Consider the following 72,089-nt stretch of genomic DNA (forward strand, 5'->3'; position numbering starts at 1 on the left):
AAGTGAAGACATCTGCTGAGCCTGTAACTGCAGAAGCTGTGGTGAATTCGGCACAGGAGGCGCTGAGGCAGCATGCTGCACATTTGACGCAGTGTGGTTAAAGAAGCGATACTGGTACAAACAAAGTAAGAAAAGCAAAATGCAGACGATTACCGGCTCCGTGATCTGCATCAAAAAACGTCCACAAACAAGTCCAGTCGCAGGGTTCTGCGATGCGAAAACAACATGTAAATTTTTCGGTGATTTCGCCGAAGCTGCAGCAGTTAACCTCGTCGCCAACTTACAATTCTATCTTGGGTGGTCACAACAGTAATTCGTAGATTAGGAAGCACGATACAGAGCAGGATTGCTTGGCACACTACAGAATGTCAATACACTGTGCTAGTATTGAAAAATCAGACACTTGTACTTCTCTTCTGAGAAGCGTAATACCGATTCGCAATCTCTGAATAAAGTTCTCTGTCAACTCAACAGTAAACTACCTTTCTAGATGCACTGGTTCTCACAGACCTGACTGACTATCGCGTCGGCGGTCGACGTCCCTTGGAACTGAGTTGTCGAAAAGAAGAGACAATCTGTGCTGACGAACTGGCCTCCGAGCACTGTTGTCGGCGTACTTTACGCCAGCGCCAGAGAGGGCAATGATGGCGTGTAGTCTTCCCGGAGAGAGGGGGTGCGCCTCCTGGTCTGTGAATACTGCCACGATGGCGCACCACCATTCGGGGTCCGCAGATAACGTTCGGGATGGAGGACTTCTGACGGCCAGCGCAAGACTGGTATCTTACAGAGATACCAATCGGCGTACTTTACGCCAGCGCCAGAGAGGGCAATGATGTCGTGTAGTCTTCCCGGAGAGGGGAGTTGCGGCTCCTGGTTTGCGTATACCGCCACGATGGCGCACAACCATTCGGGGTCCGCAGATACTTTGACGTTCGCGATGACGGCCTTTTGACGGCCAGTGCAAGACTGGTACCTTACAAAGATACCACAGAAAATATCTAGTGTGTGTGTATGTGTGTGCCTGGTTTAACATGTTCGGTGCCCCCGTCCCGCGAGACTTGAGAGCCGTTCCCGTAATACCACGCCCGCTAGGCCTCCAGGAATTTATCGTCCGAAAGAATAGATGCCATATCCATATCATTTAAGGCCAATCGGCTGATGACCTTCTTCAGTGTGGATGCACACGATTTGCCTGAACTCTTACGGGACTCGGTGGATTTTCTGCCGCGAGTAATGGGTATAATGCCAGGGGCACTACGAATGTAGCGTGTGGACTCTAAGTTGAGAATGTGGGTCCCAAGGGGGGCGTGCCGGCGATAAATCCCTGCAGTCGCGCTATTGTCTGTGCTCTCGGTGGCTCAGATAGATAAAGCGTCTGCAATCTAAGCAGGAGATCCCGCGTTTGAGTCCAAGTCGGGACATACATTTTCATCTGTCACCTTTGGTGTATATCAACCCTGTCAGCAGTAAATGGTATTGATTTAATTGTAATATCATACAGTAAGAAAGTCGGATATTTCACTGCACATTATTATATCTGCTATATGAAATTGGTAGCTGAAACAGAAGTTAGAACAGTCGCTAAATTAGCCTCTGCCGTATTGGGCTCTTTCCCATGTTTGTAGTGGCTGGAATTTAGTCTGGCGCTAGTCACCGAATGTGTAATGTTGCTGCTTTCGTAAGTCAAGTTTGATTAGAGATGACGATGCATCTACATCTGTATTCTCCAAATTACACTTATAAATACCTGGCAGAGGGTTCATCGAACCACTGTCACAATACTACTCTCTTATTCTACTCTCGAACTGCAAGAGGAAAATACGAACACCTTTATCTTTCCGTCCGAGCTCTGCCTGCCCTTTTTTCATTATAATGATCGTTTCTCGCTATGTGGCTTGGCGTTGTTTTAATGATGTCCATCCGAGATCCTGTATCGTGTCCGTGACACTCTCTCCCCGATTTCTCGATAATACAAAGCGCGCTGCTCTTCTCCGAACTTTCTCAACGTACTCCGTTAATACTATCAGGTAAGAATACCACACCCCGCAGCAGTACTCCAAAAGAGGCCGGATAAGTATAGTGTAGGCAGTCTTTTCAGTAGACTAGCTACAACTTCTAAGTGTTATGCAAATAAAACGCAGCCTTTGGTTCGCCTTCCTCACGACATTTACAGTGTGTTTTTTTGCAACCCTTGTTCACAGTACGAGCAGCCCTTAGCGGATAGCCATCTCACTTACAACTGTTCATGACGTCGCCTTTTCGGTTTGGGTTGGGTTATTTGGGGGAGGAGACCAGACAGTGAGGTCATCGGTCTCATCGGATTAGGAAAGGACGGGGAAGGAAGTCGGCCGTGCCCTTTCAAAGGAACCATCCCGGAATTTGCCTGGAGCGATTTAGGGAAATCACGGAACACCTAAATCAGGTTGGCCGGACGCGGTATTGAACCGTCGTCCTCCCGACTGCCAGTCCAGTGTGCTAGCCACTGCACCACCTCGCTCGGCCGCCTTTCCGGCTTTGATCTTTTTTAATATGTGACTTGTAAGTACTGCATCTTTTTCCAGTCAGTACAAACTTTAATGTTATTAATGTATTATAACCTAATATGTTTTAGAACAGTTAATCTAATTCTGAAGACGACGCTCATAGTAGCGTAGAAACCTCGTCAATTTTGACTTAATATTTGTGACCGAGGGCTTATTTGTTCTAATATGTTTTTTTCCAATTCAAATTGTTCGTAATTGTAATTACTAACTATTTAGTAAGTTATGAGGTGATATCACCCAAATGTAGCATTTGAAATTACACTGCCTGTCAAAAAATGTAAAGCACCCAGAAGGAATGCTTGGATGTTAACTTTGTACGTGTACATACCATCCAGAAGTATGTAAATATTAGAATTGTTACGGCCGTCCGAGTGCATTAGTATTGTTTGTATTTAGTGTTGTCACCTGATGTGAAATCGTATAAGAGCGTCATGTGTTGCGTGATCGCTGTGAAGGATATGGAGATGTTACATAGTCATTGAGACAGCGTTGTCAGCATCTGTTTGAAAGCGGTGTCGTTGTGGGTCTCCGTGCCGCCGGCTGTTCGAATCGCGTAGTATCCGAATTTTTACAGCATTCGGATGTGACAGTGGCCTGAATATGTGAGGGCCGGCACACACGCCAAGATTTCTCTCGGCCATATAGCGTACCAAGCCCATCCTAACACTTTTATAACAGCACCATCTGAGATCAAGTAATGGACTTCCAGCAACATTCTGTGTCACCCACATCACTGGTCGGAGACTAGTAGCATACTGATTTGCGACTTGCCGTCTTGTTTGTGGGACGCCACTTACATCATAAACAAACGACTTCGTTTGTTGTGGTCCCATGACTGGAAATCATGGACTGCCGTTGAAGGCCTCGATGACCATCTTCGACGAGTGTGGCGGCTGCCCGGAGAGATATCGCACTATGTCGCGGACATCCTGCTTCACACAGCTTTAGCTTGGTGCCATTTTTGAACAGGACGCTGCTCCTGTGAACATGGGACGTGTCTCTAGAAACTATCTTAGTGATGTTTAGATATTCTCGTGGTCATCAGGGTCCCCAGATCCGTCCTCAGCAGAACATGTATGGTACCATTCCGGATATCAAATCTGTCACAAAGCAGGTCTCTAGGATGCTAAGAACCAATTGCAACAGTTGTGCACCAGGCACCTCAAGAGAGTATACTATGGCTTTAAGACAACATTCTCAACTGAATCGGTGCATGCATCGATGTCATACTGAATGAAACATCCTAGTGATAAGTGGGTTTAAACTTCCAAGATATTATGGATTAGACTTAAATTAGTGGTCACTGAAGTAACATTACGTACGCTCTCAACCAGTGAGGTTTCGTTTCCTCTCCTTCTCCAATTCTAGGTGGTTCAACTGTTTTGTGAAACAGTGTGATCTAATAAATAAGAGGCTTAGGTGCAGCAGCTACAGCAGTGTCAGTAGATTACATTACAGTAAGGTATGATTGAGATAGAGCTTCATGGACGTGTGCGTTCGGGAAGAGAGACGAAAGCACATATCCCTTTCGGATGATGTGCTTGCCCTGGAAATAACATGATTTTCTGATATCGTGGCATATGCACAGTGGCTACACTTGGTGGCTCTCTTTAAGTGCCCAGTAGGTGTAGCGCTATGAGGATTCTCGAAGATGTGCTTTCGGCATAAGAGACGAGAGCACATTAATGGGCTGCATGTGTGAAGGCAGACGATGATGGCAGCGATAGCTGTAGAGCGGAACTGGTCAGGCAGCGGCTAGCTACAACTGACACATAGTTGTCATTCACACTTCCACGTAATCTATTGTGCGACTTTCTGCCAAATGTTGAAGTACCTTACATCACACGACGCTATGTAGTGCTTCTTTTGAAGCCTAGAATAGATTATCTCTAAAACATTCGAAACTCTGAAGATTTCTACATTAGCGTTCTGTTGTGAATGGGAGTTTACACACATCTGCCGAGTTCTCCATTTCAGCTATGTAACAATTAATCAGTGGCTTTCGTGACTGTCCCTTATCATTCTCTTTGGTACCCCAAGAAAGTTCATCCCTGACGGCATTTCTTCACTACTGCGATTTATGTTTACTCCAATAACTAAAATCTGAATGTCTACAGTATGGCCAGTGAACTCCTAATTCTTTAAAGGATCAAACTCCCGAGTATAAAATAGCTTCATGTTTCTGATTGCATTACAAGTGAGTCAATTATGGAAGAAAAAGGTTGCAAGAGATTTGAAATTGTTTATCGTTTGCTTGAAGTCGCAAAGTTCTCTCATTATCAAAAACTGAATGAGTATGGCCATTGTTACTTGCGCTCCGTTTGACGTTGAAGCGTATTTTTACGTCGCATCCCCTGAATTATGCGTCGTATGAAGATATAATTTTACTGGTACATTCAGTTGTATACGGGGACACTGTCTGCAAATGTTTGCGAAAGCAGTTGGTAGTAAAGAAATAATAAATTAAAACGTAATTCACGTTGTGGCACTTTTAGCTCGTGAACAGCGAAAATATAGAAAGTGGCAAACTTTCTTTTTTTTTTGTTTCGACGTTCAGTGGAGGTTGTGGGCGAGAAAAAGTTGTGAAAATCTTCAAAATCATGTGTAAAACTGGTTGCAAGTCGCTAAATGCCCTAACTCTCAAATACTGGATGCATTCAGACTGGGTACTTGCGTGCAGTGTGTTATGTCGACTCAATACATCTACACAGATTCTAACACTAATATCCTACTGTGTTTAAAATATTTAACATAACGTTATAAGAGCATTTCAGATTTGTAATTCGGTCACTAGTTACATGAAATTCTGAAAATCAAATTTTACTTGTCCCTGGAATTCGTTCTTCAGGAAAGCAGCAACTCTAACTGGGTGGTCGTTTAGCAATATGGATTTACCAGCTTTGTTTTTTTAAAAGCTTCTAGGGTAGGCGTTGCACGTCCTATGTGTCTCCTTTACTGCAAGTTAGTCACTCCCTGCAAGTCGATCTTGAAGACATGTTGCAAATACGATTGTGGTTCTCTGACGTTTCTAGTAAAGAATAACATTGCTAACACTGTACATCGGTGTAGACACATACTGCGAAATCTCCGTGGTGCAACACTGGTAGCAGACTGTGCCTATATTTACACCTTCTTGGATATACATAAATGGTATCAAGAAGTTGTTATTTGGACCAACAGAGGGACCGCCCAATATGTTTTACGATCACAGAAGTTCAACAGTTCAAATGATACATTATGTTCCATCGGTTGTAGGCTACATGCATGAGTGAGTGTTGTCCTAGAAGTTCGTTGCCTGAGAGAAAGAAAGGCAGAAAGTTTAAGAGATAAAGATTATTTCAGTATTTAATATTAACTAACTAGCAAATCAATATATCTTTCTAATGTTTCCTACCCTTAGTAAAATAATATCTCTACATCTACGCAAAATATACGTTTGGCGAAGCTCTGACGTTACCATCTGAACTTCATCTTAATCCTCCTAGACAATTCTTGCCGTTTGGTACCAAAATGAAATCTCTGTAAGCCTAACGAGCAAGAACAGTGGGTATGCTGCAGTAGTTAAGCTGTTCTTTCTTCTGTGAACCATATTAGTCCTTTGTTATGCTGCAAAAATAGTACACTAAAAGAGATACAAACTGTGGTAGAAATTAAATAATATATCATGAAGTAATTCACTCCTAATACTGTAAAGAGCAATTTCTCTAGCAATCAAAGGTTCTGATACAAACTACAGAAATTGTAGAGATGAATATACATGAAAAATTATTTTGTCAGTGATGTAACAACATGTTTGTATCACACGACCCCTTCATAGCAAAAACTTGCCTCAGGACGTGCTCTTTTTCCCATGTAATAGCAATAACCACTTCTTTATCTTCTCATAAACTCTTAGATCTTTAGTTTTGGTCTATAATAATTCCTTAGTCTTTACATTGCAAATCATATTCCTGAAAATAATTAAAATTATTTTGAAGCATTTCTCAGTTACTTGAGGCCACCGAGATACATATGTGGTGACATGTGGCTGACCACATTAGTTACATGGGAGTTCATCTGTTCTTTTGTATGGAATACTCACCTTACTGATGACGTGCTCTTACTAGTATTATGTATGATATTTTCCAGTTACCGCCGTTTGTATCTCATTCATATTAATTTTCTTGCTGTTAGGCTATTTTTATTGTTTCCACAGTAATTTAGAGCTGAAAATGTCTTACGTTATGGGCCAAAACGTGACATCCAAATAAAGAAATTACAAGTTACCCATACAGTGTCTTTTTTCACTGTAATTTTAATCTCTTTTTCTTTTAACATAGTGTCATTTACCTTAAAGGGATTCGGATTTAATAGTGCATAAAGAAAAAGCGATTTAATGTGTATCTTTACGTAACAAGCTGTAGTTTAGAGTAAATAACTAGGTTTGTTCACGTCGCAAGCGACCATAATCTTCAGCACATCACTGCATACATGGGTACACTTATTCAGCATGCCACTTCGTAACAGACTAGAGAAAATTGTAAATGAAGTGTCTTAATTGTTCTGAGTATTCGTCAAATACCTTAAAGAACGAAGTACATAATCATTTATTCATGTCAGTTTCTCAAGAGAATACGAATGCATTACTAACATTATCACCATAGACGTACTAATGGAATGTTTCCGAAACGCTGCCTGCAAAGGCGTAATTTACAAAGATGTATACTAACAGTGTTGATGCCATCCCCGAGTAGGGAGCCTGCCGACTGCAGCCGCTCTGCCTTTGGCGCCGCCGCTGTGCTGGCGCGAGGCGAGGCAGTGCGCTGCGAGGCGATGCGAGGCCGGCGCGCGCTGCCCGCACGTCCGCCTGCGCCGGGCCGCGCAGCGCCGCTATCGATTGGCGGCCGCGCCACACCACGCAGCGCCACAGCAGGCCAGGCGCGGCTGAGCTCGCACAGCGGGCTGCCGACTCTGCAGGAGGGCGTGGCGTGGGTTGCCGACAGCGCAGGGTCTCGATCACTTCCTGCGAACTCGTGTCTCTGCAAAGCACTTGTGAGGTCCAGCACCTGTTACACGCTCGATCCCTCTGACCCTTGGATGTTTTTATCGTGCAGTTGTTGCTGTTGTACTTTTCGCACCAATGACTGGTAATAAATATAAGATGATACAGCAATACAGCCTTCGAAATTTATTTCGCTTCACTGCAAAGTTTGTCCATAGACCGACAATCCTTAAATATTCCTTTACGTACTCTAAAAATCTTGCGCAAAAAACAATGTAAATTTAAGATGCAGCCAGCGATATTTTATGTTTTTTTTTTCCCAAAAACTTTAGAAAATATTCTGCACACCCCTGTAAAAATGTCTTAAACTACAAATACAGTAATACAAACAGTTTACGAAAAACTCCTCAAATATGACAAAATGTTGGTTAATGTTAAAAAACATTGTATTTTCTATGGTGACCTCTCATTGTTCACATCATTTAGGTTTCTTTTTGAGAAATGTACACATTTACTGTTTAAAATATCTAAAGTTTTTTACTAACATATATGACATACCTTTTAAGTAAGGTAACGTTTAGTTTATTTCCTGGAATGCGTTTAAATTTGCTACCATAAATTTTTCAAGGATTTCAAAAGTAATGGCTATGCGCTCTTTATTTACCTCAAGCTCAGACAAAAAGATATTTGTTGCAATTCAGTGCATTAAGCTCAGTACCAAATTTTTGTTATATTTCTTTCGCTTCTGTAAAAATTCTAAGCCTTCCACATCAAACAATATTTCACACATTTGATGACGTCTATTTCATTCATTAACATTAATACCATGACTAAAATTTCCACTATCACTGAACTGTGTTTTGTGATTACTGCACTAGCAGAATTTAATGCTCTCTGAACTAATTTATTAGGTAACAATCTGCTTTCCTTTAATTCGTACTATATGTGAGACCCAAAACTGGCTGTATCAGTAACTACTTCACATCAAGAATGTAACTCAAGTGTTCTCCAGTTTCGACCACAGTATTCCTATAGACTGTTAGTAGAACAACATCTTTCAGCCATTTTTGTAGCCAGTATAGCTACCAAGAAGAAAAGAAGAGCCTTACGTGGAAGGAAGCAGGTTTGTTCTAATGTCTTTCCAGAATTTCAATGGACTTACAGAATTCAGGCGAGGCAGAAATCCTGGCAACGTTGGCTTAGTTTATCATATCAGAGAACATTCTTAGGTCTTTCAATTGACTTTTCAGTTTTTTCAGGACTGCATCCATGTTACAGTAAAAGGGAGTGAACAGAAAAAACAAGGTGAACAGAACAGACTATTGCATCAGAGACGAAAAGGAAAAATAATTCCTGAACTGTTTCTGTAAGTTCGTAGCGAAACAATCTAACATGAAAATCATTAATCTCAAAGTGCGTGACAGTGTCACTTGATCTATTTCTCACACTTTGTCGAACATCCAGTGTGGTGCAGAATTTTTTTACCTCAAGCTATACCAGCAAGTAATTAAACAAGTCTCTCTAATTAAGCTAATGTTCAGTTTTGAAGTAAAGATTAATCCAACCTGAGTTTAGGCTAATTAGAACCTTAGGGTTATGTTTTCATAATTTGTGAATGTAAATGAAGAACTGCCTTGCACTTTTCTCAGCCCCATTACATTAAGCTGCGGTTAAAGTACGTGGGAAACGTAAGCAGTTGTTTAGATTTTATATGTGCAAAATTTTTAACCAAGCAGATATGCACAATGATTTTAACAGATGAGGAGTCATTTGATTAGTCAAGGAGATGTTGTTTAAAAGTCCTTCATTACTTCTGGAGCTATAACATGTATATTGAAAGGTATAATTTTCAAGCATAATGCAGGAGACTTAATGTATTAACAAACAAACCAATTTCAGCAATTTAATGTTGCAATGAATTAATAGCAAATACAAGTCTTTGGGATGACAGAATAAGAATTCACAACTCTTGCAATATTTTTATTCCTTGTATTGACTAAACATCTTTTACTGAAGAAACGTTTTTTTTATTCCCCTTTATGAAACAGATTTTTGTTTTCACTATTGACTCTAGAGACCAATAAATAGAAAAGTATTAATATTAACATTGTTGTTTCTATTCCCTCCCTTTCTACAGGATAAATACAATACTTTTAATTTTTGTGATATAAAATGATGAGCTCCATCAAAGTGCAATTAGAAGTGTTAAGTTAGGTGTAAGACCTGTAATACCATACAGTGACAATTTTTTTAATTCCTTTTAAAATCATAAATTCTTTCTTTTAAAGTTGAAAAGCGTTTCTATCAATCCCATTTTATCTTACTGACTTTCTGTCTTACGAAATTAAGCACATTTTATTGGGTTTGTAGAAGGAAATCGTAGTTTTCCTCACTGTTGACAAATTCTTCTAAACTTTCTCTTTATTTCTATTCACTAACAATTTTAAAATCTTGAAGATACAGCTTACTTTTTGCTTTTCAGAACAAACATTACTTTCAGACATATCGTATCTTACTAACTGATGACATTTTCTGCATTGCATTTAGTCCTAGTTTTGACAATGTTGATTTACATGAATAAACATTTTTAAAAGCTAATTTTACACATCAGTTTCCTTATTTTGTTCCAACTGGGACTCTGATTTAACTTTAATAAATTAACTTACTGTAAAATTGATCATTATATTGATATAAATATGACATTGTGTCAGTTGTTTGTGGTAAGTTGAAGGTTACATTATCCTTGAAGAGATAAGTTTGAGAGACTGTTTTTGTCTAAGAATAACAAAATTTATGCTCAATAAAAGTTAAAAAATGAAACTATTTATTTCATTGGTGAATAGGTGCACTGTTCAAGGCGATAATTTTCAATGGTGTGAATCTTAGTATTTCAATACAATCAAAGCAGTGTACTGAAGAAATTTCTCTAATATGTTGTAAGTTAAGAATTATTATAAAATTATGAAAGGGATGATTTAATATGAAGTATCTCAAAATGCTCAGGTAATGCGATATGTAGAAGAAAGTGCAGTTTCGATTATCTACCTTTTAGTGTATCAATATAGAAGACTAATGTAAAAAAGATGAATGTTTGCAGAATATATTTCATGTTTCACAAAATTGTTTGAAGATTTTTTAATACATGATACAAACACAAATTTTCGTGAATAACCTATTCAAAGTAGTTAACAAGATTCATAAAATATTGTGAATTAATATTAACTGCTAATATCAATGAAACATAACAAATTCACTGAATTTCAGATGGGAAGCTTGGGATGGCCTACAGATATAGTTAACAGCTTACAATTATGAACTGACAGTTATAATCCATTAATGGAATCATCATATACTGAATTACCATATAGAATAAAAGCAAATGAAGCATGTGTGAATGTTACACAGTAGGTTAGTTACTTACATGTCTCACATTTTTGAATGAGTTTTTTGTTAAAATATACACTGAGGTGACAAAGGTCATGGAGTTCCTCATAAATTCGTGTCAAACTTCCTTTTACCTGGCGTAGTGCAGCAGCTCTATGTGTTGTTGGAAGTTCCCTGCACAAATACTGAATCAGGTGCCTCTATAGATGTCTGTAAGCCACGTTTCCTGTCCACGATTTTGTGAACGAACTGACATCTCGATTACGTCATACAAGTGTTCAGAGGAATTCATATCGGTTGATCTGTGTGGCCACACCATTCTGTAAAATTCCCCAGCGGGTTCTTTAATCCAGTCGCGAACAACTGTGGCCCAGTGACATCGTACATTGTCGTCCTTAAAGATTCCATCCTTGTTTGCGAATATAAGGTGCATGAATGGCAACAAATGGCCTCCAACACCATTATGGAGCCACCATCAACTTGCAGAGTGCCTTGTTGACAACTTGGATACTTGGCTTATCATCTGAAATCAGGACTCATCTCACCAAGCTACAGTTTTTCAATTGTCTAAGGTCAAACTGATTTGGTCACGCACCCAGGAGAGGTGCTGTAGGCGACGTTGCGCTGTTAGCAAAGGCGCTGTCGTTGGTCATCTGGTCATCTGCTGCCATAGCCCATTACAGTCCAATTTCTCCACACTGTCCAAACGGATACGTTCGTCATATGTACCACATTGTTTTTTGCTGTTACGTCATGCAATCTTAAATTGTCTGTCAACAGTGACAACTCTACATAAACGCTGCTACTCGCCATCGTTAAGAGAAGGCCATTAGTCAGTGCATTCTTCATTGTGAGAAGTAATTCCTGAAATGTGGTACTATCGGCACACTCTTGACACTGTCGATCATGGAATTGCGAATCCTCATATCGATTTTCGAAAGTGAATGCCCCAAGTTAATTCCTGTGTTGGCACCATAACGACGTCAGTAACCTTACCATATGAATCAGGTGAGTACAAATGACAGCTCCAGCGATGCAATCCCCTTCTACATATATCTGCATAACGCTATATACTTTGTGACCTCAGGTGTATTATCTTTGGTTAGTAAAATTAGCATTCATTATTCCACAAATAATGAAGGGTAGTCAAAATTTAGTGAGAAAATGTAAAAAATTTCGACTAGGTATTTATTAAAAGCTGAATAAATTTCAATACACAGTAAAAATTAGTGAAATTTGAACAAGTGAATTAAAAGCTGTGATGTTAACTGAAGTATAATTTTCTAAGAGACAAAAGCACATCTGTCTTTTGTAACTTTCATATATTGCAAAAGATACGCAAATCAATCTGTTATTCTTCAAAAAACCGTGTCAGTTCACTTCACTGTTGGATAAAAAGTTAATCCAGATTAATTTCAGAACAAGTTATAAGACATAGAGAAGGCAATCTAACCTTTTTAGTATGAATTTATGTTTCCAAACTGATTCAAAATAAAAGAACGACAAATATACATTGGTTGACACTAAGTTTACAGAATGAAAGATGAGACAGATGAAACATCTGGATACTGCTACTATGTGTATAATGCTCATGGATATAATAAGCATCCTTTGTGTGGACAGGTAAGAATATTACACCTAAACTTATAAAAATTATAAAAATTGTAGAAATATATTCAGAAAAATGTCAATGATACCATTAATGAAAAAAAATTGCATCTAATGGAAGTATACGTCCCTTTCATGAAGGAGGTTCATATAAAATGACTCATTCTATTGAAAAATATCAAAATATTTTGGTCCATACAACTGAAATAACTGCAATTCACATTTCATAACGAATTAATTAAAAAGGCTGTAGATTTTGAAGAAATTCTAGAGGGAAATAAAGAACAATTGACAAAACTTACAGAAAGATATAAATGTGTATGCAGCATGTAAGACAGATTACCTAATTAGAAAGGCTAGACTGTAATTATGCTTAACAATTAGCAAACTTTGCAACCAGGTAATTGTGCATTTCTCTATGATAAGAAACAAGAATATAATATGGCAGACAGTGAATCAATATCCCATATAGGAAAAAAGTGTAGAAACTTTGCATAGAAAATATGTAAATTAATAATGAGGCTTCTATATACTTACATATTTACAGCCTTATTTTTAGAAATATTAGCACTGACGTTATCGGAAGACTATATGAAAGATATCAGTAGTTCTGTACACATGATGAAGGACATCTAGTTATAAGCATAGATGTTTACCTTTATGTGCGGATAAAGTAAATCTAATTATAAGCATAGGTGGATAACTGTAAACATTAGAAGAATCACTAATATCACTATCTGAATGATCAGTTATAAGTGATGAACATAACGATTATTCAAAACTGCTATGGGGACAGTTTAATTTGAGGACTTATGGAGGCTATTGATAATTGTATCAAAAACCTGATTTATTACATAATTTTAAATGAATTCTGATGTCAGAAAACCGAATTAGCGGTAGAAATTCTCAGTTGTCAGACATATGTTGAAGCATGTAATGTTTTGATATAGGACTATGATCCACGTAAAGAGCAAAAGTATATAACGGTACTAGAAATATTTGAATAGTTAAGTGTGGTGTCACCGCCAGACACCACACTTGCTAGGTGGTAGCCTTTAAATCGGCCGCGGTCCGGTAGTATACGTCGGACCCGCGTGCCGCCACTATCAGTGATTGCAGACCGAGCGCCGCCACACGGCAGGTCTAGAGAGACGTCCTAGCACTCGCCCCAGTTGTACAGCCGACTTTGCTAGCGATGGTTCACTGACAAATTACGCTCTCATTTGCCGAGACGATAGTTAGCATAGCCTTCAGCTACGTCATTTGCTACGACATAGCAAGGCGCCATTATCAATTGCTATTTATCTTGTGATGCATGTACCGTCAGACCGATGTTCACCAGTTATGGATTAAAGTTAAGTATTCCAGAAGCTACGTACTATTTTTGCTACTATAAAGACCTTGTCCTGTTCCAGACCTCACGCCATCCTGCGTGAGCTTAAACGCGTGCCCTTCGGCCTCCCGTCCTAGTGGATTGGCTGTCTTTCCAGTCCACAAAATTAAGTTATTTAAATTTCTTTTTAAGCTAGTGCAATAGTGGTATAATGAATATAGTATGTTGATCTCGAAGTAGAATATTTGAAGAATTGCAAGATTCGTACATAGATCTTCCACTGCCGTTAAAAAGTAAATCACGTCAGGAAAAATGAACCTTAACTACTAACAGCAATGTGCAATAATACAAAATATGTTACTTGTTTCAGAGTTTTGAAATAATGATTAAATCTCATGTAACAGTAAACAGACAAATTGAATTTCAATGATTAATAAGTAAGATTTATTTTTAAAAAATTGACAGTTTCGAGCAAACAAATCAGATGAAAAGCCACAAGTGGTTTTAAAAAGTCCTTTAGAAGCTGACAATAAATTCAGTATTTGAGAAAGTTTGGGTAACATAGAAGAAGAGTAGATATCTAATTAGCAAATGTTGCTGCTAGATGAAACACATAACAGCTAAACCACATTTGAAAAGTAGTTCCCCATTTTACAAAAATCCAGTAACAACACAATAGTATATCTACGCCACTCCTGGGGCACTCTGTACTTACGAGGGGTGTTCAGTAAATAATTTAACGCATTTTTTCCTGAGACACTTACTGTTGAAGAGATATGGAATTTGTTGTGAGATTTCGTGGCAAATTCCCCCCGACAGCTTCATGAATATCCCATACCAGGTGGCGCTATATTTAGCCTTAAAACAGTGTTTGTAACTAAGATGCGTGACAAGCCGAGAGTTGTCACTGAGTTTCTTTTGACGGAAAACCAGAACATTGCAGATATCTATAGGTGCTTGCATAATGTCTTCGGAGGCTTGGTAGTGAACAGACGCACGATAGATCGTTCGACTACGCGTGCGACATCCGCACTAACCTGGCCGAACTCCAGGGCGGTAGCCGGCAGCACACAGTTCTTACTCCCACACTGTTGGAATATAAAGACACCCTGATACGAGGTGATCGACAGATCACAAGCAAATGTCTCGATGAACGGCTGGACTTCTCTGTTAGTAGTGCTGATCCATTCCTTCACCAGTTGGGCTACTCAAAGGTACGTGCCCACTGGGTCCCTTGGCGCCTACCAGAACACCATAAAGAGCAGCGAGGAACCATCTGTGGGGAACTGCTCGCGCCATAGGAGGCTGACCGCGACAATTTTTTGTCGAGAATCATCACAGGCGATGAAACGCTGGTTAATCACTTCGAACTGGAAACAAAACAGCAATCAGTACATGGAATGGCGCCATACCACCTCTCCTTCGAAGAAAAATTTCAGAGCCGCAGTCTCAGCCGCTAGAGGTATGGCGACGTTCTGCTGGAACTCTGAAGGGGGTATTCTGTTTGATATCCTCCTTCATGATGCAACAATTATCTCGGAAGTGTATTGTGTTACCTTCAGGTAACTGAAGAAATGAGCACAGCGTGTTCGTCGTCACAAAAACGCAAACTGAAATCTCATTCTCCATGACAATGCACGGCCTCAAATAGGTCTGTGCATCTGAGAGGGGCTCACAAAACGTCGCTGGAGTGCTCCTCCTCATCCAACCTACATCCCGGATCTCGTACCTTCCTATCTTCATGTGTTTGGACCAATGAAGGGTGCATTCTGCGAAAAGCAATATGTTTATGATATGGGACGTTACTCATGCATCTAGGTATTGTCTCCCACGTCGACCAGTAACGTGATACCATGCATGCATACAGTTCCTCCCAGTAAAGTGGCGTAAGGCCGTCGCAATGAACGGAAATTTCAGTGAAAACAAGGGTTTTATAGCCAGAAGAGTGGGGAATAATATAGTGTATTGGAATCCTGAATAAAACCAATTTTCCTTCGGAAAAAATTATTGTGGCATTACTTTGTGAACGCCCCTCATAAATGCTGCATTAAAACTTGTGGTACCACTGACTTGAAGTAAGCTCAAATACTAGGGCAGGTGCAGGTTGCCTGCATGCTGGGATAATGACATGATGATCCAGGAAAGAGGTATGAGAAACCCTCCTTTTCAATACTATCAGCAATATCATGTGACAAGTAACATTAACCTTCCTTTCTCCCCTTTCCTTCAGAACCTTCCCCATTCCCCCATGAGTACATCCTCAAACAAATAACAGGTAATATATTCTTAAAACAAAACAACTACTGACATATATTTTAGTAGGTATTAAAATCAAAGTCAGTCGCCATTTAGCTTAAGTCAGTGAAATTGGGTGTGCTGCAAAGTATCTCAACAATTTGAATTTTCGCGCCATATACAAGAGTATTTATGCAAAAAAATCATTCCGAAGGTGTAACTTTTAGTACTTGTGCATCTAAAATACAACACCTCTTCTCCACCATCCACACGCACACACACACACACACACACACACACACACACACACAATGTTTATAGAGTCAACTCACTGTTTAAGCAGTACTAATGAATATGGAGATCGCAATATGTTTACCACAAATGTTGGAATCTTCCATGAACCATAGTCCCAGCCGTTGGTGGTGTGGTTTGTGTGTATCAGCGATACAGATAGCCGTACTGTAGCTGTAACAACATCAGAACGCTATTTCTTGAGAGGCTTAACAGACATGTGGCTCCTGAAGGGGAGCAGCAGGCTTTTCAGTAATTGAAGGGTCAACAGTCCGGATGATTGACTGATCTAGCCTTTTAACATCAACCAAAACGACCACGCTGTGCTGGCTGTGCGAACGACTGAAAGCAAGAGAAAGCTACAGCAGTAATTTTTCCCGACTGTATGTAGCTCTACTGTATGACCAATGATTATCTTGGGTAAAATATTACGGAGGTAACATTGTCCATCTCTGGACGGGGACTGCTTAGCAATATGTCATCAGGAAATACAAAATCAGCGTTCTACAGGTAGGAGCATGGAATGTTAGATCCCTTAATCGGGCACAGAGTTTAGAAAATTTAAAAAGGGAAGTGGATAGGTTGAAGTAGGAATAGAACTTCCGGTCAGGTGAATAGAGGGTTAGAAATGCAAAATCAAATAGGGGTAATGTATAAGTAAGTTTAATAATGAGTAAGAAAATAGAAATGAAATTAAGCTATTATGAACAACATAGTGAACGCCTTGTCATATCCAAGACAGACACGGAAGCCCACACAAATCCCTGTATTACTAGTCTATACGTCAACTAGCTCTGCAGATGATGAAGACATCGAAGAACTGTACGATGAGATAAAAGAAATTATACAGATATTTAAGGAAGAAGAAAATTTAATTGTGACAGGGAACTGGAATTCGATAGAAGGAAAAGGAAGAGGAGGAAAAATTGTAGGTGAGCACGGATTGCGGGAAAGAAGTGAAAGAATATGCCTCCTGGTAGGATTTTGCAGAGAGCACAGATTAATCATCGCGAACACTTGGTTTAAGAGTCATCAAAGAAGCCGGTATACATGGAAGAGAACTGGAAACACTGAAAAGCCTCTGGCTGACATATAATGGTAAGATCGAGATTTCTGAACCCGATTTTAAATTGTAAGGCACTTCTGGGACATGCGTGGACGCTGACAACTAATTATTGGTTGTGAACAGAATATTAAAACTAAAGAAATTGCAGGAAGGTAGGAAATTAAGGTGATGGAACCTAGATAAGTTGAAAGAACCAGTAGTTGTTGCAAGTTTCAGAGGGACGACTGGTCAACTACTGAATAAAACAGGGGAAGAACTGCAGCAGACTACGAAGGGATAGCTGTTAGATATGAAAGTGAAGTCAGCTGATGATCAAGTAGGTAAGAAATACTTGTATAACCTGGGAGATATTGAGTGTAATTAATGAAAGAAGAAAATATAAAAATGCAGCAAATGATGGAGGCGAAAGGGAGTACAAATTTTTAAAAAATGAGATTTACAGTAAGTGAAGTAGGAAGGGCTGTAGAACAAATGTACGAATTTAGAAACATATCACAGTGGGAAGGATAGATACTCACTACAGGAAAATTAAAGAGGCCTTTGGAGAAAAGAGAAGCAGCTGCATGAATATCAAGAACTCAGATGGAAAACCAGTCCTAAGCAAAGACGGGAAAGGCGGGAAGAGTGTGTAGATGGTCCATAGAATGGAGATGAACTTGAAGGCAATTCTATAGAAATTGAAGAGAACATAGAGAAGATTAGATGGAAGAAGTGATACTGCGAAAATAGTTTGACAGAGTACTGGAAAACCTAAATCAAAACAAGGGCTTGGGAGTAGACAACATTCCGTTAGAACTACTGATAGCCTTGGGGGAGCCAACCATGAAAAAACTCTAGTGTCTAGTGTTCAAGGTATATGAGACAGGCGAAATACCCTAGGACATCAAGAAGAATGTAATAATTCCAGTTCCAAGGACAGCAGGTACTGACAGGTGTGAATATTAGCGAACTACCAGGTTAATAGCTCATGGTTGATAAATACGAACACTAATTCTTTACAGAAGAACTGAGAAACTGGTAGAAGCCGACCTCAGGTAAGATCAATTTGGACTCTGGAGAAGTGTGGGTGCACGTGAAGCAATATTTGCCCACGGCTTATCTTAAAAGTAAGGTTAAGAAAGATAAATCTACCTTTATAGTATTTGTAGACTTCGAAAAAGCTTTTGACAATGTTCACTTTGAAATTCTGAAAATTAGGAATAAAATAGAGGGAGTGGAAGAATATTTAAAATTTGAACAGAAACCAGACGGCAGTTACACGAAAAAGAAACAGTGATGAAGAAGGGAGTGAGACAGGGCTGTAGCCTAATCCCGATGTTATTCATTCTGTACACTGAGCAAACAGTAAGGAAACCAAAGAAAATTTTGGAGCAGGAATTAAAGTTCAGGGAGAAGAAATAAAAACTTTGAGGTTTCCCGTTGATATTCTATTACTGTCAGAGACGAAAAAGGACTTGAAAATGCATTTGAATGGAATGGACAGTGTCTTCAAAGGTGGATATAAGATGACCATCAAGAAAAACAACCAAAGGTAATGGAATGTAGTCGAATTAGGTCAGGTGATTCTTAGAGAATTAGATTACGAAACGAGACACAGTAGTAGATTAGTTTCATGATTTGTGCAGAAAAATAACGGTGGTCGGAGTAGTGAGGATATAAACTGTTGAGTGTCAATGGTAAGATAAGCGTTTCTGAAGAAGAGAAATTTGTTAACATCGAATATAGATTTAAGTGTTAGGAAGTCTTTTCTAAAAGTATTTATTTGATGTGTAGCATGTATGGAAGTGAAACATGGACAATGAACAGTTTAGACAAGAAGAGAATAGAAGCTTGCGAAATGTGGTGCTATAGAAGATTGATGAAGACTAGAATGGTAGATGAGGTAACTACTGAGTATGTACTGAACAGAATTGGGAAGAAAAGAAAACTGTCGAACAACACGACAAGAAGAATGGATCTGTTGATAGCACTCATTCTGAGACATCAAGGGATCACGAATCTAGCTTTGGACGGTAGCGTGGGGGGTACAAATCGTAGAGGGAGATCAAGAGATGAATACAGTAAGCTGATTCAGAAGGACGTAACTTGCAATAATTATTCGGAGATGAAGAGCCTTGCACAGTGTAGAGTGAGGCATCAAACCAGACTTTTGACTGAAGACTGCCACAACAAATGCTGGAAGGTTAAACGGGGTCTCAAATTAATAATTACTCTCATCTAAACTGTTCTAACACGGCGTGCCGCCCCGGGTGGCCGAGCGGTTCTAGGCGCTACAGTCTGGAAACACGCGACCGCTACGGTAGCAGGTTCGAATCCTGCCTCGGGCATGGATGTGAGGTTGAAGTAGTTCTAAGTTCTAGGGGATTGATGACCTCAGCAGTTAAGTCCCATAGTGCTCAAAGCCATTTGAACCATCTACCACGGCGGCCAAGAGGCACAAGTTCTAGAATATGCGAAAAAATATGTCAGAAAGAAAATGAAATGTTTATGTCTAGCGTCAAAAATTTATTTCCTTCAAACTGAATATTTGTCACATCTAAACTGTTGTATGACACCAGAAAGAATTTTTCGCTCTACAACAGAGCTCATATGAAATATCTGACTCACCAAAACTCTGTGACAAACTGCGCTTCGAAACTGGGGCCTTTGCCTTTCACAGTTTGTCCCTAACAACTTAACTATCCAAGCATGACTCAAGACCCTCCCTCAGTACTTTACTTTCTTCAGTGCCTGATATGGTATCACCAACAAAAATACATAAATACATACACTACTGACCATTAAAATTGCTACACCAAGAAGAAATGCAGATGATACACGGGTATTCATTGGACAAATATATTATACTAAAACTGACATGTGATTAAATTTTCACGCAATTTGGATGCATGGATCCTGAGAAATCAGTACCCAGAACAACCACCTCTGGCAGTAATAACAGCCTTGATACGCCTGGCCATTGAGTCAAACAGAGCTTGGATGGCGTGAACAGGTACAGCTGCCCATGCAGCTTCAACACTATACTACAGTGCATCAAGAGTAGAGACTGGTGTATTGTGATGAGCCAGTTGCTCGGCCACCATTGACCAGACGTTTTCAGTTGGTGAGAGATCATGAGAATGTTCTGGCCAGGGCAGCAGTCGAACATTTTCTGTACCCAGAAAGGCGCGTTCATGACCTGTAACATGCGGTCGTGAATTATCCTGCTGAAATGTAGGGTTTCGCAGCGATCGAATAAAGGGTTGAGCCACGGGTCGTAACACATAAATGAAACGTCCACTGTTCAAAGTGCCGACAATGCGAACAAGAGGTGATCGAGACGTCTAACCAATGGGACCCAATACCATCACGCCATGTGATACGCCAGTGTGGCGATGACGAATACAGGCTTGCAATGTGCGTTCACCGCGATGTCGACAAACACGGATGCGACCATCTTGATGCTGTAAACAGAACCTGGATTCATCCGAAAAAATGATGTTTTACCATTCGTGCACCCAGGTTCGTCGTTGAGTAAACCATCGCAGGCACTCCTGTCTGTGATGCAGCGTCAAGGTTAACCGCAGCCATGGTCTCCGAGCTGATAGTCCACGATGCTGCAAACGTCGTCGAACTGTTCGTGCAGATGGTTGTTGTCTTGCAAACGTCCCCATCTGTTGACTCAGGTATCGAGACGTGGCTGCACGATCCGTTACAGCCATGCGGATGAGATGCCTGTCATCTCGACTCCTAGTGATACGAGGCCGTTGGGATCCAGCACGGCGTTCCGTATTACCCTCCTGAACTCACCGATTCCACATTCTGCTGACAGTCATTGGATCTCGACCAACGCGAGCAGCAATGTCGCGATACGATAAACTGCAATTGCGATAGGCTACAATCCGCCCTTTATCAGTCGGAAACACGATGGTACGCATTTCTCCTCCTTACACGAGGCATCACAACAACGTTTCTCCAGGTAACGCCGATCAACTGCTGTTTGTGTACGAGAAATGGGTTGGAAACTTTCCTCATGTCATTACGTTGTAGGTGTCGCCACCGGCGCCAACCTTGTGTGAATGCTCTGAAAAGCTAATCATTTGCATATCACAGCATCTTCTTCCTGTCAGTTAAATTTCGGGTTTGTAGCAAGTCGTGGTGTAGCAATTTTAATGGCCAGTAGTGTATATATAAAGTAACTAATTTCATAAAATGGAAGAAACATGGATTATACACAGTGGTACTGGAAAAGAGCTGACTACGCTCTCATGATAGTACAGAAAAAATGTTGAAAAAGGTATCCCGTTACCTTCTGTTCGTTATAAAACTCAATTAAAATTACCATTAATTTATTTTTGCATTAAAATGTACTAATGGGCCAACACCTTTTTGTCACCTGCTTAATAGAGTGTTGGCCCCCCTTTACAACACAATACAGCAGCGACCTATCTGTCATGGAGCCGACAAGTTTTTGGAAAGTTTCCACATATCTATGCACACTTCACGCAATTTCCTTAAATCACGCGCCAGCGTTTTGTTGGCGCAATCCAGGTGGCCACTACCGTGCCAGAAGCACTGAATTTGTCTAATATCAGGAGAATTTGGTGGCAAAGACACCAACATGAGCTCACTATAGTCCACATGAAACCACTGCTCCACGACGCTAATCACGTTACAAGGATACGTTTCTCCAGCAGGATGTTATCGCCATCGGAGAAGTTATCAAGCATGAAAGGATGTAGGTATTTCACAATAATGATCAGGTATTGTAGAGCTGCCACCGCAACGATTTCGAGCTCACTGCAACCCTAACAGCTAAATCGAGCTTTCAGCGGAGCTCGGTGGCTACGAACTTGGACTGGTGCACTTAAAAAATCCATCAGAAATATTTCAAGCCTTGGAAACCCTCCCAAGTCTACTGCTCGTGATGTGACTGTAAACTGGAAACGCGGAGAAGAGGCACAGGTAAACCAAGACCTTGCAAACCTCATGTACTGACGGACAGGAAACGACTAGAATTCTGGGGAATGGTCGTGAAAATCGCACGAAATCAGAGGAAGGAATAAATTGTGAGTTCCAAAGTGCTGCCATCCGTCCAGCAGCCACTGAAAAGCTACACGTATCTGTAGTCGCTGCTAAGCTACACTTGATTTGGTGTAAGGGACGGCGGCACTGTACAGTGGGGACCAATGACCCGCTGTTTGGTTCCCAATCAACTCCCCCCTCCCCCCCCCCCTCCCCGAAACAGCCAACCAACCAACTCCACAATGTATGACTGGAAAGGAGTGATTTGGAATGAAACATACTATACCCAATAGCGACCCCATTGATAGCATGGATACTGTGAATGCCTAGAGAGCTTTACCTGCCACCATGTGTAGTACAGCAGCGACCTGCAGAGGTGGTTTTAGGGTACTAGTTGTTTTTCGTGGTTTTCATGTGGTTCCCTTATCGTAGGATAAGTACACATTTTCACTATTGTGTATGTGTACAGTGGAGGAAGACTTCGGAGACGACTATTGGTTGTATCGCCGTGACAATGCACCCTGTTATAAAGCATCATCAGTGAGACTATGGTTTGTGGGCAGTAACGTTCCTGAAAAGGAATAGCCTGCCAAGAGGCCCCATGTGAACGGAATGGAGCACCTTTGGGATGAGTCAGAACGTCGACTTCTTTCGAGACTCCAGTGTCCCACATCAGTACCTTCTTTGGTGCCAGCACTTGAGGAGGAATTGCTTGCCATTCCTCCACAGACACTCGGCCACCTCATTAAATGTGCTACTAGCTGAATTCAACTCGTTATAAAAGCTAATGGTGGTCACACCTCATATTAATGACCACTAATAGGGGTCTGGATACTTTTTGATCGTATAGTGTGTTCGCAAATCCTACTTAAAATTTTTTCGGCTTTTCATTATATCAACAGTCAAGTCTCAAAGAAAGTAAAGATTTTATTGCACTGTGCCAATATCATTTGCTTGCGACTTACCTTAGATAGAGTTCTAACTTTATGAAAAGATTGTTTCAACACAGAGCTATATGTCAGTGGTAAAAATTACGTATTCAGGAAATTAACCAGCAAAACGTAGTGAGCCAAACTCCCAGTTGTTAAAACTACAACTTCAGGAACGTACAACTGCACTGGCGAGTTTTCTTGCTCAGTTCGGTACAAAACTGCACGGTCCAAACATGTCGACAGTGGCCTAAATGAAAGTTGGGAATTAACAACTGGCTTCCTACAGCCGTGTTAAACGGAGAAACTTTAATACCTAGCTGTCATTGGACTTCCAGCTACAAACAAGGGAAGCGGTAGCGTACAAAGAGAGAGAGCCAAACTAGTATTCACTTCCACACAACAGGTGCTGCATGGCATATAACTAACCGCTTCACCACTGAAGCCTGCGTAAATTCAGTCTGAGTTACTGTGGATGTCGAGAAACATGCCACTTCTTGACTAGAGAGGTGGATAAAATCCAAAGAAACCGATGAGACCCCACAATCCGAAGAGTTCGCTGCTGGATACAAGTAGAGTTATTGGACCAATTGTGTATCTCTTAACCGACTTAGGACTGGGATTGATCGACGAATCTAAATTCTGTACAGCTGGGATTTCCTTTTCAGAGCCTCGCGAATGTGGCGCGACAATGGAAATTACGCACGTGATGTTCTGCCCAGACGTCCTGCGCGGTGTTCCGGGCAGGAGCTTACATCAACGCAATACGGTGAGCTGTGGGGACTTTGGTTCATTTATTACTCTTCGGTTAATTGTGGGATAAGAAGAGCAAAGTAGTTGCAATTTCTACTATGGTAATTAATAATAAGTATTTTGTTGTGTATGAACTGTGAAAGAGCACATTAGCGTATTCTCTGTACGTACCTCTACTGAAAGATGTCCACACAGATAGTCCAAGCAAGAGCAGGGGACAGCAAGTTTGCTGTCGGTTATATCTATGCGTATCTACAGAAGACGTAGTTGAAGTCGTAAAGATCTAAGGCCACTGGAAACTCTTCGAAACAAATCATAAAATGAAAGCCCAAAATACCGCCAAATCTGTCTCTGTTTATTATCCACGGGATTTCGTCTAATTAACAAGAGACACACCAGTCAATAAATTTGATATTTATGCTTTAATTCTGATACAACAATACCAATATTGCTACTGGAGTAAGAGAAGAAAGAAACATCAGTAGAGCAGTAAAAGCGCTATGAAGATATACTTTATTCGTTCGGTTATCAACTGTTAACAAAAGCATTATTAATTGAGATTTATTTTCTCCATTGAGATTTACTACCATTAACAAATGGCGGAGTATTGGCCAATAAATGTTCATAACTGCTGTAAGAGTTGTTCTCCAAAATGACCAGCGATGTATGTTATCACTGTGGGAACAGGTGGCGCTTTTCGCGCTTAATGCGTTAATTGGCGAGTGGCTATTAAACATGCCTGACAACACGCTCTTCATTTCATGCATATCGTATGCGTTTGTGGCTGTTTCTGGAAAAATTTCACTTAGAATCAGAAAAAACCTGCGGAGGTAATTACAGTTTTTTCGTATGTTTAAATGCCAGTAGTGGATCTCACATTAGTCCGTGTAAGTTCCTCTACCTCACATATGCATACAAAAACTACACAGCACATTTAGTGGCTTTCACACACTTCCGGTAAGAATCAGCTATACTATGAAAACTATTAGTAATGATATGCAATGATCATATATCAATAGGTGACATACGTAGAGGCTTTAGAAAGTGAGTCAGTATATCATCCCAGGCTACGACAACTGCACAATAAGGGTGATGCATTTTCTGAAGTGTGTGCCTGTTGGGGGTTTCTCCTGCAGACACAGTTCTGCTGCGATATGCTTATCATGTACAACACAGTATGCGACTGAAATGGCGTGGCAGCTGGAAAAGTATTCCGAAGTTGAAATACGTGGGACAGTACGATTATTGTCTGCAAAGCGTCTAAATTGCGTAGAGATGGTGGGTTTGTCCAAGGTTGCACAAACGTCGGTGAAGCCGATCTGGAAGAAATAAAGATCTTGCACCATGTGAGTTCTATCTTTCTGACAACCTGAAAGAAAAGCTGGGGGAAACAAAATTTCCAACTATGGGGACACTGACGCAGCAGATCTCGAATGTCTCGAATGGTTCCGTGACAAAGGGGCGGACTTCTGTCGTCCCAGAATTGAACGATCGGTAGAATGTTGCGACGTTTGTGTGCAGAGACTTGGTGACTATGTTGAAAAATAGTGTCATGTAACTGTGTAAGTTTGAAGTGTATTACAGCACTCATTAAAAGTTACTTGCTCTGCCATAATAATGTGGAAATAAACTTTTGAAGCCCGTTAGCACAATCCTGCCTAAAGACAATGTGTTCTTACACTTTGTTATATACTGTGCTAAAGAGTTGGTGTTGTGTGCTGCCCAGAAAATGTGATATTTATTACAGTTTCCATTAGTCATCACAATAACACAGCAGGACTCATATCTTTACCACGTGGTTCAAACAATCATTAAGCGTTTACGATACATGATTTAGAAACGCTATGAACAAGTAATTAAATCACAGTCTAACTTCATTTTAACAGTACCGTATGATTTTATTGTAAAAGAAACGGGCTGAGGACACTAATGATCTCTAAAAATGGAATCATACACACTGTTTTCTTTTTCAACACATGCTGAAATTAGCAAAGACAGGAGACATACACTTGAGGCGGTGGAGGCACATAGACGCATACATAAAGAGAGTTGTTTTCGACTGCATAAAGAAGACACACCACTGCCCAATGGAGATTACCTGGCACGCATTTGTCTCAAGTATGACGTGTATTCTCACACTTGTCTGTCAGGCTGTCACTAATGCGAGTAGAGGGCAGAATGTAAAGAAGCTGGATTGTTCCTTGCATAGTTTCAAACGGAACTCATTCAACTGTGTAGATACTGAAAACACAGGAGAGGTGCACAGCAATCACATACTCGTACGTACATGAGCACATGACCCGAAGAAAAGCACTCCGTGCGTTGCACTTCACAGTGGTTTGCAGAGTACTGATGCAGAAGTACAGTCTCGCCCTGAAGGAAACCCGACTGACTCTTCGTTCGTTTAGCAGTTTTCTGCCGGTGAATGGATACCCTTGAGATACCCTTCCTTTTAGCCTAATACATACAAAAGAACTGCATGGAACAGAAAATGGATGGCATTGTCCTACGTCCAAAATCACTGCATCACTACATGCGGTATCTTACTTATTTTACGTTTTCTTGCTACAAATTATCCGCATAAATTATCCCTGCTATCACAACAAGGAATCCGTCATAGCTCACAGTGAATGATATCTCCATTAAGGGGTACGTTGCAAACAAGCATATCCAAATATCAACGTAAGCTGCGTGTGGTACACTCTACTCTTGACTGACTGTAGTCTAGCTGAGAGAGGAAAGTTACTCTCTCACCTATTTTTCATAAAGATTTTGTTACAACGTTATGCATCTTGCGCGAGACTCTAGTAAGTTAACGACCTGAGCATGCACTGATGGAGCCTGGTAGGGCACTAAAGGCATGAGGTATTTTTATGGTTCTTAATTCATAGAAACGGCATCTTGGGAGTTGAAAGCAAGTGACGGCAACCCCTTCCCTCAGTAAATCTTGCCCGGTAGGCCCACAGCGCACAGGGCAGACAGAGCACCCCTAGTTGAGACAGGTCTCCAGCAGGACAATGCCACTATACCTACATTGGCGCCAGCTGCAGGCCGGGCTGGTGGCGACGGACTGATGGACGCGTCTACACAGTGGAGTCGCAAGCCTGGCATTGTGTGCAGCACTATGCCTACCAAAAATTCACAAGTTTTCGTGTTCGCCGATACTGCATACAGGCCTGTCTCCCACTTCCATCGGCCGCCTCGGTCGTAAAAGAAACTCTGGCGTCTGAAAACTGTTTAGAGACAGCTTCTTTATTACAACTCGTACCTAGGACTAACATCCTCCAAGGCACAGGCAATTTAGATAAAAATCTTTAAGATTGTATCTGTTCGCTTGTTGCTGTGGGAAGCGACGTGACTTCGGAGAAAAACATCTTCTCCCACCGTAGCCAGTAGCCAGTAGCCAGTAATTGGCGGTTTCTTTTTTTTCCAGAGATACAAGTTTCTTAACTCTTCCGCTGGTTCGACATGAGTTTGTGCTGTCATGTAGGAGGGCAGATTTAGAGCCTCTAAAGCCCTACGATTGGCTCTAGACGGGCTGAAGGCGGTGTCGTTCGTGCCATTTCGGAAAAACGGATTTTTTTTTTCTATGGGAGAGATGCGAGGCATTCAGGTTCTGGACTTCTTCCTGACATCAATTTCTGGTCGAAGCTCTGGCATGTGTGGTTGATACTTGGGATCTGTCCTAAGACTGACTTCACTTGCAAGTAGTTTAGACTGGGGAGCCCGTGGTAAAGTTCTTACTGTACCGTCAGTGTGACTTTCAACGTCTAGGACTACTTGTTGGCCGAGGACACACTTATTCGTTTTTGGTTTACCAGTCTTAACGTTTGGTATCATTGTGCGCTCTGTCGTGTAAGTGAGCCAAATTGGTCCTTGGTACGTGTGTCACACACTGAAATCTACCATGAATTCAGGGCTCTGGTAGAGAGTAAATTGCGATCCATCTACCTGATTGCTAGACCGTCAGATTTTGCATTTCTTTCTTGGCCGCGATCGATTCACAAGTGCGGCCTTATGCCTCGCCCCCGCCACACACATTTCGCCAGCTGCAAGTTACATAGCTGCACGTAGCAAGCAGGGTAACAGACTGATGCTCCGGCCAACCGCAACTTGCTCTCAGCTACACCGATATAAACTTATGTAGATTTGAACAGTCAAAGTCTTCTCAGCGTCAGATTAATTCAGATTGCGTTATCCACCTTTCTTAGGGCCAGAGTACTTGACTCACTTTTGCCTCCAGGATCCTTGTCCATTGTGGTCTTAAACCACGTGCAAGTTGTTTACGATATTCTGTCATAGCGTATGGTGCATAAATTATATCAGTCTTTGATTTTTGGTAAAATAAATTTTGTCAGTAAACTAGATTTTGCATACATTGTCACTCATTTGTATATAGCCCCCAAACAGGATAACTTTCATCGTGGCGTCCCATAACAGGAGATCTGCCAGGGTTACTTTCATGGCGACCGAATGACTCTCAATATAATGAGTCCCCTGCTATCATACCAACGACTCTACGGGGAGGCAGATGAGCTAGTAATGGATATGACACTCTCTTGCCCTTGCAAAGAGAAACTTCACCGAAAGGCGGATGAATCACCAGTAGTCAACGGCATAGATAGTTCCAAAAGAAGGACCAGGCGTTAAGTTCTATCTTGGCGATTATGGTGGATGAAGACTACAGTGAATAGGAATCCTTCAACTTTTCTGCAACTGCTTGTCACTGAAGATGGATTCAGTATCACCAAGAAAGGTGCATTTGTAGAAATGTCTCACCCTGTAAGAAGTCTCTCTCTCTCTCTCTCTCTCTCTCTCACACACACACACACACACATACACACACACTCATTGGTCGTCCAACAGCTTAGTAACTCACTTACAGAAGTTCTGCGCTGACTAAAATATTTCGATGGGGGCGGGACTGCCATGTTAGAAGCCTCCAACAATAGATTGGTCCGTGTGTGGTAGGTATGTGATCTGCGGTCTTGGTTAGAGATGTAGCAGAAGAGTAATTCGGCTGCTGCATCTATGACTGAGCATTCCTATTGGAGTCCTATCTGCTCATCTCAGGTGGGAAACGGCCAGGTAAGGTACCTTAATAGTGGTCACACACTTTTCAGTACTGAATGAATAGACGCATCCGGCTGTATCAACCATCACCTCAGTGCAGTCTGACACATAAGGTATTATATTTTGGGACTTGGAATGTTAGAACACTAATAGCAAACCTGGTAAATAGGAGACCCAGGAGTAGCTATTGTGAGCGGCGTGTTAAATAGATGTAATACTGATGTAGAAGAGCTTCATGAGATCTGGCTTCTTGATGATTGCCAATTGAATGAACTATGTATAGGATACAGCTGGAAGGGGAAACCTACCCCTGAGCAACAAATATAGAGATTGCGCTTTGCTATCAAAAATTGGTTTGTCAGGAACCTGTTAGAGCTTGCAACTGAGCATAGCGAATATCTTGTGACGTTAAGACTTCTACATAATTTGAGACGACAAGCCACAGTGATAAATTCATATGCCCACAGTCTAGATTATGATGATTATGTAGCAGAACGAGTGGCCGTCAGAGCAAACCTTGGCTCCCCATCAACAATGGATGATGCTAAGTTTATTGTCAACAAAGCAAAGCAGCAGAAGGACACTGGCCCTGATAGTAAACCAATGGACGCTTACAAAATAAGTGCTGAGCAACTCGCAAGACACTTGCAGGAACTCATTCTTAAGACCTGGAACACAGAAGAAGTGGCTCCTGATTTCAAAAATAGTCTGGTGGTTCCCATTTTCAAGAAAGCAGATCGCACAAAATCCAAATATTACCGCGGAACATCGTTGCTGTCTGGTTTGTGAAAGCTGATTACTCGAATTCTCGAAAATGGTGCTACCCCTTTAGTGGAGGAATTACTAAATGAGAGCAAGTGCGGCCTTAGGCGTCTCAAGAGGAATCATATATTCGATATTCACAACTCATCAGCTTCAGGAACATTCTAGGGAGCGAAATAGACCTCTTCACATATCTTTCATTAATCTCACCAAGGTACTTCACTCCAGAAATTGTGAAGCATTACGGAAGATTTTAGCTCCGTAACGGTTTTACACAGAAGTTTATTGTCATCTTGTAATTGCTGTACACATATACGACAGCAAATGTCATTGGCAGCGGCTCCTGTTGGGGAGCCATCACATACCATTACCGACATTAAGGAAGGGTGTGTGATTGCTCGCTCGTTATTTCGTTGTTTGCTTTAATCAGAGATAATCTTCCTACATAAATACAGTCAACTTGCAGAATGTGTGGGAAATTGTTGATCTGAGCCGTCTAAAAGCAAGGACTAACAAAAGAAAGGGCTAATTAACTGCAAGCACGGTTGGAAATAAATTTAAAAATAATGGATCATAGCAATGAAATCAGCCATCCCCATAATATTCTTACGTAGTGGGAAGAACTGAATCGCTTCAGTGCGGCTCTGGACTATTCGGACACCCTGAGAGGAGATTAAGAGCCTCGGGTTGCGCGCACCTCACGTTTGATGGCTTCACAGTGAATCCAGCCCCGAAAAGACGCAACAGAACTCCTCGAGTAAGGTGAAGATGTTCGTCACAACCCTCACTGAAAACTAACAGATTATCAACGTAAATACACTGACACTTCAAACCTGAGAAAACCTTACCGTAAATTCTGGAGAGGACGGTGAGCTCCATAGACAGCCAAGGCGGAACTCTGCTGTACTAAAGATTTCAGCAGGTGGTCAAAGCTGTTACGACTCTTTATTCTTCAGCTATCATAGTCTGGTAATAGGCCTGAATCAGGTTGAGAGTAGTAAAAACATTCGGCTCCTGAAATCAGCCGAAACTCTTATAAAGATCAGGTACTGGTAGAAACTGAAGAAAAACTTTTTCGTTTGAGGATTGATAATCCATAATGGGCCACACCTTATACTGCCCCTTGGGCGTAAAAAATATGGGAAAAGATTTCGGTGACCTAGACGTGCTAATAACTTCTTCTCTATTGGTATTTTAAGCTGCTTGAGATGGAGGGAGCTGATATGGCTCCGATATTGTCTGTAAGTTCTATTTTGTATTCTTCCCCTTTACCCAAGTGGTCGGACAGGACATGGCGAAGCTGACCACACAGCTGGTGGGGCCAAAAACCCAGTTAAGGGGATAAATTACTAAAACCATAAACATCTTTCTTGACTGCATCCGTCATAACCATTCACGTTTGCTTGTAGGCCCCTCCTCGCAACCGATTCTTACAAAAGTCATAGGTGTACGTCCTATGGAAATGAAAATTAAATTTGCCTCTCCTCCAGTCGGGAGTCAGGCCAGCATGTTGGATAAAATTCACCGCCAGAATAGGGACGCCGACGAAATGCGTGGCACATTGACTTTAATAACACAGGTAAGATTTTGAAGCTGCACCTTAAAAGGAACTACCCCCAACCATTGCACTTCCCCAGAGTTTCCCATTTCAAATGACAGTCTCCCGCCAGAAATCTCAGGAAATTTGCATATTGCAGGAGGTGCCAGACACCAATTCTTTAGGCAAGCCAGGAGAACTCGTGGAACCAACACTAGGCACACGAGTTCTTTTTAAAATCCGCACACGCGACTGGCACTCTTGAATTAGTTATCACGATCCTTTTACAAAATGTGGCCTCAGGTCTGGGCAGTTTCTCGTCAATTGACCATTAACCTGGCACATATAACCCCTAATACGACGTAAATGTGATATCTTAGCTGACATACAATTCACATACAGCTTTGACCCTTTACCCCACTCCCTATGCGACTGCCAATGTGACGGCACGTGCCTAGACCACCAAAATTAGTCCTCCCTACTGGTGGAAGTTTCTAGATTGTTCACAAAAGACCTATTACTAGGGTGCTTTTCCTGAAAAATATTATAAAGGATCCCACGCTCCTTAAAATCTTAGGTTGTGCTTCTAACAATGACCTTCACCACCCGAATGTACTTCTCCAATAACTCATCATGCCGCTGCACACCAAAGTAATTCTGTCCTACTAAGTAATGGCGCCCCCATGCAGATAAATAGTTTCTACGTTTTGATGCCTAAATTCAGAAAAGGAAAACTGTTCCGCATCACGAGCTTTAAAGATTTTTCAGAACACTCAGTTCCATCAGACACAATTCGCTAAAACTGAACCCCACCCAAAGCAAATATTTCATCAAGATTCTGCAGTTCCAAAAGAAAACGCAGCGACGGTTCAACTTCCTTATTGCGTGTTAATGACTGTTCTGTACATAGTTCCGCGTAGTCAGCGCGTACACAACTTTCACAATAGAGCGCGCCCCGCTAAGCACAACAGCGCAGGCGCAGCGCTCGTCCATCTCCGCACTACAAGATGGCGCTGTCTTAGAGACGGACCAAATTCTGCTTCCGCCGATCTGCGTATTAATATGCAACGCAGCCAATGAGATTGCTGCTAACGTAGAACCTTTTCTCCTCGCGGATCACATTCACGCAGTGATACCTGAACGCTCGAGGTATTGTAACGAGTGTACAGACCTCCGATCAGTCAGTCTGCATTTGTCTGCACCAGTCTGTACCAGTTTGCATTAGTCTGTACAAGTGTGCACCAGTCTATAGTCAAGTTTCAGTCGGCACCTAATAAGATTACCATATTCCTGTACATAGCCATGAAGATAAATGAATAGACCCTTTGTCAAGTATCAGAGATATGTGAGAATAAGATTAACGTACCAAGACCAAAGAAACTTCAGATGGTCAATTGTAAACACCATTCAGAATCAAGTTACGTAATATCTATGCTTTTTATTATTTTAATAAATGTGTGTGAAAATTAATCAAGTTCTGTTTAAAGTTGGTCACCGTCAATCTGCTACTCTATAAGCATGCAAGTGGTATTTCTATCGTTTGACCTAACGGCACAAGATAAACACGCCACGATAAGACCACGAGACATATTGCTGACACTCGCCTACTTCGTTAGAGCGACAAGTCAAATAATCTGATGGTGTGTCTACCGAAGGTCTTACAGTACGCACACCACAATGACAGTACTCCCACTTCCTACAGCAGTCCTGCTAAAGGGATAAGCAATTTAATAAAGTACCCAGAGAGTTGCGTACAGAGTTTTAGGGTAGTTTGCTCACAGCTAAGTTTGGGCAGGGCGCGGCGGCGAATGAGACCCCCGATATTCTGCTGCAGATGTGTGACCTCACCGTGCACTCACCTGCCCTTGCGTTGGATCGCATCTAGCACGTCCCACCACTCATCCTTCACATATAACGCTCCCCGCTCCACAGAAGTGTAGCTGCTACAACTGATTATGCTCTATGTTCTCGCAAACAACTCACCAACTAACTTCCGTACTTGTTCCCAGCTTATATCCTCTGTGTTGATACTACATAGATCCAAACCCCATGATGATAATGCGCCACATATGCCCTAACTGTACTGATCTGTAAGCATGCCCAGCCATTTAAAAATGCACGCTAGCATAACAAGTTCTCCTAGTGCACACTGAATTCTGACGAAGGAGTTACTCACTTTGGGGTTCGAAGTAAGCTGGGTCACAGTGTGGTCTGATGTCTCGCTGAACCCGTGCTCCAGCTCAGCTGTGTCCCCATAAACATCTCACCCTCTGATTGAACACTAATAAATAAGTGCCACCTCGTGGAATTAGGTGACGCTGGGCACCTCCCCTGCAGACATTCTGGAACACTTATCAACAAGTAATATCAAAAAACCAAGCAAATGACACAGAAAAACTACTTATTAAAATCTACAGAAATTATAAGCTTTGAAAGTGAACATCCCCCACCCTAACTGCTACAAACTCCAATTACGTGCGCCTCCCACCACACCCAGAACCACGCTCTGCTACCAATTTATGGTGGTTTTGGGGGCGTTGGTGACGGTTTCAAGTAGTGTGCACAGCCAGCATTCCAAATAAAAGTTATTTTTTTTATTTTTCAGCACATAAACGTGCATTTAAAATCATTAACCAATCAAGAGGTGAAGCCCCAACTTTTAGAAACCGTATGAAGTAGCATCATTTAGATAGTTCGCCAAGACCTTTTCAAAACGTTTAAAAAGAATTAAGAGAAATAGCCGAACAGCCATATTCCCTAAAGACAATATCACTAGAAAGTACTGTCATATAATTTGAATATCAAGCTGGTAATTACACCAAATAAACTTCACACTGGCCCAGAAAGCGTGATAAAACACCAGTCTGAATAATAGCGCTCAGCCAAACACACAGTAATCAAAATCAACCTTATACGGAACTGATAATCATTCTTGAACTAACCAACAGTAGCGTCCAACCAATAGGCCATCCAAGATAACAGTACATAGCAAGTGAGCAGACTGGATACATACACGTTGTATGATTGGAAAACAGTGCCAGTAAACCAGTGCAGATTGTCACGATACATATTTCTAGAGAGGTGAACATTGCACAGAATTTACACAAAACAGATCAGTCCGTGCCCCTGAACCATACGCTAAATGGGTCGTATTTCTCGCCAGGTAGAGACATGCAGCAAAGTGTGGTTGTGCAGTGTAGGCTGTCCTTGTAATGTTAGCTTGTTGGCCACTAGGCAGGAGTCGAGACCACCCCTGAAAGCGGCAGCACCCAAGTGGCCACGGATCGCACTCGAGGCAGCTGCGGCTGAGATGGACTTCTCTGTCAATGCACACTCACGGTGTCGGAGTCGTTGGCTCGTCAGTCAAATGGTTTCGCGATCATGACGGAACTGAAGTATCCTTCGGCAAGTGTGTTCTACAGCGTGACGCATCCAATTTCCACATCATCTCAATCAGCTTGGCATAGCGTCTTGAGATAAGAAATGTTTCGTCACATTTCTGCAATCTATACATTCATTAAACCAAAACTTACGCTATAAAATAGACCCATATGACACTTTTCTTTGACGTGATGAGTGAATTTAACAATCAGTGCCTGTATGACCGTAGATTGGAAGCTATGATTTATATTATCATTCAGTAATAACCTTCAATATTAAATCAAAATAACCAGTTAGACAGATCACCAGATACTAAGAAGGACATTGGGAATATGTACTACTGGCCATTAAAATTGCTACACCAAGAAGAAATGCACATGATAAACGGGTATTCATTGGACAAATATATTATACTAGAACTGACTTCTGATTACATTTTCACGCAATTTGGGTGCATAGATCCTGAGAAATCAGTCCCCAGAACAACCACCTCTGGCCGTAATAACGGCCTTGATACGCCTGGGCATTGAGTGAAACAGAGCTTGCATGGCGTCTACAGGTACAGCTGCCCATGCAGCTTCAACACGATACCACAGTTCATCAAGAGTTGTGACTGGCGTATTGGGACGAGCCAGATGCTCGGCCACCATTGACCAGACGTTTCAGTTGGTGAGAGATCTGGAGAATGTGCAGGCCAGGGCAGCAGTCGAACATTTTCTGTATCCGGAAAGGCCCGTACAGGATCTGCAACATGCGGTCGTGCATTATCCTGCTGAAATGTAGGGTTTCGCAGGGATCGAATGAAGGGTAGAGCCACGGGTCGTAACACATCTGAAATGTAACGTCCACTGTTCAAAGTGCCGTCAATGCGAACAAGAGGTGACCGAGACGTGTAATCAATGGCACCCCATACCATCACTCCGGTTGATACGCCAGTATGGTGATGACGAATACACGCTTCCAATGTGCGTTCACCGCGATGTCGCCAAACACGGATGTGACCATCAGGATGCTGTAAACAGAAACTGGATTCATCCGAAAAAAATGTTTTGCCATTCGTCCACCCAGGTTCGTCATTGAGTACACCATCGCAGGCGCTCCTGTCTGTTATACAGCGTCAAGGATAACCTCAGCCATGGTCTCCGAGCTGATAGTCCATGCCGCTGCAAACGTCGTCGAACTGTTTGCGCAGATGGTTGTTGTCTTGCAAACGTCCCCATCTGTTTACTCACGGATCGAGACGTGGCTGCAAGATCCGTTACAGCCATGCGGATATGATGCCTGTCATCTTGACTGCTAGCGATACGAGGCCGTTGGGATCCAGCACGGCGTTCCGTATTACCCTCCTGAACCCACCGATTCCATTTCTGCTAACACTCATCGGATCTCGACCAACGAGAGCAGGAATGTCGCGATACGATAAACCGCAATCGCGATAGGCTACAATCCGACCTTTATTAAAGTCGGAAACGTGATGGTACGCATTTCTCCTCCTTACACGAGGCATCACAACAACGTTTGACGAGGCATCGCCGGTCAACTGCTGTTTGTGTGCGAGAAATCGCTTGGTAACTTTCCTCATGTCAGCACGTTGTATGTATCGCCACTGACGCCAACCTTGTGTGAATGCTCTGAAAAGCTAATCATTTGCATATCACAGCACCTTCTTCCTGTCGGTTAAATTTCGCGTCTGTAGCACGTCATCTTCGTGGTGTATCAATTTTAATGTCCAGTACTGTATTAAGACTGGATACATACACCTTGTATGATTGGACGACAGTGCCAGTAAACCAGTGCACCCTGCCACGATACAGATTTCTAGAGAGGTGAACATTGCATAGAATTTACACAAAACAGATCAGTCCATGCCCCTGAATTATACGTTAAATGGGTCATATTTCTCGCCAGGTAGAGGCATGTAGCAAAGTGTGGTTGTGTAGCGCAGGCTGTTCCTGTAACGTTAGCATATTGGCCACCAGGCAGGAGTCGAGACCACCCCTGAAAGCGGCAGCGCCCAAGTGGCCACTGATCGCGTCCGAGATCGACATTTCTCTGGCAATGCACAGTCACCGTGTCAGAATCGTTGGCCCGTCAATCAGATGGTTTTGCGATCATAACGGAAATGGACTGTCATAAGTCTACTTCGACAAGAGTGTTCTACAGCGTGACGCATCCAATTTGCGCATCATCTCAATCAGCTATGCATTGCGTCTTGAGATAAGAAAAGTTTCGTCACATTTCTGTAATCTATACATTGATTAAACGAAAACTTACTCTATATAACCGACCCATATGACAAATCTTTTCCATGACGCGATAAGTGAATTTAACAATGAGTACCTTATGACCGTAGACTGGAAGTTATGATTTATATTATCATTAGGTGATGACCTTTCAATATTAAATCGAAGTAACCAGTTAGACAGATCACCACATATTGAGAAGGACTTTGGGAACGTATATACTACTTACACAATCCTATTACAAGTTGTAGTGTGATAACTGCAAAAGAGATGAAAAACTGGTCAGGAGCTAATCATGCAAAAGTAACTGACGTCTGCACCAAAAGAAAAGGCTTTTTGGCTGAACAATTATGTCATTTTTACAATGATTTTTAATGTGTTATGATATTACAATTTGAGAACAAAAAAAAAGAAATTCATATCTACATTTCATACTTAGGCGTATAGATTGACAAGAATGTGATATGTACACGGCTGTGGCCTTATAGTAGGAATCATCCAGACAATTGCTTGATGTGGTTTTAGGACAATCACGAGAAATGTAAATCGGGATGGCTGGATAACACAGGTCTGCGACATAAAAATTGCTTCAAATTTATTAAGTGATTCTTATAGTGTTTTCATTGCTGATTTCGGGAAAATAACGAAAAGATTCCATCATGTACAGCTATTTCACAGACTGATTGTCTAGTTTTAGCTTTCTTCGATATTTCAGCACCCTAGTGAATTGAATTTTGGTTTTTAGGATCTCCATAAGCTGTTATATAGCCGTTTTTATACTAGATATTCGTAAAATAAAGAGTAATTAGGAGAAACCAGCGGTAATTTCATGTCAGTGCCTACCTGTCGCGCTGCCCCTTCCCCCGCCATCACCAAGCAGTGAGTTTCTGCTATTGTCCTTCAGTTCACAGCACCTCTTCACTCTGTGCTGTTCACGTTTGTTACTAGTGCTTTAAAGTAGTAACTGTTTTCTTGTGTTATGAAATTGTTTTACGGACAATGGAAAATGGCTACCAGAGGATGTTTAAACTCGCCAGATTGCTTGTGCTGCATTTGTGGTAACTATACCGTTAAAAAGCAACAAAGAAACATTTCCGATTTTGTTGAAAAAGTATATTTCGCCTATTTTGGTATAAAGTTAGGTGATCAAAATAAGCCTTGGGTCCCACACAAAGTTTGTTCAGCGTGTATTGAAGAACTGCGGCTATGGTTTTAACGTAAAAAGCAGTCCTTACGTTTTGGAATACCAATAGTTTGGAGGAAGCACGAAAATCATAGTGATGACTGCTATTTTTGTTCTTGCAACTTACGAAGTTTCAATTTCAAAAACAAGAAGGACATTTCTTACCCTAACATTCAATCAGCCATTCGCCCTGTTCCTCATGGACCTGAAGTAGCAATACCTTCTCCTCCAGATTCTTTGGATGATGTAGATTATCACGAGCCATTGGCTCAGCAAAGTGATAGTGAAGAAGACAGAGACTGAAACTTCCTGGCAGATTAAAACTGAAACTTCCTGGCAGATTAAAACTGTGTGCCCGACCGAGATTCGAACTCGGGACCTTTGCCTTTCGCGGACAAGTGCTCTACCATCTGAGCTACCGAAGCACGACTCACACCCGCTACTCACAGCCCTACTTCTGCCAGTATCTTGTCTCCTACCTTCCAAACTTTACAGAAGCTCTCCTGCGAACCATGCAGAACTAGCACTCCTGAAAGAAAGGATACTGCGGAGACATGGCTTAGCCACAGCCTGGGGGATGTTTCAAGAATGAGATTTTCACTCTGCAGCGGAGTGTGCGCTGATATGAAACTTCCTGGCAGATTAAAACTGTGTGCCCGACCGAGACTCGAACTCGGGACCTTTGCCTTTCGCGGGCAAGTGCTCTACCATCTGAGCTACCGAAGCACGACTCACGCCCGCTACTCACAGCCCTACTTCTGCCATTATCTCGTCTCCTACCTTCCAAACTTTACAGAAGCTCTCCTGCGAACCAGGCAGAGTGAAAATCTCATTCTGGAAACATCCCCCAGGCTGTGGCTAAGCCATGTCTCCGCTATATCCTTTCTTTCAGGAGTGCTAGTTCTGCCAGGTTCTCAGGAGAGCTTCTGTAAAGTTTGGAAGGTAGGAGACGAGATAATGGCAGAAGTAGGGCTGTGAGTACCGGGCGTGAGTCGTGCTTCGGTAGCTCAGATGGTAGAGTACTTGCCCGCGAAAGGCAAAGGTCCCGAGTTCGAGTCTCGGTCGGGCACACAGTTTTAATCTGCCAGGAAGTTTCATATCAGCGCACACTCCGCTGCAGAGTGAAAATCTCATTCTGAAGACAGAGATTGCTACGATCCTGGCAAAACCGATCCCATTCCATTCTCACAGTCTGAACTGAACGATTTAGTTAGAGACCTAGGCCTTTCAAAAGAATAGGCAGAGGTTTTAGGATCTAGATTGACGGATAAACATATGTTGGCTCCAGGTACATCCTTTTCTTGGTATCGATCGACGTAAAAGGAGTTTGTATCTTTCTTCTCTCAAGAAGTGACCTGGAGTTTTGCAGTGATGTTGCTGGACTTGCGGCACGTTTCAAAATAGAATATGCTCCTGATGAGTGAAGACTTTTTATTGATTCTTCAAAAACAAGCCTTAAAGCAGTACTTCTACACAATGGTAATAAGCATGCTTCTATACCAGTTGGACACTCGGTTCACTTAAAAGAATGTTACGTAAACCTTGAACTGGTTTTAAGCAAACTCTGCTATTCAGATCACAAATGGACACTATGTGGTGATTTAAAAGTGATTTCAATGCTGCTTGGTCAACAAAGTGGCTATGCAAATTTCCTTTCCTTTCTCTGTGAATGGGACAGTAGAGACAGTAAGCAACCCTACACAAAAAAGCTTAGCCCTTGAGAAAAATCTTACAGGTAGGGGTTAAAAATGTTGAGAGGAAAAGCCTTGTGGATCCCAAAAAGGTGTTACTTCCACCACTTCACATTATGTTGGGGCTGATGAAACAATTTGTTAAGGCATTGCCAAAAGAAGGGAAGTGTTTCAGATATCTTCTTGGGACAGTTTCCTGGTTTATCCGAGGCAAAGGTAAAGGAAGGTATGTTTATCGGATCAGACATTAGAAAACTAATGACAGATCTCAACTTTGTGGACAAAATGGAAACAAAAGAAAAGGCAGCATGGACATCTTTTAAATTAGTTGTTACCGGTTTCCTCCTAGGAAACAAAAGAGAACCAGACGTGCTCGACAACTTTAAGAAGTTGGCCTCTGACATGAGCATTAAAGTTCATTTTTCTCCACTCATATCTTGACTACTTGCCTGCAAACCTTGGTGATATAAGTGAAGAGTGAAAGATTCGTCCAGGACATCAAAGAAATGGAAAGAAGATATCAAGGAAGATGGAATGTCAACATGATAGCGGACTACTGCTGAATGATAAAAAGGGATGATCCTCAATGAGTCCACAGCCGGATGTGTTTTAACAGCGACAGAAAAACTCTAACACCAACGGCACCCACCATGTAGCGCTACCGAGTTGTTGCTGGATTGCTGTTTATTCTTGTTTTACTGTTCCTGTTAATACGTATCAATAGAACGAGTATCGAACTAGATTTATTTAGAACCGTTCTATCGAACAGACAGGTAAAAATCAGACTTAAAATAATTTTATTTGAAATGGGAAACAAACCGACACTTTCTGTTGACACTGGACGACGCATAAAAACGTGACGAGCAGCAATTGTTTGTGTTGACTCCTGCTACGCAATGCAAAAAAACGAATTATAAAAGGATTTGTACTGTTAGTCAATCAACAGATTGTAATAACACCTAGAATGTGTAATTTTTGTGCAAGCATACACTTTTTTAACTGGAACAATGCTATTGACATCCCATGTATAAATGCGAAACTTTGTATGTTTGTCACTGCACCACGCCAAAACGGCTGGACGGACTTGGATGAAATGCGAGATGGATATAGCTTATAACCTGTATTAACACATAGGCTACTTTAAAAAATATATAGTTCAAGATATTTATTATTTGAAGCATATAGTGTGAATGACGGAATAATAACTGAGCTCCAAGCAACGACCAATGAAATGACACAACAGGGAGGCGAATGAAATAGCACGCTGCGTAAATGCTAATTTACACACTGGAAATAGTGTTCTGACTGTGTTGCATATCAAGGCAATAGCTCGTTGAATATTTATCGCAAGGCGTAACATTCTGGTACGACTTGCTGTAAATAAACGTCAGTTAAAGCCGTATTGGCAGTAACAGCTTTAACGAGCTGATAATACATCAGATGAAATAACAATACCAGAATGTTCTGCACAGCTGCGCGGTTAGAGATTCATATTACCAAACTGGATGGCAAAATACCCGTTCGCGTCCTACTGCAGTCATTTTTTTCTGCCTCGTGTTTATAAAATGCTATTCACGATTCTTATTAGAAACTGATATAGTTACGACATCGCTTCCGGCTACTATTTGCCTAACCACAACTTCGGAAATCAACGGACTCGCAACAGAAAACTATATATACTGTGAGAGGCAGTATAGTATCTATTTCAGTTTAAAATAAGAAACACTCTTAATCCCTCACAAACGCAACGGAAAAAAACTGCCTGCAGTAGGACACGAACTATCTTCAAGCATTATTCACCTTCATAACGAGACGTTCCTAGTCGTGTGCCTACATTGAACACATGATAATAAGCACTTCAGATATTGTATTAGTGGCCTGTGATGGCTACTACTGCCAATATGGCTTGAAATGACATTTAATTACAACAAAGCGTACCAAGGCGCTGTTGCCTTGAAAATGAATAGTGTGATAACACAGTTTCACATCTGAAAATTATCATTTATCCAGCACCCATTTTTTTTTAACAAATGAAGGAAGTGCATACAAAAATTTACGAAAGCAGATATATTACTTTAGAACGAAATCATCGCTGAACTCCGTAATGATGTAACATATTGTCATGAAAATATTTCGCAGGACGAAGAATGTGTATTCAGCTGTCGTAGTGTCGGGATTCTCACACATTGTTTTCTCTTTGGATTTCAGTGAAGTATTTTGGACTGTAACCTTCGACCATACACGGTCGAAGATAGTTATATTATAGGGATTATTAAGCGTTGTTTCCTCTTTGCATTTCAGTGAATTATAGTGTGGCGTCCTGTCCACTCATCTCTTATACGGTGCCCAAAGGATGCTGATTTATCGAATAGCTATACAAGCAAATCGCATTCTTGGTTTTTATTACAATAAAGTAGACTGGCGATACTTAACTATTGTTTACAACAACGTGTTGCAACGTATTGGCGACATGCAAATATTCAATATATTTCGATACATAGAATGTCCGTGCAAGTAATGGATATAGTGCACAAGTAACATCTGTTCTAGCGTTGTCTTCTAGTTGGGTCTACCAGAGTCCGTCTTCTACTGTCCGCCCGAGGGTGGCTGAAGCGGCGCTTATATCCTCTTCTCGCAGAGTCCGCTCCTGTCGTGGTACAATCCTAGTCAGCGAACTATTGGCTGACGTCGTCTCACAGCCTTCTCTGCTCTTGTGTTCGTCATCTTCGTGCCGGCGTTTGCTGTTACGCAGGAACACATCGTTTCTTTGGTGATATAGATTGATTCTAGCATTCAAAGGTTTGCTTTCAGGACACTGATGTGGCTTTGCTGATTATTTTTTAGGGATTCATAGCTTTTTGTCGATTTCCTTAGTTCATGGGTTCCGGACAGTTTGATTTCCTGCTGGTTTTGTTGTTCCTTTCATTCATTTACTTGATATTTGTAAGATCTCTGTAGTTATCGGTTAGGTTTGTTGTTTATTTCATTCATTTGCTTGTCATTAGTAGGATGTGGACAGTTTGTTTCTCTGTTAGGTTGGTCGTGGTTTTAATTTATTTTGTTAACTTTGCTTGGCTTGGCGAATCTGTCACAGAGCTGAAAAAGAGCTCGTGCTATGAAGATACACTACTGGCCATTAAAATTGCTACACCACGAAGATGACGTGCTACAGACGCGAACTTTAATCGAAAAGAAGAAGATGCTGTGATATGTAAATGATTAGCTTGTCAGAGCATTCACACAAGGTTGGCGCCGGTGGTGACACCTACAACGTGCTGACATGAGGAAAGTTTCCAACCGATTTCTCACATACAAACAGCAGTTGGTTGGCGTTGCCTGGTGAAACGTCGTTATGATGCCTCGTGTAAGGAGGAGAAATGCGTACCATCACGTTTCCGACTTTGATAAAGGTCGGATTGTAGCCTATCGCGATTGCGGTTTATCGTATCGCGACATTGCTGCTCGCGTTGGTCGAAATCCAATGACTGTTAGCAGAATATGGAATCGGTGGGTTCAGGAGGGTAATACGGAACGCCGTGCTGGATCCCAACGGCCTCGTATCACTTGCAGTCGAGATGACAGGCATCTTATCCGCACGGCTGTAACGGATCGTGCAGCCACGTCTCGATCCCTGAGTCAACAGATGGGGACGTTTGCAAGACAACAACCACCTGCATGAACAGTTCGACGACGTTTGCAGCAGCATGGACTATTAGTTCGGGGACCATGACTGCGGCTACCCTTGACGCTGCATCACAGACAGGAGCGCCTGCGATGGTATACTCAACGACGAACCTGGGTGCACGAATGGCAAAACGCCATTTTTCCGGATGAATCCAAGTTCTGTTTACAGCATCATGATGGTCGCATCCATGTTTGGCGACATCGCGGTGAACACATTTTGGAAGCATGTATTTGTCATCGCCATACTGGCGCATCACCCGGCGTGATGGTATAGGGTGCCATTGGTTACACTTCTCGGTCACCTCTTGTTCGCATTGACGGCACCTTTAACAGTGGACGTTACTTATCAGATGTGTTACGACCTGTGGCTCTACCCTTCATTCGATCCCTGCGAAACCCTACATTTCAGCCGGATAATTCACGACCGCATGTTGCAGGTCCTGTACGGGCCTTTCTGGATACAGAAAATGTACGACTGCCGCCCTGGCCAGCACGTTCTCCAGATCTCTCACCAATTGAAAAAGTCTGGTCAATAGTGGCCGTAGAACTGGCTCGTCACAATACGCCAGTCACTACTCTTGATGAACTGGTATCGTGTTGAAGCTGCATGGGCAGCTGTACCTGTAGACGCCATCCAAGCTCTGTTTCACTCAATGCCTAGGCGTATCAAGGGCGTAATTACGGCCAGAGGTGGTTCTGGGTACTGATTTCTCAGGATCTATGCACCCAAATTGCGTGAAAATGTAATCACATGTCAGTTCTAGTATAATATATTTGTCCAATGAATACCCGCGTATAATCTACATTTCTTCTTGGTGTATCAATTTTAATGACCAGTAGTTTAGCTACTGTTTGCACGTGCTGAAAAGTGGAGAATTGAGCCAGAGGACCGTCACGCTAGAGTGGCTGAAACTACTGCGCTGGCTGATGCTCGATGTCATCAGGAAACTGAATGCACTGCATCTCAGCGCGTTTCTGAGACTGTGGAGAATGTGTCTTCTCAGCGTCAGGCAAATACGGGAAGCATAGCATCTGTGTGTGCCTCTGAAACATCTGAAGAAACAGATGTACGCCGTCATGTTGTTGCTCAACCACAGGTTGAAAGTACACAAATATTGGCAATGAAAAAAGAATGCGCTTTCGACTATGGTCCAAATTTGAATTGCAGTAACCATAGGCTCATCAAGATTGACCCATATTTTGTGGTGCACTCAAATGGAAGGAGGAAACGTCGAGAGGGTGTTGTTTTGGGAGTAATATATCCGTTCCTAGCTTAGAACAGCCGGAAGATCCTTTAAAGGAATTATTTTCTGGAGGGTGTTACGGGCTACAGCAGTTCCTAAACCGTATAAAAAAATGTAGTTCACGTTTTCATACAATCTTCTTTGGAGCCAGTAAAACTCTCACCTTTTTCGGGTTTTCTCTGACCTTTTCAGGGTAGGCGCAAGTGCGCTATAAGTTGGGGTCCCTTTCACCTCCCCCCAATGACAAAGCACATTTTTTTCAACTTTACTTTCTGGGAGACGACAAGGGGGAGACTGACAGACGTTGTCAAATTATTTTGGGGGGTGACCTGGCTACTGTACTGAAAATTCATGATGCTCTGCACGATCACAGCGCATTGGTGCACGAGTTTAAAACTGCTCTGGAGAACATACCTGACGAGAGCCGCAAGGTGGTGATCCATGCAGGGCAGCGGGCAGCGGGCAGCACCCACGGCGCTACAACACATCGGCCGTGATAGTGTGCGCTGGCCCGGCCGCCCCGAGAGACATCGTCCTGCGCATGCAGGGCGACTCTCTCACCAGGATCGCCATCGTGTTTTGGAAACGGCAATAAGGATACCATTTCAGTATTCCTCAAAATAATCCTGCGACTGGGCGACGGAACCAAAACAAAAAAGTCACCTCCGTGCATTGCTATGCATTTCACCTGATGGTCCACGAACACGACTTCAGTTTGGCGCGGCGGTGTAGGGTACTTCCATCGCAATTTTTGGTAGCGATTTAGGGTACTTCTGCCGTAGCTTTTGGTAGACACGTACGTGACGATGGAGAGTGACCATCTGGGTCCATAGCGTTAAACCATGGCATGCTGCGTGCAGAGAACTACGTCCACCTGCAAGACGCAACTGCCAACGATGGCGCTGTAAATCCGATCGACTTAGGTCAACCACTCGTTGTCATTCGTGAACAGTCCTGGGTACCTCCACTGTACCGTGCACGTGTTCTCCTATGTCCGGAACTACGGTCGGCTGGACTTATTCATCACCTTCACATGCAACCCAGTGTGGATCGAGATCAGGGAGAACTGGTGGTCGGACAGAAACCGATAAATCTGCACGAAGTTTTAGGTGTAATATCTGGTGGCCGTCTTTAAGAAAGGGCAAGTTTTTGGTGTTTCATGTATCGCAATAAACGGCCAAAGCGGGGCTTGCCACACGTGCACCTGCTACTGTGGTTAAAATAGAAATTGCGACCGAATCAAATCTATGAAGTTATATCAGCAGAGCTGCCTGACCCCAGCGAGGACAAACAGCTATGTGACACGGCCACTAAGAGCCAGCACCACTGTCGTGCGTGAAGGACAGCAAATGCACCAAGAACTATCCTCGTCCACTATTGAAAGAAACCGCAACGAACGAGAATGGATGTCAGTTGTACAGTCGTAAAGCGCCCATGGACGGAGGACTTATGGTCACAATGAAAGTGGGAGGCATGCGGCAACAACTGGGTCGTTAGATACTCACCACTCCTTTCCAAAATATTTAGCCCACATTAACGTGAAGTTTTGTAGCTCTGTTAAGACAAATTAAATACACTTGCAAATACATAAACAAATGCAGTGAACAAGTGATATTTATTGTGCAACAGTATGACTACGCTAATATTGATCCAAGACACGGAGTGCAGATCCTTAGAGCTGGTCGATATGTGAGCAGCAGCGAAGCTGTATGGCGGATACTGGTTTTGTCGCTTCACGAGAGGCGCACGACAGTGACACATTTTGCGACACACTTTACCAATGGCGAGCGTGTGTACTTCACGGAGGCCAATTCATGTGACAGAATACCGACACCACCCTGTAACGCCCCCACCGTATTTTTCCGTCTGTGCCAGATGGGCGACTTCGCCAGAACTTCGCTGTACACCGATGTGCCAAAATGTTGTACATGGAACGCGTCAAGGAAAGAGTGGAAACGTTGTGTGCAGGGCTAAGTGTGAAGGCGTCAGTTGTCCTGGGCCGAATTTGTAACGTAGATGTAACACTATTTGAATTTTATTGTGTACGGTTGCTTCTGACCCGTGTCCGGGGTCACACCAGTTTCCAGGCCCTAGAAACAGTGGACGGAGAAGAGAAAGTCACATTCCAGGAAGCATGTGAGGCAATGGAATTTTTGGAAAATGATGACCGCTGAGAGCTGCAGTGGATGTCGCCGTATTGTGCTGGTCATAAGCCAAGTTTGCTATCCTGTTGAACCAAGCGCAGACTCTAACCCTATGACACTCTGGAATAAATACAAAACAGCATTATAAAAAGAAATCGCGCATCAGTACCAAGGGGCAGCACTGGCCAGCGATGACATATTTTAACGTGGCGCTGAAGCTTATTGAGGACAAAGTTTGCTGGATGGTGGGTCAACGGCTGTCTGATTTCAGCTTGCCCACCCCACAACGAGCAAGACAGCTGGCCACTGATTTACTCTAGGGACTCAGTTACAACACGACAGCCTTCGAGGCCTATGTTGCCCAAACTGAGCCCTTGCTATTACCAGAGCAAAGGCGCATTTTCAGTAAGACTCTGAGTCTCGAGGAGAACGGAGAACGCGGTCTTCATTTCTGGGAAGCACGTGGGGGCACTCACAAGAGGATCCTGTTTAATTAGCTGCTATCCCAGTTGCGCGAAGACAGGAATGTCAGTCTAGCTTTTGCGACCTCTGGGATAGCCACGACATTGCTCAGCGGAGGAAGAACTGCCCAATTGAGCTGAAGCTTCCTCCGCGCCTTGTGAGTGACGAAGCACCCACTTGCAATATAAGCAAGAGTTAAGGTCTCGCCGCTCTGTTGCAACAGTGCATATTGATGCATGATTTCACACAAGTGTGCAACCGAGGGACTCGACCGAAGCTTTCAAGGCACCCGTGGTTACGTAATGCTGATGGGTGGAGTAGTTCTTTTGCTCGCAGGTCATTTCCGACAGACGCTGCCAGTCATAGAGCGAGGCACTGCCGCAGAAGAGATCAACGCGTGCCTCAAATCCTCTGTGGGCACATATAGGAAGTTTATAGCTGTCAACTAATATAGAGAGCCCAATTCTACAACGACCACCTCATCTAGATCGGCGAAGGCTACATGTCAATGGATTCGAAGGCCTAATAAAATTTGAAAGCCGCTTCTCGGACGTTTTAACTTCGGAGATAACCTAATCAATGAGGTTTTGCCGAGCTTGCATGAATACTTGAGCAACGAGGAGTGGTTATGTTAAAGGCTTATCTCAGCGCCTAAGAATGAAACGGTGAGAAACATCAATAAAAAAATTATTGTTCAAGTACCTGGTAACGTAAACACCTACACGTCAATCGATACATAATGACAAGAGCTGACGCAGCTTTATGCTCACTAGAGTTTCTAAACTCATTAGAGCTGTCGAAGGTGCTGTCCTACGAGTTGGAGCTGAAGGTGTCTTACTGATGCGTAACCTGGATATGCCATGATTGTGCAATGACACGAGGTTACACATCATGGAACTGAGAAGGCATATGTTATAGGCCGCCATCATCACTACCAGAGCCAAGGGTAAGACAGTATTAATACCACAAATTTCTATCATCCCAATAAATTACCATTCCAGTTTAAGTGCTTGAAGTACCCTTATACAGGCCTCCATCATCACTACCAGAGCCAAGGGTAAGACAGTATTAATACCACGAATTCCTATCATCCCAATAAATTACCATTCCAGTTTAAGTGCTTGAAGTACCCTTCTACAGGCCTCCATCATCACTACCAGAGCCAAGGGTAAGACAGTATTAATACCACGAATTCCTATCATCCCAATAAATTGCCATTCCAGTTTAAGTGCTTGAAGTACCCTTATACAGGCCTCCATCATCATTACCAGAGCCAAGGGTAAGACAGTATTAATACCACGAATTCCTATCATCCCAATAAACTGCCATTCCAGTTTAAGTGCTTGAAGTACCCTTCTACAGGCCTCCATCATCACTACCAGAGCCAAGGGTAAGACAGTATTAATACCACGAATTCCTATCATCCCAATAAATTGTCATTCCAGTTTAAGTGCTTGAAGTACCCTTCTACAGGCCTCCATCATCACTACCAGAGCCAAGGGTAAGACAGTATTAATATCACGTATTCCTATCATCCCAGTAAATTGCCATTCCAGTTTAAGTGCTTGAAGTACCCTTATACAGGCCTCCATCATCATTATCAGAGCCAAGGGTAAGACAGTATTAATACCACGAATTCCTATCATCCCAATAAATTGCCATTCCAGTTTAAGTGCTTGAAGTACCCTTCTACAGGCCTCCATCATCACTACCAGAGCCAAGGGTAAGACAGTATTAATACCACGAATTCCTATCATCCCAATAAATAACCATTCCAGTTTAAGTGCTTGAAGTACCCTTACACAGGCCTCCATCATCACTACCAGAGCCAAGGGTAAGACAGTATTAATACCACGAATTCCTATCATCCCAATAAATTACCATTCCAGTTTAAGTGCTTGAAGTACCCTTACACAGGCCTCCATCATCACTACCAGAGCCAAGGGTAAGACAGTGTTAATACCACGAATTCCTATCATCCCAATAAATTACCATTCCAGTTTAAGTGCTTGAAGTACCCTTTGAAAGTGGATACCTGCAGTTTTAAATAAATGTGAAAAATAATTTTTATGATCTTTCTCAACCAAACTTTCCTTTCCTAAAATTTTCGTTACGATGAACAAATATCTTCCATCTGAAGCAACAAGTTAGGTATAGGCCGCCTTCCAGCAATGGATCTCTGATATACAAATAGAATGCAGAATATAGGAGGATTATATCACAATATGGATGAGTACAGGAGCTTTTGTTGTGTAATAAGTCGAATTTATGTTCATTAAATTTGTTCCTAAATTAAATATTTATTTAACGATTAGGTGCAGCCGAATGTGGGCACTGTATGTATGATTGGAACTGTAAAATATGAACGAGTGTAGCTGAAGGAAACGAGTAACTTGACAACAGAAGTTAGCCATCTGGAGGTTCATATGGAGATTCAGAGCCTTGCTTCACATAACATGATTGTATAAATTAATCATTTACATATTTTTCAGACAAGAGACGACATGATGTCATCTTTCCATTGTGGCGATACAAGTCCTGTATTATTATGAGTGTGTCCCAGGACTCATTATCATAATGTGCCTATGCATAGCGTACAAAGTATTGCGCCATAGTCTGAGAGTGAAATTAAAAATTGAAACAGCTTTTGCAAACTTTGTCAGTATATGCTTCAATATATTACGGTTAAAACTGTTAAATCTCAGAATGATCAGGTGAATGAGGTTTGCTAAATACGTTGTTTTAAGAAAGAAATGATGCATCTAGTAACAGTTGTTCAGAATGTACAAATGTATGTCACTATCAAAAGTTACAAGTCTCAACTTGACCGGTGAAATATTTTGGTCAATAATTGAAAGCGCTACATATGAGACTCAGAAAGATGACAATTCGTATGTAGCCTCAGTATGATATAAAAACGTTAACTATGTGACTTCATTAAGTTACCTCTAATAGTTTTGAAATTATTTACTAAAAACGTGCTCCTTCATACACTTCTGGAAATTGAAATAAGAACACCGTGAATTCATTGTCCCAGGAAGGGGAAACTTTATTGACACATTCCTGGGGTCAGATACATCACATGATCACACTGACAGAACCACAGGCACATAGACACAGGCAACAGAGCATGCACAATGTCGGCACTAGTACAGTGTATATCCACCTTTCGCAGCAATGCAGGCTGCTATTCTCCCATGGAGACGATCGTAGAGATGCTGGATGTAGTCCTGTGGAACGGCTTGCCATGCCATTTCCACCTGGCGCCTCAGTTGGACCAGCGTTCGTGCTGGACGTGCAGACAGCGTGAGACGACGCTTCATCCAGTCCCAAACATGCTCAATGGGGGACAGATCTGGAGATCTTGCTGCCCAGGGTAGTTGACTTACACCTTCTAGAGCACGTTGGGTGGCACGGGATACATGCGGACGTGCATTGTCCTGTTGGAAAAGCAAGCTCCCTTGCCGGTCTAGGAATGGTAGAACGATGGGTTCGATGACGGTTTGGATGTACCGTGCACTATTCAGTGTCCCCTCGACGATCACCAGTGGTGTACGGCCAGTGTAGGAGATCGCTCCCCACACCATGATGCCGGGTGTTGGCCCTGTGTGCCTCGGTCGTATGCAGTCCTGATTGTGGCGCTCACCTGCACGGCGCCAAACACGCATACGACCATCATTGGCACCAAGGCAGAAGCGACTCTCATCGCTGAAGACGACACGTCTCCATTCGTCCCTCCATTCACGCCTGTCGCGACACCACTGGAGGCGGGCTGCACGATGTTGGGGCGTGAGCGGAAGAAGGCCTAACGGTGTGCGGGACCGTAGCCCAGCTTCATGGAGACGGTTGCGAATGGTTCTCGCCGATACCCCAGGAGCAACAGTGTCCCTAATTTGCTGGGAAGTGGCGGTGCGGTCCCCTACGGCACTGCGTAGGATCCTACGGTCTTGGCGTGCATCCGTGCGTCGCTGCGGTCCGGTCCCAGGTCGACGGGCACGTGCAGCTTCCGCCGACCACTGGCGACAACATCGATGTACTGTGGAGACCTCACGCCCCAAGTGTTGAGCAATTCGGCGGTACGTCCACCCAGCCTCCCGCATGCCCACTATACGCCCTCGCTCAAAGTCCGTCAACTGCACATACGGTTCACGTCCACGCTGTCGCGGCATGCTACCAGTGTTAAAGACTGCGATGGAGCTCCGTATGCCACGGCAAACTGGCTGACACTGACGGCGGCGGTGCACAAATGCTGCGCAGGTAGCGCCATTCGACGGCCAACACCGCGGTTCCTGGTGTGTCCGCTGTGCCGTGCGTGTGATCATTGCTTGTACAGCCCTCTCGCAGTGTCCGGAGCAAGTATGGTGGGTCTGACACACCGGTGTCAATGTGTTATTTTTTCCATTTCCAGGAGTGTATTAGACTAAGCGTCATTTGTAATTCTTATATAGAACGTTCTAATTATGGCACTCGATTACATGATGGAAATAATACATCTGCACCAAGATTAAAGACTTGAGTGTAATAGTCTAAATAATAATCCATACAAGGACTCTTAAAGAGGTAGTTCTGAGGTCATGTTCTACTGTCGGTTCCGTTCTAAACATTCTAGCCGGCAACAATTAAATGTAGTCGATTTGAAACTTTTTCAATAACTAAAGCCAACTTAACTTCATTCGTATAAAAATTATGTAGGCAGTAAATTGTTATACGACAAAGTAATTAAGTAATAAATGTCCGAGAAAGAGATCATTTAGATGGGTTGATAGCAGATGTTGCATTCGGCAGATGTTCCATTCGGCCGTCCGCTGCACCAATATATATAAACGTAGCCAAAGAGGCAGTAGAAGTGACAATTGGCACCGAGCTATCAACCTGCCCGCGTCACTCAATCGCCGGCATACGCTCTGCTTCCGATAACGTCAGAGCCAGGGACTTACCAAACGCTTATTCCGTGGAAGTAGGAAGTAGACTCGCGAGAACTGTTCACCGTCGTGGATCACTTAGATTTCATGGAAGTAACTGCTTGTGTGCCGCCCTTAATGTTGACAAAAACCGCATTGCAAGTAGTGAGATTATTTTCCACTTCTGTGGCCAGCGATTCTGATGAAGTCAGACCGACAGACCATTTAACTTGGAACTTCCCGTACAGGTCGTCTCTGAACTGCTGACAATGCTGCTTATGATAGGGAGCTTATTATTGTTATCAGAAAAACTACTATGTTTGTGCAAGTGAACTTTTACTGAATGAATTACTCAGTTAGAACTCAAAACTTTTATTTACAGTTATAACTCATCACTCTGAGGTCTGAAAACTATGGTCAATATGTTCTCCAGCGCTTTCTGGCCGGATGCAAAACTAGTTTTCAGGGCCTTGTAAAAACGTCAAGACATCTCCGCGGACGAGACAGTGCGTTAGTAACGTTCTACCACAGTCACTCGCCATATTTTTCTGTACTCTTAATCCAGAAAAATTTTCTTACATCATTTCGATAAAATTCAGTGGTGTTATTAATATGTCAAACGAATTAATACTGTGTCACTAAAACATGACGGGACTTTTTGCATGTCTATCTTTTGCACGGAAGTTTTCGTGGGAGAACAAACATGCACTGTGAATGAAATGAGGTTTAGAGCTGCATGTTCCCATGGGGGAAGCCCTTAGAAAAAGAACGCTGTATCTTTGGGCGTTTGGGGAGAACAAGGTCGTGGATGTGTTTAATTAAGCGAGAAATAACCTTTACCCTGAATATTTTCTTCTGTCAATCTGCTAATCTGGTGATCTGTTTCATAGCGTACCGGCGTTGCTGTCAATTAGTAGAGCCAGAGTCCGTCATTCACGTTCAGCGTGTCTGAATATTCGATGGCTGTCACTCTTCACTCTTCAAACGTCCCACATCCATAGAGTCACACGAGACGGCGTATACGCAAATGTCAATCATACTTCCTGCATGGGTTGTCGCAAACTGTCGCCTCCATGGTCTGGTCTGCGGCTAGTTAATAAGGCTTGTTTAGCACGAGCACTTAAAGGTTCAACAATTATCGTTAATTGAGAAAAGCCGAAGAGACTGGGATGTACACGTGAAACAGAATTTTACTATCAATAACGAATTAAGAAAAAAGCAGACGACTGTTATCATCTATCTATGGTAGCGATGTGTATAATAAATGACACGTATAGACTTGGTTGTTCCAAAAGCGAATTAGACGCCTAGAACTGGGGTCTGGGCTATAGTATACAATAAACACAGAATGTTCCAGGACACTGCCCATAAGCAATATAAAAATATTCAAGACTGGTATACATTCAAACAAAACGTTCGAATACTAATGTTCTGGTGAAAGGTCTTGTCAGTCTCGAAGATTTGTGTGACGTTGATTAATTCGAAGCGTCTTAAGGGCTGTATTGCACTGACATATCCCATTATTGATATATCCATCATACACACACACACACACACACACACACAAACACACACACACACAAACATACCAATGAAATATTCCAAAGCTATAATCGAGCACGAGGCTTTCGCTTTTAGGAGGCAGCAACTCCACAGATGCCATCTTCCGTAATAATTGTTCGATATGTGGAATGCGTAGCTAACTACATGCGCTTCGCAATGCTATTTCGATTTTATAATCTCGTTTGCCACCAACTTGATGTGCTATCTGGCACACTTGTAATTTCATGTATGTCGTTCTCTGTATTCACGTTAGTACTATAGTTACAATACGTGACTACGTCTTGTTTGGCATTACAACATATTTAGCACATGTTTCCGCTCATCTCATCTGCAATCACGTTGTGCAACTTTATCTGCATGTACAGGGTGATTCAAAAAGAATACCACAACTTTAAAAATGTGTATTTAATGAAAGAAACATAATATAACCTTCTGTTATACATCATTACAAAGACTATTTAAAAAGGTTTTTTTCACTCAAAAACAAGTTCAGAGATGTTCAATATGGCCCCCTCCAGACACACGAGCAATATCAACCCGATACTCCAACTCGTTCCACACTCTCTGTAGCATATCAGGCGTAACAGTTTGGATAGCTGCTGTTATTTCTCGTTTCAAATCATCAGTGGTGGCTGGGAGAGGTGGCCGAAACACCATATCCTTAACATACCCCCATAAGAAAAAATCGCAGGGGGTAAGATCAGGGCTTCTTGGAGGCCAGTGATGAAGTGCTCTGTCACGGGCTGCCTGGCGGCCGATCCATCGCCTTGGGTAGTTGACGTTCAGGTAGTTACGGACAGATAAGTGCCAATGTGGTGGCGCTCCATCCTGCTGAAATATGAATTGTTGTGCTTCTTGTTCGAGCTGAGGGAACAGCCAATTCTCTAACATCTCCAGATACTGTAGTCCAGTTACAGTAGCACCTTCGAAGAAAAAGGGACCAAAAACTTTATTGGCTGAAATGGCGAACAAATGTACAACTAAATGAAACTTTATAGCTCCCTTAATTCGCCGACAGATAGTGCTTAGCTCTGCCTTTTGTCGTTGCAGAGTTTTAAATTCCTAAAGTTGTGGTATTCTTTTTGAATCACCCTGTATATATCTACATCTACGCCACAAACCAGCGTACGGCACATACCTGAGGGCATCTTCTAACGCTACTAGACATTTATTTTCCTATTACTCGTGCCGGCCGGAGTGGCCGAGCGGTTAAAGGCGCTACAGTCTGGAACCGCACGACCGCTACGGTCGCAGGTTCGAATCCTGCCTCGGGCATGGATGTGTGTGATGTCCTTAGGTTAGTTAGGTTTAAGTAGTTCTAAGTTCTAGGGGACTTATGACCACAGCAGTTGAGTCCCATAGTGCTCAGAGCCATTTGAACCTATTACCCGCCAAAATGGAGCGAGGGAGCTACTAGCCTTGATTTCTCTCATCTTGTCTTCGTGGTCCTTACACGAGGTGTACTTCGATGGCATTTGAATCATTCTGCAGTCGGCTGCAAATGCCGGTTCTGTAAATTTTACCACGACGTTTCCGTACATGGAGTCCCATTTGAGTTGATGGAGCAGTTCCGTAACACTTGCGTGTTTATCGAATCTACGGACTATAGCAGCACACCTATGAATAACTTTCTCTAAAGCGAGATCGTGATGAACCTAAAGATTCGTGCAGTGCTCAAGAATGAGTCGCACTTGTGCATTCTGTACGCTACCTGCTTTGGAAATGAATTAAGCTCACTTAGAATTCTCCCAATAGTTCCAAGTCGTCAGTTTGCCATCACTACTACGAATCTTAATGGGTCAATCCACAAAAAATTTAACTTTTATTTCACTTCCGTATTTCAGAACTATTTTAAAATCATATCCACTACGTAAAAATGTAACAACATCCATACACTGAAGTTCAGAAATTCATTGGTTTTTGACTACTGATTATTTAATATGACTTCAACCGTATTTTTGGAAAACAACTCAGAGTTCAGTTTTCACGTCCCAGATTTTTTTAGATACCTTCACAAGACATTTTTTAACAGTTCTATATATGCATTTTATGAGAAATATTAATAATTTCCTTTCAGCATTTTTTTCGAGTTTCAAACTTAAATTTTCTTTAATTACCAGTAGATAAATGTGATGGTAAAACACAACAACTACATCTTCTGTAGCATTAATGTATAGAAGAATGGAAGTAATTTAAGACTACTTCATGCGAAAATTTCATTGAGATTGGTTAATATCTGCGATAATATAGTTTTCACTGAATTTAAATTAAATGAACTTAGGTGAAAATGGAATTTAAAATTTTATTGAAAAGTGAATGCTAGCACAAGACAGATAGCCATTAAAATTCACCAGCACCAAACGTTTTCCCTTCCCGCTTCTGTTGTAATTTGAAGACCAGGGTAGCATTTTTCTTCAATTCTTCCTTCTCCAAGCAGCATCTCGTAGACTGCTCGTTCCGTCGTCGACGTCTAGAATTGAAGATATTATGTGGTTGGGGGGTGGGGAGGAGGGGTAAAATAGTGTTGGGACTCTTGCTTCCTTCAGTCTTCAAACATCCCATAGTGAAATCAGAAAAACTTTCAACAAGGCCCAAAACTATCCGTTTCCCTTTGGTAACATGGACGAAACGGCACTGTGCAAACGATGATTTGCATTTATTGTCTTTGCTCAAGTGCATCTTCTCAGTATCTGTTAAACAGGTACTGTCTTGGCCATTTGGGCAACTGTCAGTGTGCCATAGCCCTTCACGAAGTCCACATTTCAAGTATTTATTTGACGCACTTTTAATTCAAATACAGCTAAATCGTTTTGGGATCTAAGAGTAAACACAGCAAAAATGTGAAGCACCCATCAAATGTAGAAAAAACTGAAGTTTTAGGGTGGAACCTCCTAATGTAATCGTTCCATTTCGTATCGCTTTTTTACATTAAGCCTAGATATTTCTGCGACGTGGTTGTTTCAGCAGCACGCTACTAACACTGCATTCGAAAATCGTAAGATTGTGTTGCACATTCACCAGTACTGACTTCCAGTTTTATATCTTTACAGTAAGCTGCCACTCACCACATTAAATAAGTATTCTGCATAAGCCATTCTGTTCCTTTCTACAACCACTCAATGACTACACTTCCCCGTACACCACAGCGTCTTCAGCAAACAGTTACAGCTTGCTCCTTACCTATCTATACGGTTGTTGATGCATTCGAAAACACGAGCGGTCCTATGCCTATGATGAACACTCGCCGCCCTAGTACTTAAGGCATAGTATTCTTAGCTCCTCACTAGATTAAAACCGTCGCATCATGACACTTGTATATCAGCATCAATCATAAACTTGTTCGCAGCCTTTTCTACAAGTCCAGGATTATGGCTGATTTCTAGAGGCTTTTTCTCGCATATTTGGTAGCATCGCAGCCTGATTATTCCATAAACTGACAAGCACTATCCACGATTTGATTTAACCAAGAACTGATCAACTATGCCTTTTCTTTGTAGCAAACAAGTCTTTCCACTTAACGTGGACACCCATAATATGTCTTAAAAACTTCAGAATAGTATACCGGTGTTTTCAAGAAGCGGCAGTACCCAAAGCCTCACGACCTTTGCAATGTGATGGAACTCATCAGCATATTGTCGTACTGAATGTCCATTGCAAGTGAACCATTACGGCATCTTCAATTTTTGGGTCCTGTCCTCCTCAGTTGCGCGTAATACTACGGTATGTTGATGATTTTCACTTATGGACCGTCTGACAGCAACTGAATAAAACACAATTTTAGTGCCATACGCGTTTCGCCTTTATTTTCTGCAAGGCATCATCAGTGGCCTGTAATATGTACATATGTTAGCTATTTTATTTACATTTTTTGTCACTGTGCCTATAGGTTATAAACAGTTCTGGTGGTTGGTATTTCCTATTAAGTAGTAATGTTTTGAACTGTACTTACAGGTTGCGTAGACAGTTTCTTACATATTACGCTCCTGTTGCATTTTTGGTCTTGTTCTTCTTCCTATGAGCGCCAATTTGCTGTTTTTTCTGCATTCCACAGCACTATGCACTGAACGTTTTTTTAATGCAATGTTTTGGTTTCTGTTGCCGACTGTCAAATGTTTTTGCCAAAGATCGAATATTACTGCCAAACTTATGAGTGTAACTATCGAAGTATCAGTGGTCTGTTCGTGTATGCATGTGTGTGTGCGCTTATGTGTGTATGTGTGTGTGTGTGTGTGTGTGTTTTTTGGTGTCATATTATTTTATTTTATTGTATTTAATTATTTATTTTTGTTTATGTCCTGTGTATGTGTGTGTGTGTTTTGGTGTGATATATATATATATATATATATATATTTGTGCTGTGTATGTGTGTCTGTCTGTATTTTGGTGTTATGCAATTTTTTTTTTTTTTTTTTTTTTTTTTTTTTTTTTTTTTTTTTTTTTTTTTGGGAAGGAGTGTGTGTGTGTGTGTGTGTGTGTGTGTATTTTGGTGTTATATACTTTTTTTATGTTATCATTTCCTTTATTAAGTGTAGTAAGGAGCCTGTGCTGATGTGTGTTTGTTCATTTATCACATGTTTGTTTTCTGCTATGGCTTTCTGGATGTGGAAGTTCTCTTGCATTTGTATAAGATGTTTGTCATGGTTGCTTATTCTCATTATTTTCATTTCTTGTTCCATGTTTGTAGGATGATGGTTGTAGTGTTTTAAATGCTCTGCAAATGTGGAATGGTTTGTTTCATACTTCCAACATCTGATATGTTCTTTGTATCTTGTTTCAAAATTCCTGCATGTCATGCCTATGTATACTGCATCACAAGTTTGGCAGTAATATTCGATCTTTGGCAAAAACATTTGACAGTCGGCAACAGAAACCAAAACATTGCATTAAAAAAACGTTCAGTGCATAGTGCTGTGGAATGCAGAAAAAACAGCAAATTGGCGCTCATAGGAAGAAGAACAAGACCAAAAATGCAACAGGAGCGTAATATGTAAGAAACTGTCTACGCAACCTGTAAGTACAGTTCAAAACATTACTACTTAATAGGAAATACCAACCACCAGAACTGTTTATAACCTATAGGCACAGTGACAAAAAATGTAAATAAAATAGCTAACATATGTACATATTACAGGCCACTGATGATGCCTTGCAGAAAATAAAGGCGAAACGCGTATGGCACTAAAATTGTGTTTTATTCAGTTGCTGTCAGACGGTCCATAAGTGAAAATCATCAACATACCGTAGTATTACGCGCAACTGAGGAGGACAGGACCCAAAAATTGAAGATGTCAATACAGCTATGTCAAGCATTCCCTGTCAACGTGTACAACAGGTTCAAGAAAATACATCTGAGACTTCATAAGACGATACAGCATATAAAATTCAACAGAACATGCAAAAAGAACGATTTAATTCCAAGCTACATTAATGTAAAGGTTAAAAACAGTTCTACAGTGGCACAAAAGTCGAAATCATTTGCAGAACGATATTGGTTACTACATGAAATTAAGATGCTCTATTCGAAAAAACAGCACCTAAACATGATGCTCTATGAGACTCATCTAGAATTGGCAAAAAACGTAGGAAACGCCGCAGTTTTCATGGCACTAGTAGAAAAAACTGAGCACAACACATACATAGCAATGAAACATTTACAAAACAAACATAAACACAAGATAATGAAACTAACAGTAAAAAAGACGCAAAAATACATTTACAGTTTAAATGTGAAACCACATGAACACCAACACTCATTCCATCCACGCTTAGTTAACCTAACAGAGACAGAACTACACGAAAACGAAAAAATGCTCTTGGAAAAAGGTTTGAAACACTGCACCAATAGCAAGGTGAACAATCAATACATAGAAAATCTCATAGTAGAAACCGAACATATCCTTACACGTGAAGAACAACAAAATAATGGCGAAATAAACATAGGACTGACAAGAGAACTAGTAAAAGAAGAAATAAAAGGCATAATAAAACAAACACAGCAGACACACAACAAGAGCAACCAAACAGAAGCAGCTACTATGAAAAGGTTAAAACAAAAGTTAACAAACAACAACGTATTAATAACAAGAGCAGACAAGGGCAATGTAACAGTACTCATGGATAAAGAGCAATACATCACAAAAACCAAGGAATACATAAACACCAACGCAATACAAAAACTGAAGTCAGATCCAACTACACGATTCCAGGCAAATGTGAAACGAACACTGAAAAACATTGAACACACACTCACAGACAAACAAAAATACTACTTAACACAGAAAAACCCACAAGCACCAACACTCCGCAGTCAACCGAAAGTACATAAAGACGGAATGCCAATGAGACCTGTTATCAACTTCAAAAAAGCCCCAACATACCGCATAGCCAAACACCTCCAAAAGTTAGTTACAAAACACTATAAAGTAGAAAACAACAGAACAGTGATAAACACAGGAAACCTAATAGAAAATATACAGAACATACGGGTACCACACACAGCATCACTGATTTCATTCGATATAGAAAATATGTATACCTCCATCCCTATCACAGAAACAATAGAAATCATAGAACAAAATCTCTCATCCCACAGCAACCTCACCACAGACGCAATAAAAGAAATAACAGATATGCTCAGACTGACAACTGAACAAAACTACTTTCAGTTTGAGGAAGAATATTATCTACAAACTGATGGACTGCCCATGGGATCCCCAATATCAGGAACACTGGCAAACATTTTCATCAGTCACCTTGAAAATCTGATATTTGATAAGATAACCACAAATGAAAGTTTCAAAATCATATATTGGTACAGATACGTGGATGACATTATTTGTTTGGTAGACGAGCCAAGTGAAAAAATAGATGAACTCCATTCAGAAATAAACAAAGCTCATAAGAACATAAAATTCACACTTGAAAAAGAAAAAGAAAATCAAATAAATTTTCTTGACATTACAATTAAAAAAGAAAATGGAAAACATACATTTAACATCTTTAGAAAACCAACAGCCACGGACACAATAATACATTCCACATCCAACCACCCCCAAAGCCAGAAATTTGCAGCACTAAGGCACATGTTACATAGATTAAACAGAATCCCACTCAGTAAGAGAAACTATGAACAAGAAATGAACACGATCATACAAATAGCTAGGAACAACGGGTATGACACACATGTGGTACACAGGCTCAATCAAAAAATAAAAACACAAATAAAAAACAAACACAACATTTCCACAATACAAAAGAACTCACAAGCTGAAAACTTACAAACACACTCAACAAACACACACAATGACAACACCACACAGAAAAGAACCAGATGGTACACCATGACCTACACACATAAACTAACACACAGAGTTGCAAACATCCTAAAGAGACAGGGCTTCAAAATAGCATATAAGCCTGGGCAAACCCTTCAATCACACCTAAGCCAGCCAGCTACCAAGAGGGACAAATTCCAACAATCAGGAATATATAAACTTGAATGTCAAAGTTGTGATGCAGTATACATAGGCATGACATGCAGGAATTTTGAAACAAGATACAAAGAACATATCAGATGTTGGAAGTATGAAACAAACCATTCCACATTTGCAGAGCATTTAAAACACTACAACCATCATCCTACAAACATGGAACAAGAAATGAAAATAATGAGAATAAGCAACCATGACAAACATCTTATACAAATGCAAGAGAACTTCCACATCCAGAAAGCCATAGCAGAAAACAAACATGTGATAAATGAACAAACACACATCAGCACAGGCTCCTTACTACACTTAATAAAGGAAATGATAACATAAAAAAAGTATATAACACCAAAATACACACACACACACACACACACACACACACACACTCCTTCCCAAAAAAAAAAAAAAAAAAAAAAAAAAAAAAAAAAAAAAATTGCATAACACCAAAATACAGACAGACACACATACACAGCACAAATATATATATATATATATATATATATCACACCAAAACACACACACACATACACAGGACATAAACAAAAATAAATAATTAAATACAATAAAATAAAATAATATGACACCAAAAAACACACACACACACACACACACATACACACATAAGCGCACACACACATGCATACACGAACAGACCACTGATACTTCGATAGTTACACTCATAAGTTTGGCAGTAATATTCGATCTTTGGCAAAAACATTTGACAGTCGGCAACAGAAACCAAAACATTGCATTAAAAAAACGTTCAGTGCATAGTGCTGTGGAATGCAGAAAAAACAGCAAATTGGCGCTCATAGGAAGAAGAACAAGACCAAAAATGCAACAGGAGCGTAATATGTAAGAAACTGTCTACGCAACCTGTAAGTACAGTTCAAAACATTACTACTTAATAGGAAATACCAACCACCAGAACTGTTTATAACCTATAGGCACAGTGACAAAAAATGTAAATAAAATAGCTAACATATGTACATATTACAGGCCACTGATGATGCCTTGCAGAAAATAAAGGCGAAACGCGTATGGCACTAAAATTGTGTTTTATTCAGTTGCTGTCAGACGGTCCATAAGTGAAAATCATCAACATACCGTAGAACCATTACGGCATTTGCAAAAATATATTTACGAAAACAATAGGCATCCAAAATCAGTACGGACCCTGACGGTGTGTGGCGGAGGGTACCTTGAGTACCTCTATCGGTTCTCCCTTCTGTTCCAGTCTCGTATTGTTCGTGGAAAGAAAGACTGTTGGTATGCCTCTCTGTGGACTCTAATCTCTCTGGTTTTATCCTCATGATCTCTTCGCGAGATATACGTAGGAGGGAGCAATATACTGCTTGACTCCTCGGTGAAGGTATGTTCTCGAAACTTCAACAAGTACCGAGCTATTGAGCGTCTCTCTTGCAGAGTCTTCCACTGGAATTTATCTATCATCTCGGTAACGCTTTCACGATTACTAAATGATCCTGTAACAAAGCGCGCTGCTCTCCGTTGGATCTTCTCTCTCTCTTCTATCAACCCTATCTGGTACGGATCCCACATCGCTAAGCAGTACTCAGGCAGTGGGCGAACAAGTGTACTGTAACCTGCTTCCTTTGTTTTCGGACTGCATTTCCTTAAGATTCTTCCAATGAATCTCAGTCTGGCATCTGCTTTCCCGACGATTAGTTTTATATGATCATTCCACTTTAAATCACTCCTAATGCCTACTCCCAGATAATTTATGGAATTAACTGCTTCCAGATGCTGGCCTGCTATGTTGTATAATGATAACGGATCTTTCTTTCTATGTATTCGCAGCACACTACACTTACCTACATTGCGATTCAGTTGCCATTCCCTGCACCATGCGTCAATTCGTTGCAGATCCTCCTGCATTCCTGTACAATTTTCCATTGTTACAACCTCTCGATATACTACAGCATCATCCGCAAAAAGCCGCAGTGAACTTCCGATGTTATCCAGAAGGTCATTTATGTATATTGTGAATAGCAACGGTCCTACGCCACTCCCCTGCAGAACACCTGAAATCACTCTTACTTCGGAAGACTTCTCTCCTTTGAGAATGACATGCTGCATTCTGTTATCTAGGAACTCTTCAATCCAATCACACAATTGGTGTGATAGTCCATTTGCTCTTACTTTGTTCGTTAAACGACTGTAGGGAACTGTATCAAACGTCTTGCAGAAGTCAAGAAACACGGCATCTACCTGGGAACCCGTGTCCATGGCACAATGAGAGAAGGCTCCAGAGGAAAAAAGAGCTACCCAATTCCTTGGCGATTAAAGACAAGGTGCAACACATTTGCAAATAAAACACGATAACGTGGAAGCCACTGTTAGTTCCAATGAGCATTCACCACATATTGACGAAAAACAATCGTTGTCACACCCGACTACATAATGGGCGTAGTGTTCGAGGAGCCATACGATCGAATTAGTCTTAGTCCGAGGGAAAACAGACAAGTCTGCACACAGAAGAAAGTCAGCCGGGAAAGCAGTTTCTGCTGATCCAGTAAGTAAAGCCAGTTGTCGTGCGAATCCAGTGGCAGTGTTCTCGTCCATAAGAGACAAACCCGTGTGGTAATATGTCAGGTTGATGACATTTGTCGCAAAGACCAGTCGCACTAAGACCAATGCGATGGAGCTGTCCGTTAGTCGGGACCAGATTGTGAATGACCCAATACCACGATGAGGCGACTTCCATCGGAAGACTAACGTGAAACCACACTGTTTTCCAGGATACCAATGGCCCCGGCGTTTCAACTGGGGAGAGCAAAGATCGTACTCCCCAACGAGAAACCAAGGATTTGGTGGTAAGGTGTGTCACTGATAAAAAGTCAGCTCCCAGAAAACTTATTATGATATAAAATCCACGTACGTGCCACAATTAGAGTTGATCCAGCCAACATCGACAGGTGGAGTCAGACATGCCTGTCGAAGAAACGCAAATAAGCGAGATGTAACAAAGTGACTAACTCGAGTAAATGTTAAAACGGTACGCCGTATAAACCATACTGAAGCATTCACTTTGATGTTTGCAACCACTTTGTACCGAAGTCGAAAAATATAACTTTTTCAAAGGAAACGACCGGACATTTGGGGCAGTTTGCGCGCCAAATCGCGGGAGCGGGAATATTTGTGCAAAATAGTACATTTTCCTGTAAATGTATGCATCTAACATCCGCAGTTTGTGAAGAAAACTAAGGGAAAGGCGTTCGTGATCACGAATTTCCCCTTGAATTGGGTTCGTCACCTCCCGCCAACTGAGTGCAGCCATTTTCATCGGACAGTGGTCCACGATAATTCCCAACGATTTGTGGCGATCAAAAACCGCTGACCATGGAATGACAACGTGTTGAAAACCCTGTGAGACGCCCTGTTAAACCCGCAAGACAGGGCAAGTAGTAGGAATTGTGGTGGAAGGGGCCAGAACGAGCGGCTGTCATTTACACTCCAAACATAACACTTTATTTAGTTGTCCAAACATTACAGCGCAACTTCTACGCTTGACTATCGACAGAAAACGTCTTTAATTCTAAAGCGACTGAGGGCCCATGAATTAAACATAACTGCTATAACTTTTTTTTTTTTTAGACAGAAGGCTCTAGGTTTTAACATTAAACAGTATTAAAGGCCAAGCGATGTAAGACTTTAATAGTCAGATAGAAGAAGTTTTTGAAAGTGGCTGGAGGTCCATACATTTAATACAACATACCTACAATAAGATTTCAATAGACAGAAGGCCCAAGCTTGATGACCAATAAGAAACCAACCATACTTCAAACTGCTGAAGGGCTTTAAAAAAAAAAAAAATACTGCAATCAGTTTTTCAAGGCAGAAGGGCCAAAGCTTTTAACCGTAAATAGTATTTAAGCCAAAGTGATGCATGATCTGATAAGTAAGAATCTAGAATTTTAAAGCGGCTGAAGGGCCATTATTTTAAGAACAACGCAACTACATTAAATTTTCAACGGGCAGAAGGCCCACAGCTTTAACCTGAAAGAATGTATCACCTGATAAATAAGAACCTTAAAGCTTAAAGCGGCAGAAGGCCCCTTCCTTTTAAAAACAATACAACGACGATAAATTTTCAACAGGCAGAAAGCCCACAGCGTTATCCTAAATTGTGTAATACTTTATAAGTAGGATCCTTAAAACGTAAAGCGGCTAAAGGCCGATGCATTTAAATCAATATTACAAATTTTCATCAGGCAGAAGGCCCAAGCTTTATCTTCCGACAACGTAAGACTTGCCCAATTTAGAAAAACTTACTTTCAAAGCAGCTGAAGGTTTTGTTTATAAAAACACAATTACAAACATACAAATTCCAACCATCGGCTATGAGCCATTAAAAATACACAACTAAGCACTAATAAGAAGGCAGTATAGGAAACGGTGCTCGGAAGTTTCCATGGGGCTCGGTCTGCCCTCACGCCGGCCGCGGTGGCCGAGCGGTTCTAGGCTCTTTAGTCCGGAACCGCGCGACTGCTACGGTCGCAGGTTCTAATCCTGCTTCGGGCATGGATGTGTGTGATGTCCTTAGGTTAGTTAGGTTCAAGGAGTTCTAGGGGACTGATGACCTCAGATGTTAAGTCCCATATTGCTCAGAGCCATTTGAACCCCTTTTTGGTCTTCCCTTGAAATCTTAACGTTTGCTTAGGTCAGACAATAAGTCGGCACAACTACACTCGATCCGCCAGCAACACAACCTAAAGACAGTCAGGGACCCACCGCCAAGACTACCTGCTAATCACTGACCAGTATACGAGAATTCTAAAGCCTAAACGTTACAGACATAGCCGCCCATAACCAAAAATACATCAAGCTGTCAAAAACTACACACTATATTGGACAGTAGCAACCGGTGAGGAAAGGACAATCCTTGAATTTACGTCTTCTACCGTGGTTGGTAACCGGAACACTAACGTCCACAAGGTAGAAAATTCCGCTAGTGCACTTGAATTTCAAACTGACAAATATAGTTAATTCCACCACACGGCAGCTAAATATTCACCAACTCGAACACTCACTGTTGCTGCCAGGGATCCAGCCAAGAGCGAACCACCAACCAAGGGGACAACGTGAACATGTGTAGCTTCGGTAGTAAAATCACCACTCAACTTTCATGTCCTGGGTCGGTGAGCCACGAACCTCGTAGTACTCAGAACAGCCCCCACACTCTCCGACACTGTGTAGAGACTGCCAGCGTTCCCGGCCGACTGCGCCGCTCGGAGACTTGCTTGCTGATCCCCTTCTAGCGACCGACTGACTGCCAGTACGCCAACAACATTTGAAACACGTTGTCAGTGGAAATAAAACCAACTACACACACAATTTTAACAAACACTTGCATGAAGACTTGAACGACACTCAGCAATGGCTGTGCAATCACGAAGACCAATTGGGAGTCGATACATACACACACACAGCCGAACCATAAGCGATCGGCGAGCCAATTCACGTCGTCCAGCAGGACGACCGACCGATGATCCGATCCACGGAGACCGTCCCCGGCTCAAGTGATGCTTGGTGGCAACGGTCGGGCGAGCCATGGACATCCAGACCTCACTGCTGCTCGAACCCGACTGAACTAGTCCGCTTTCCAACTCCACAACTGGCCAGTCCGAACTGCCGCCCTGGCACGTTCCAACTCACTCCACGACCGACGGCAACCGGGACGTAATAGCAGTGCGGCAAAGATAACATGTGGGGCCTATATCGATAGGCGCTCTGCTGCTGCTGACGGGCAGAAAAGGCAGCAACTCAGTGACAACAGAGGCAACAAGGTGGCAAAACGAAAAAAACAGGATGTAAAATAAGAATTGGCAGGAGCGCGAGCCACGCACGGTTCAACCTCCCCCCCCCCCCCCCTCAAACATGAACCCGGGGGGGGGGGGGGGGGTCACGCTGCTACTGCCCCGGAAAGAGACCGAACTAAGCCCCCAAGTCGACCAACCCGCAACCATTGCTAAGTCGGCAACAAAAATAGCGAGATACCCACAATGCACAGGAAATATGCCCCCAGGCAACTCTACATCCCGACCCTGAAGAAGGCCCTGAGCTAAGCCTCACAAGATGACCTAGCTAAGGAACAATCCGAAGCTGAACTAACGAAAGGAGCTACAAGAATGTTAAAGGCCATCAAAGGTTGACCACCTACTGCAAATGGGCTAACTACGCCCGTACCCTATTCAACTGACTGTCACTAGGTTGAGTTCCCTCTAAGAGACAAGTAGTGTGCTCGGGGTCCTTAAAAGCCTCATAAATTGAATCGCCGATCCTGTATCAGCGATCACCACTGACGTGACGTCAACCAACTGCAGCTCAGCAACCCGCAAAAGGACCAGCAATTCGGGAACTCTTCCCTCAATCGGTTGCCATCTTATTGCCAACTGGTAGACAAAGTGGTCTTTCCTGAGCACCCGATCCCCGGATACTGTCATACTGCCATTTTGACACACGCCTGAAACCAGTCACACCGGGAAGAGACCGAACTAAGCCCTCAAGACGACCAACCCGCAACCATTGCTAAGTCGGCATCGAAAAAAGCGAGATACCCACTCGGACTTCAACAATGCACAGGAAACATGCCCCCAGGCATCTCTACATCCCTACCCTGAAGAAGGCCCTGAGCTAAGCCTCACAAGATGACCTAGCTAAGGAACAATCCGAAGCTGAACTAACGAAAGGAGCTACAAGAATGTTAAAGGCCATCAAAGGTTGACCACCTACTGCAAATGGGCTAACTACGCCCGCACCCTATTCAACTGACTGTCACTAGGTTGAGTTCCCTCTAAGAGACAAGTAGTGTGCTCGGGGTCCTTAAAAGCCTCATAAATTGAATCGCCGATCCTGTATCAGCGATCACCACTGACGTGACGTCAACCAACTGCAGCTCAGCAACCCGCAAAAGGCCCAGCAATTCGGGAACTCTTCCCTTAATCGGTTGGCATCTTATTGCCTACTCGTAGACAAAGTGGTCTTTCCTGAGCACCTGATCCCCGGACACTGTCATACTGCCATTTTAACACACACCTGAAACCAGTCACACCGGGAAGAGACCGAACTAAGCCCCCAAGACGACCAACCCGCAACCATTGCTAAGTCGGCAACGAAAATAGCGAGATACCCACTCGGATTTCAACAATGCACAGGAAACATGCCCCCAGGCAACTCTACATCCCTACCCGGAAGAAGGCCCTGAGCTAAGCCTCAGAAGATGACCATTGTAAGGAACAATCCTAAGCTGAACTACCGAAAGGAGCTACAAGAATGTTAAAGGCCATCAAAGGTTGACCACCTACTGCAAATGGGCTAACTACGCCCGTACCCTATTCAACTGACTGTCACTAGGTTGAGTTCCCTCTAAGAGACAAGTAGTGTGCTCGGGGTCCTTAAAAGCCTCATAAATTGAATCGCCGCTCCTGTATCAGCGATCACCACTGACGTGACGTCAACCAACTGCAGCTCAGCAACCCGCAAAAGGACCAGCAATTCGGGAACTCTTCCCTCAATCGGTTGCCATCTTATTGCCAACTCGTAGACAAAGTGGTCTTTCCTGAGCACCCGATCCCCGGATACTGTCATACTGCCATTTTGACACACGCCTGAAACCAGTCACACCGGGAAGAGACCGAACTAAGCCCTCAAGACGACCAACCCGCAACCATTACTAAGTCGGCATCGAAAAAAGCGAGATACCCACTCGGACTTCAACAATGCACAGGAAACATGCCCCCAGGCATCTCTACATCCCTACCCTGAAGAAGGCCCTGAGCTAAGCCTCACAAGATGACCTAGCTAAGGAACAATCCGAAGCTGAACTAACGAAAGGAGCTACAAGAATGTTAAAGGCCATCAAAGGTTGACCACCTACTGCAAATGGGCTAACTACGCCCGCACCCTATTCAACTGACTGTCACTAGGTTGAGTTCCCTCTAAGAGACAAGTAGTGTGCTCGGGGTCCTTAAAAGCCTCATAAATTGAATCGCCGCTCCTGTATCAGCGACCACCACTGACGTGACGTCAACCAACTGCAGCTCAGCAACCCACAAAAGGCCCAGCAATTGGGGAACTCTTCCCTCAATCGGTTGGCATCTTATTGCCAACTCGTAGACAAAGTGGTCTTTCCTGAGCACCCGATCCCCGGACATTGTCATACTGCCATTCTGACACACACCTGCACCGAGAGCAATATGGTACCACCATATACAAACAAAAGCAAGAGTTAAGTTCACAGCAACTAGAATGGCAAGCAAAAGCGTAACCACGCTCTGCTGCTAGTGAGACGCCCTGCTAAAGCAGCAGGACAGGAAAAGTAGTAGCGATTGTGGAAGAGGGCCAGAATGAGTGGCTGTCAGTTACACTCCAAAAATAACACTATATTTAGTTGTATAATTCTAAAACGGCTGAAGGCCCTTGAATTAAATACAACTGATTTTTTTTTCTTTTTTTTTAGACAGTGGGCTCTAGGCTTTAACCTTAAGTAGTATTTAAGGGCAAGCGATGTGAGACTTGACTAGTGAGACAGCTTAAGTTTTTAAAAGCGTCTGTAGGCCCATAAATTTGAAACAACGTAACTACAATAAGCTTTCAATGGGCAGAAGGCCAAATCTTGATGACCAATAAGAAACCTTACTTCAAACGGCTGAAGGCCTTTGGTAAAATATGCTGCAACCAATTTTCCAAGGCAGAAGGCCCAAAGCCTTTAAATACTTTGTGCGCTAAAGTGATGTAAGACCTGATAAGTAAGAATCCAAAATTTTAAAGCGGCTGAAGTCCCATCATTTCAAGACGAACACAACTACAATAAATTTTCAACACCCAGAAGGCCAACAGCTTTATCTTGAAAGAACGTAACACTTGATAAATAAGAACCTTAAAGCTTAAAGCAGTTGAAGGGCCATGCCTTTTAAAAACAACGACAATAAATTTTCAACAGAGAACCCACAATTTTATGCTCAAATGTGTAAACCTCATAGTGCTCCGGACAGCCCCGACACGCTCCGACACTGCGCAGAGACCGCCAGCTTGCTTGCTGATCCGCTCCAAACTGACCGACTGACTGCCAGTACTCCGACAACGTTTAAAACAAGATTTCAGTGGAAACGACACCAAGTACACTTCACGGTTCGACAAACACTTGCACGAACACTTGAACGACACTTAGCAATGGATGTGCATTCACGAAGACAAATCAGGAGTCGATACACACACACACACAGCCAACCCATAAACGATCTACGAGCCAATTATTGTCATCCAGCAGGACGACCAACCAACGATCCACAAAGATCGTCCCCCGCTCAAATGATGCGGGGTTGCAACGGTTGGGTGAGCCATGGACATCCAGGCCTCACTGCTGCTCGAACCTGACTGAACTAGTGCCGCATTCCAACTCCACGACTGGCAGGTTCTGACTGCCCTCCTGGCACGTTCCAATTCACTAGACGACCGACAACAACTGGGAAGTTCAAAATGGTTCAAATGGCTCTGAGAAATATGGGACTCAACTGCTGAGGTCATTAGTACCCTAGAACTTAGAACTAGTTAAACCTAACTAAACTAAGGACTTCACAAACATCCATGCCCGAGGCAGGATTCGAACCTGCGACCGTAGCGGTCTCGCGGTTCCAGACTGCAGCGCCTTTAACTGCACGGCCACTTCGGCCGGCAGCTGGGAAGTAATGGCAGTGCAGCAAAGATAACACATGAGGCCTATATCGATAGACGCTGTTGCTGCCACTGACGGGCAGATATAGCAGCAACTCAGTGTCAACAGAAATTGAAGCTAGTATAACGAGGTGGCAACACGAAAAAAAAAAAAGGATGTAAAATAAGAGATTTCACGAGTGCTAGCCACGCACGGCTCGCTCTGCAATGGTAACAGGCCGGCCGCTGTGGCCGAGCGGTTCTAGGCACTTCAGTCCGGAACCACGCTGCTGCTACGGTCGCAGGTTCGAATCCTGCCTGGGGCATGGATGGGTGTGATGTCCTTAGGTTAGTTAGGTTTAAGTAGTTCTAAGTTCTAGGGGACTGATGACCTCAGAAGTTAAGTCCCATAGTGCTCAGAGCCATCTGAACCATCTGCAATGGTAACAAGGTAATTTCCGTTCATTAATGCAGGCCCTAGAGAGAGAACAGAAGAAATCCATTGTGTCTTTGAGAAAAGATGTATCATTGACGTGACTAGGAGTACCACTCTGTGATCCGCGTACGCTCGTACCGATGAAGTCTCTCGTAATGTCTTCCATCCGCTTAAATGATCAGCAAGACGGCGAAGCAGAGGTTCTAAAGACAAGAGGACAAGACAAAAGCGGCAGTGAGAGGGGGCTCCCTTGCGGTAAGCCCCGTCGAATTGTGATCTGGGGAGTGCATGAATATCAGTATGAAGATCGTATAATACCCGACAGGCACTGTGGTCGAGAGTGGTCGTCTTGAACACCTGCATCAAGAAACCGTGACTGACCCAGTCAAATGCCTTACTAAAATCAATAAAAAGCAAGGCTCCGGAAACAGAAGCTGCAGCAGCCTCCGAGACAACGTTGCGACATTCGACTACAGAAGTAAGAATCGTGCGACCA

The sequence above is a fragment of the Schistocerca piceifrons genome, chromosome 7 (assembly GCF_021461385.2).
Source record: "Schistocerca piceifrons isolate TAMUIC-IGC-003096 chromosome 7, iqSchPice1.1, whole genome shotgun sequence".
Classification (NCBI taxonomy): domain Eukaryota; kingdom Metazoa; phylum Arthropoda; class Insecta; order Orthoptera; family Acrididae; genus Schistocerca; species Schistocerca piceifrons.